General features: G+C 37.2%; 3 protein-coding genes across 3 annotated transcripts; 2 read left to right on the plus strand and 1 right to left on the minus strand.

Annotated features, from left to right (window-relative positions):
* Nucleotides 1–14,672: 14,672 nt before the first annotated feature.
* LOC145784585 (uncharacterized) lies at nt 14,673–25,400 on the plus strand. Its single transcript, XM_082596440.1, has 6 exons — nt 14,673–15,238; nt 16,057–16,175; nt 18,841–18,902; nt 19,202–19,265; nt 22,210–22,368; nt 22,657–25,400. The coding sequence occupies exons 1-6, from the start codon at nt 14,854–14,856 to the stop codon at nt 22,879–22,881; spliced, it is 1,014 nt and encodes a 337-aa protein (XP_082452566.1). The 5' UTR covers nt 14,673–14,853; the 3' UTR covers nt 22,882–25,400.
* A 10,784-nt stretch (nt 25,401–36,184) lies between these two features.
* LOC145784214 (adenylosuccinate synthetase isozyme 2-like) lies at nt 36,185–44,630 on the plus strand. The gene is made up of 10 exons (XM_082595994.1): nt 36,185–36,284; nt 37,330–37,438; nt 37,918–38,025; nt 38,584–38,692; nt 39,841–39,943; nt 42,113–42,267; nt 42,474–42,598; nt 42,828–42,925; nt 43,266–43,415; nt 43,937–44,630. The coding sequence occupies exons 1-10, from the start codon at nt 36,191–36,193 to the stop codon at nt 43,987–43,989; spliced, it is 1,104 nt and encodes a 367-aa protein (XP_082452120.1). The 5' UTR covers nt 36,185–36,190; the 3' UTR covers nt 43,990–44,630.
* A 1,026-nt stretch (nt 44,631–45,656) lies between these two features.
* LOC145784203 (muscarinic acetylcholine receptor M2-like) lies at nt 45,657–49,883 on the minus strand. Its single transcript, XM_082595977.1, has 2 exons — nt 49,619–49,883; nt 45,657–47,637 (listed from the first exon to the last, which is right to left on the minus strand). The coding sequence occupies exons 1-2, from the start codon at nt 49,796–49,798 to the stop codon at nt 45,970–45,972; spliced, it is 1,848 nt and encodes a 615-aa protein (XP_082452103.1). The 5' UTR covers nt 49,799–49,883; the 3' UTR covers nt 45,657–45,969.
* Between the last annotated feature and the right edge of the window lie 22,206 nt (nt 49,884–72,089).

Consider the following 72,089-nt stretch of genomic DNA (forward strand, 5'->3'; position numbering starts at 1 on the left):
AGTGGAGTTTAGACCTAACCACGGAGATCTTAAATCATATTTATGACACCGAAAACATCCCTATAGTGATATGGTACGTTTAGGGATGCACAATACAGAATACCTGGCTATTCTAGAATACTTAATTTCGAATCCAGAATTTCGAATCTATTTTGAAATTACACGGCAATTTTTTCCAAATAATATCAAAAAAGCAAAAATATTTGAACTTTATTTTGAATTGTATTAGTATCACATGTCAAACAGAGTATATATATGATAAATCAAGCATCATACGATGCATCATCATACGGTCACACGGAAATGCACTGCCTTTCTGCAGTTCTGAAAAGTCGCTTGGAACAAACAGTCCACGAAGAAAAAAGTCGGTGCGCAAGACGGAAAATATCAACTTTACATTTGTTTAACGTCGCACACTGTTCATTTAACAGATTTATTTTCGAATCCTGATATCCGAAAGGAAACTGCAAATGCGATTCGAATACATTGAGATTCGAATCTCTAAGATTCGATATTCTGTATTGTGCATCCCTAGGTACGTTCCATATTCATAACTTTACCATAGAAAACCGGAGCAACAGAATGCTCACTCCACAGAACAATTAGCCTTGTGAATCATCTAAAAAAGATCTTACTCCGAATCATGATGATGAGATTGAGACCAAAACTACAATCGGAAATTTCAACAGCACAGTTTGGATTTGTTCCAGACAAAGGGACCACAAAAGGAATTTTTATATTAAAAATGATAACAGAGAGATGTATGTCCGATTCTTCTGTTTATTCAGAGAATTTTGTATTTTATTACACAATATCGTTTCTTTTGCATTCTTGCATTTTATCCAGTGTTTACCTTTGAGTGTCTTCCCAGGCGGAAAAATCCGTCATTTATACATTGATTCAACGTCTGCAGACGTTGATCAATGTAAAAATGATGAATTTTGTTGTCTGGGTTCGTTCAAAATAAGTGTTTTACATCAAAACTTTATCGCATTAAGTCTCAGCGAAAACGTGTGAACGAAAAAAAGACAGTTGCCAAATAGCGTTTGACATAAAAGATAAAGTTAAAACCCAAGTGGCAGTTTAGAATAAATCTGGGTTTCGGCGTTACATGACCTATATTCCTTTGGTTACTTCCTTCGTTAGACTCTCAGTTGATGTTACTTTATTATGGCAGAGGAATCGATTAGTATTAATAATAAGGAACTAGCCGAATCGGACTAGCCGAATAGTAGCAGACCCTAATCAAATGCCCTGACCTAAAAGTAAGGTGCTCTACACAGGATTTAGCCAAGGTCAAGGATAGAGTATTAGAGCAAGAGCTTGTGTGATGACACACGGTGAAGAAGAATTTGACTTAGAGGTTGTCTGGATGGCATCTGACACTTAGAAATATGAGAAGGCATTGCCTTTTCTGTATTTAAAGATATTTATTTTCCTAAATGGGAGCACAAGCAAAGAACGACAGAAAGCACTAGCACTATAATCATGCCAAAACAACTCTGACACTACAATATGTCATTGAAAACTGTTATTCTGGCAAGCAATGAACACCAACCTCACAACCAGCAAATATTATTCCGAATAAAATCTCACTTTTATTCCAATCCTAACCCAAACGGCCTAACCCTATCCTAATAATTCCTAATCCTAATAATTGCTAATCCTAATTTTATAACTACTATGGTAAATCCTATCTATCCTACTGTATTTCTTATCTCTGCTTTAATCACTGTTGCCACTCTCTTGTCATGGAAAAGTACCGTACTAGATTTGACTAAAAAAAACACTAGCTTCACAAAAAAACACTAGCATCATAAATACACGATCATTTACATGCACAATGTACAAAAATGGTCCAGCCAATGGCGTTAGTGAGTGTTAAAAGTCCTTAAAATTTCAAAGTAGAACTGAATTTCCTTGAAAGTGAGAGCCCTGAAGTCATAGCCGTAGGAGAGTAAAACATTTTGGGGGGCAAACAAAATTTTCCCAAATTTAGCCTTTGCAAATATATTGTCAAAAACGCAATATTACTCACAATCATAGGCGTCGATTTTCTTTTAGAAGAAAGGAATTCTGGGTGGGCGAGAGTTTTCAAACAGATTTCATTGAATGTGTATGTTCGCAAATTCGCAATGGTTAGTCTTTCTCACAAAGACTGCGTTTAGCGTCGCTGCAGCAATTAAGCTTTAAAGACATATTAAATGAAATTTTCAAACGGGAATGAAGCATTAAAATGCGTAAACTGAACATTCAAGAACAACATTTAAAAAAGAATTACCGAAAAAAAAATGTTTTGAATGGCACTGGCAAGGCCCAAAGTCCAATGTTTCATTTATTTTTTTATTTTTTCAAAATGACCAAAAAGTGGAAACACTGCTCGAGAATACGTCACTATCGACAGCAATAACAAAAGCCACATTACCACATCTGATGTTTTAACATCAGATGTGATGTTTTGAGCAAACCGTCTGATGTTTTGATGTTGAAATCTGATGTTTTGATGTACATACATATTACATAGCCTACAGTTAAATCGCCCGCAATAAAAACCATTGCCCGATCAGCTGATTGCTAGTCGATAGTGACGTAGACTGTACAGTCGTACGCTTTGCAGCTCACGCCCATTTCCATTTTGAAAGCTTTGACAAAAGCACGCGCGGAATGCTGATCAGACAGCAATTGGGCAAAATTTTATTCAAATTTGTTTTATGATAGCATCTTAAACACAAAGAACGTGTACAATCGCCAAGTCAGGTTTTTCCTTTAGTATCCCTTTAATGTTCTGCTTTCTTGGGCCTTGCGATCTTATGAGCGCTGCTAAACTAAACAAATTTTATTTTTTCTTTTGCGACCTAAACAGCGCGTGACCTGTTATCTTTGAAGTGGCGCCTTCGAATTTGCCGCACTTTGATTTGTAAAAAGCAAAGATTTGTAAAAATCGATTGTTTCAGTACTTTCAGTACGGGTTTAGTTTGTATCGGTCATGTTCATTATGATGTCATATTCACATTCCCTTACGCTGACCCTGAACTGAAGTTTGATTGTGACATAACGAAAGCGAGACCATTCGGAGAAAAGATCAAACGTGGCTTTCTCTCACCAGGAATTGCCAGTGTGTGGCAGTTGCCGTAGCAACAACAATGCAGAGAGTATCGCATTTTTTTAACGCAGCGTTGTTGTGGAATTGCTTTGTTCTGTCGGATACCTAGCGAGAGACATAGCGTAAAACAAAAAGTTGCGCTGCAGTTGGTTGGATAATTTTTTACGTTTAACGTGTTTACGTTTAACAAAAACGGAAATAATTGTAACGAGCACTTCGTAAGTGTCATGAAAACAGGGTGGGCAAAACATATTTTGCCCACCCTCGTTTCACGGCCGGGTGGGCGTCGCCCACCCGGCCCACCCTATTTCGACGCCTATGCTCACAATCATCTCTGAGGTAATGTAGTCGAAGAACTCCACACTCATCAAATGTAAGCGATGAAATTTAAGCCTCTGGTACCATATGGTAAGCTACGCTACCGGTACCTACTTAACTTTAGTCTACTTTGAACACTTTTCACAGTCATTTGTGTGTATTTTTTAAAGTATTTATGCTAAATATCTCAAATTTGGTCATCATTGGGTGTAACTAGACAAAAAACTCGAGTCCACTTTGAAAAGCACTACAAACATATTGATGCAGCCAAACAAAAATAGGTGGGGCTACTTTTAACACTGTCCAAACTTATGCACACCAACATAGCGGTAAATCGCTAAAAAAACACTAGAACACTAGATGCAACCCAAAAACACTAGATCTAGTGGAAAAACACTAGGAGTGGCACCAATTTCAACTTAATAGCAACTTGCATCACATATCAACTAGAAGTAGCAATCGATTTTTTCTCCCCTATTACTCGAAAAAGTTAACCCAACAATCCATCCAATTTAGTGAAGTTAAAGTCTGGAACGATCTCCCTAAACACATTACTGAAATCGAAACCTTTTCATTATTCAGCAGCAAGCTGAAAACCCATCTGCAAACAAAAACTCAAACCGATTAGCATACGTCCATTGTGTAATAGATACCACTTTTGTACATTTAATCTTTCAAGTACTACTGTTTGACACCTAGTATCTGCTTAGCTTATTACAACTGTCAATGTCGTACATCTGCCATCACCACCTTAAACTGTTCAGTTTCAATAGGCCGCTATTAGATGCTAATATGTTACCAATGCAATACGCCTTTAATTAGCCGAACTACGTATAATATACTTGTTTACAGAACCTTATAACTCTCTGTTACTTTGTTGTGTAGATTTATTTGGCAAGAGTACCGGTAGCCTACTTCAACAGTGAAGATGTAGGCAGTGCCGGATTAACCATTAGGCAAAGTAGGCACGTGCCTACAGGCCAGTCAAAAATCCAGGCCACTTTAAAATCAGTAGAAATTTAGTTATGTTTTCAAAATAATTATTTTCTAAACTAATAAGTATTTATCTTAATAGCTCTGTTTTTCCAGATGAATTAAATGTTGCAAAAATCGTTAAAAAAGACGAATTGAAGCATGTTGCCACTTCCTTTTTGATGTTTTAAAAGATTCGCATTTCTGTTGGGTGACGTAACGAAACAAATGTGGCGTTGTGTTAAGAAATTAGAAATAACTTTTAGTCATATTCAGAATGATGATCAGATCAGATTGAGTATTTGGACGTGGGTAGTGCAAGATTGAGTCTCGAGTGTATTTACTGTATAGCAGATCCTATTTGTAATTTTCCATAGACTAGTTTTATAGTGCAATTGAAGCTGTGAGTGTGACTTAAGAACCGTTTAATTTTAGTTTGCAACCCTGATTTTCGGGCCACTTATAAAATGTGCCTACAGGCCAGCAGACCCTTAATCCGGCACTGGCTGTAGGCCTATCACTCTCCAGAAGTTTGGTTGGAAATTCATTTCAAGAAACTCCATCCCGCTCCGATACCGAAGTCACCCGCATGCCATCTAGACCGTTTTCATAATTATCATCTTCACTACATTTTTCATCATTCATGATCATCAGTGTAATATCATGCTCAAATAATAAGTTAATTAATCTAAATTCCTGTACCCATCAGTTATCAATTCCTATTCAATATCACACCACTGTCGTTGCTGCGAACACTCCATTTTACTTAAAACGATGCACTGTACATAGTATTTTGTATATGTAATATGTTTAATATGTAAATAATATGTAATCAAATATAGTTATTAGTTATTACTATCTGAAGCCTTTACAAATTGTTTCACCTAACGGATCATCAGAAGGTCTGAAAAAACATGCAAACAGTAGCCTAAAGATCGATAATTCTGAAAAGATATTAAATATTACAACTGTAATTTAATCTGCCAAAAAAAACCTCTAAACCTGTACTTCCTGAGAAGATATTAAATATTACAACTGTAATTTAATCTGCAAAAAAAACCTCTAAACCTGAATTCCAGAAAAGATATTAAATATTATAACCGTAATCCAATCTGCAGAAAAAAACCTCAGAATTACTAAGGACAACCTCCATCCGTTACGACAAAGTTTCAATCAATTTGTCCCAATGGAAACCAAGCAACATGATGGCAACATCTATGACATCACAAAGAAGCAAAATGCATCTGTGATGATCAGCGCAACCTGTAGTAACCTGAACAAAATGAATAAAAATTGTTTTTAAACCTGTAAAAATTAAATGAGATTTATAACCTGTAAAAATCAAATGAAATTTAATTTTTTCAAAATCCCAAGGAATTGTGATGATGTAACCTGTAGTGACCTGAACAAATGAAATAAAATCTGTTTATAAACCTGTAAAAATTAAATGAGATTTATAGCCTGTAAAAATCAAATGAAATTTTAAAAACCTGTGAAAATCAAAAGGAATTTATTTTATTTTGAAGTACTTGAGTTTAAATTTGTTTCTATGACGACATTTGCCGACCAGTTCCGAACGCTTGTTCAAAAGGTGGCCACTATCAGCCTTCAGAATGGCCAGCTTTTCAGCCAAACATAGGCCACAATTGTTACGACCACCTCCACTATAAGGCCGAGCACAGCTGTGGATGGACCAAGTTATTTTAGGATCAACACCCTTGTCCTTAAGGTCCCAAACTGCCTTAGATAGTTCGGTGCTGTTTCGTTTAGACCTAGCCATGAAGGAACATTTATGGTTGGAAAAACGTTTTTTAAAAGTAGTTTCACAACAACCAATGTAATTAAGTACCTTCGGGCCGTTATCAATGGTGGCTTTGTAAACAACAGCCTTCTGCAAGCATTGCCCATTCAAAGGACAATCTGGCTTTACCTTACAATTGCAACCAGGCTGCGATGGTTCATTATCAGCCTGCAATATTGCTTTATTGTGGGAGGATATAATACTTGCAACATTCGGAGTAGCCTACAACTGTAGCTCAGCTTAATAGTATTACGGTTGAATATTTTGTGCAATCTATGATGGGGCGGGAAGTGTATGGAAACAAGCCTGAAAAATTCCCTACCAATATTGCTATCAACCTGCAAGCTGTAAGGAGGATTAAACCATAAAATTTTTCGACTCCTTTTCCTGGATGTTCGCAAGTTATTAGCTGGGTTGTAGCAAACTCTCTCCGCAAAACCACTTTTCAAAAGGGCATCATTATAAACAGATGCGGTCTTGTCAAATTCATTTTGGCCAAATGATGTGGCGGACAATCGCTTTGCAATCATAGTCGGGATTTGTCTCTTAATATTGGGTGGGTGATTAGACTGGGCATGGATGTAAATTGGATCATTATTATGTTTTCGATAAGGCCAGAATTTACCAGATAGCAAATTCAAAGTGACGTCAAGAAAATCAGTTTCAATTAGTCCAGTATCTATAGTAATATTTAAGCCATGTTGTTTAAATAATTGAATGACATTTTTCCTCAAACGATCAACTTTAAGGTCGGATAAATTACGCAAAATAGCCAGACCATCATCACGATATAAGCCAAGCATGTCTCTGTCAACAATAGCAGAAAGTTCGTTCAAAAGAAACAAGCCGACCAACTCACAAATCTCAGCCCCATCAAATGAGCTTGATTTTTACAGGCTATAAATCTCATTTAATTTTTACAGGTTTATAAACAGATTTTATTTCATTTGTTCAGGTCACTACAGGTTACATCATCACAATTCCTTGGGATTTTGAAAAAATTAAATTTCATTTGATTTTTACAGGTTATAAATCTCATTTAATTTTTACAGGTTTAAAAACAATTTTTATTCATTTTGTTCAGGTTACTACAGGTTGCGCTGATCATCACAGATGCATTTTGCTTCTTTGTGATGTCATAGATGTTGCCATCATGTTGCTTGGTTTCCATTGGGACAAATTGATTGAAACTTTGTCGTAACGGATGGAGGTTGTCCTTAGTAATTCTGAGGTTTTTTTCTGCAGATTGGATTACGGTTATAATATTTAATATCTTTTCTGGAATTCAGGTTTAGAGGGTTTTTTTGCAGATTAATTTACAGTTGTAATATTTAATATCTTCTCAGGAAGTACAGGTTTAGAGGTTTTTTTTGGCAGATTAAATTACAGTTGTAATATTTAATATCTTTTCAGAATTATCGATCTTTACTGTTTGCATGTTTTTTCAGACCTTCTGATGATCCGGTAGGTGAAACAATTTGTAAAGGCTTCAGATAGTAATAACTATATTTGATTTAATTCGCTCTGCTTTGCCTTTTTGCTTGGCATTGAGCACTTTTTGTAGTATTAATAGTTTTCATTGTTTTAAATAATATGTAATATGTTTAATATGTAATAATATGCCGTATGTTCATTGTTTATTCTTGAATGCTCGTGTTGTTGATTTTTCTTTTTTATATTGGTTGTAAGGTTTAGTCGTCCCCGCATGGTTTCATCAACTGGCACACCTCCAGTTGCTTTAGGTATGTGGAGCCCACTGGTTCTTCCAACTAATTCATCTACTTTAAACTGTTAGGTTTGGTGGCCGTGCTTAATTTACTTTCGTGTACGCAACCTTTAAATTTGCATCGCATGCACGTTTTAAACTTTTGTAGTTTTGCCACCTTTTCCTTTTGTTGGTTTTGTTCCCGTTCACTATTTGTAACTTTATCATTGTTGTTGTTTTCCGACAAAGAAAAATAAATTGAATTGAATTGAATTGAACTGGCTTTAATCCTCTTGGATGAAATTGTTAATTCACCATCACTCGGGTCTCGTCGGGCAGTACATATACACTCAAGCGTATTCTTTCGCAAAACTCATACTTGTAATGTCAAAAAATACCTTCAATCAATCAATCAATCCATCAATCAATGGTTTATTTGTCAGTAACAGGAACATAGTACATGTTTGAAATATGCAAGTAATATACACAATGCAAAAGTTACACGAGTTCCCATACCAACAGGGAGACAACCAGACCACCATACGGTCTACTACTCATTTGCCACCCTACGGAAATGACGATTTTGTCATTTAAAATACCGGTACAAGAGAAAAATAAAAATAAAACGTTAAAACGTTCCCGCGCTTCAACATACCCACCAAAAAAAACATATCTAAGATAACGTAAGCACAAAATTCCAAGAAGCAAGTAAAGATTACTCAAGTTTCCGACTGAACATGTTATATTGCATATGAAACTGACAAGTTGATTTCCATAACATATCACTTACGATGCACTGTGGCTTTGTAAAATTAACGTTTTAATCTCTTTTTTGAAACAATGAAATGATAAGTTTTTTTTAGCTTACTTGGAACCTCTGACCAGACCATTGGTCCCAATACCCGCGCCAGCAATGAAAAATACTATTGAATAAAAAAATGCCATCAATGTGTTAAGACCTGTGACAAACTTTAATTGTTTACCGTACAACTTTTGTAAAGTGAACGGAATTGACCGTTGTCAGGGGCGTTGACAAGATTTCTCGTGTCCGGTACCAATTTATTCATCGACAATGTTATGAATATAAAGACTGCTGTTAAACTGAGGATGATACATGCCGTTTAAACTAGAAAATTAAGAGGAATAGATCAAACCCGATATGACGAAAGCATGGTTGTTTAACAATTCTTGCGCAATCTAAAAATTTCCCGTACCCCAAAACTTACTATCTCTACCTAGTGGTTACTTTTTTGAACTTTTATTGGTCACATGGAGCTAAAGTATTACTTCCCAATTCCATTGATGTTTCATTGGTCATTCTAGGCTCACCAGAAGAGAATTTACAGAAAAGTTAGTGCAGACGGTCAGAAAGTTTTCAATTTGATTTGGGAAAGGTTTTTAGGCCTAGGTCAAACATTTGATGATTGCTGCAATCTGAAAAGCGGTTTTGGTCTAATTTTTAGTCCAGAAATAGGGAAAGCAATCTTCTTACCTGTGCCATTTCAGTTTTTGAGTTTAAACAAACATTAGCTTGTTTATTTTGAAATTCGTGTTTCGGGTTATATTTCACTAAATATTCATGGTTAGGGAAATTGGAGCAAAATTATACTTGCTGAAGTATACTTGCTCCAATGTCTTACGACTTTGCATAGATCTATGCAAAGTCGCAAGACATTGGAGCAATTAGAAAACGAAGCAATCGCTGTATCATAAACCTTGGTTCAAAAAAAGTTATCTAAGAATTTACCAGGAAGTCAAAACTTTGTTATAACGCAACATAGGCGACTGTGGCAGGCACTACAACATGAAAAAATTCTGCAACAGTTAACTAAAAATTCTTCCTTCTTAAAAAAAAAAATTGGAGGCTGCAGTTCAGTTCAGTTGTTTTTATTTCTGACTATCACTGCAAAAACAATTCATGTCAACATAGCAAAGGTCGAGAAAAAAGTAGAAGCGACAAGACGCGAACGTTAAAACGTGCTTGTGACCGAAGTAAGTTACCAAGTTCAAAGAAATTTGGCACGGTCGCAATCACCTTCAGAAGAATTTAAGATAGAAAAGGAAATAAAAGAAAATGTTACAAAAAAAACAACAGCCCATAATATTATAGCTTTTGCTGATATTTTCAACAATTGCATAAATAAACATTTGCTATGAAGATCGGCCATGGTGCGTTATCAAGAGTGCTGATGGTCGTGAGGGGAACACGTCTTGATGCGTTTAAAAAAAGAAGGGCAAGTGGGCAGGCCAAGAAAACTCCACAAAGAAATCCTACCACGGGCAAAGTCATTTCAAGCGCAACGCATCAGGCCTTTGCATGAATCACAAAATACTTACAACTTGGCGACGCGAAAAAATGACAAAAACAAATACACAATAGGGTGAAGTGAAAAAACCTTTTTATAAAATTTTTATTAGCTCGTGGTTGGAAAACTTGCCAATTACTACTAAAACTAATTGTGCAAAATTAGAATGTAATCTGACGAGAGCTTGATCTGCCACTAGCCACTTGAAAATTTACCATTGGGCCATTCCGTGTCAATTCACACAGTCAAGAAATTCAACCTCTTCAATTTTTCTTAAATTTTACACACCTTTTCACTATCTTATATGATGAACACCTGCAAAATTTGAGTGAAATTTATTGAGAATCACGAGAATTATAAATCATTTAATTTGGGGGGGTCTGCCGTGGGGGAACAATTTTTTCATTTTTGGCCATGTTTGAGGTGTTATTACTGCTTAAGTAAATTAGGTACGCCAAGAACCTAATTTTTTTACAGGTGCTAGTACTTCTGCCAAATATTGAAAAAACAACATTGTTCATATTGTCACTTTAAAAGGTCAAAGGTCACAGACATCCAAACGTGGCCGTTTCCAGCTCTCGGTTAAAATTTTCCAAAATTTTAAAACCTTGCTAAAACCCTATTTTTGATTGATTTTGGCTGAAATTTAGTACAGATGTTGTTTACAGGATTCTCTATGAAATTTCAGTGTAAATTTTCACTGGGGTCATGGGTAACTGGGATATTAAAAGGACCTCTTTTCTGCTTTTTGTCATTTCGACCCATGTTTCACATTAAATACCTCCCAACCCCTTTAATATTTTGCACTGAAATTTTCTGAGTTCATAGAGAATCCTGTAAACAACATTTCTACTAAATATCAGCCAAAACCAATCAAAAATAGAGTCTTGGCAAGGTTTTAAAATTTTGGAAAATTTTAGCCAAGAGCTGGAAACGGCCACGTTTGGATGTCTTTGACCTTTGACCTTTTAAAGTGACAATGTGAATGGTGTTGTGTTTTCAATACTTGTCAGAAGTGCTATCACCTGTAAAAAAATTGGGTTCTTACCTAATTTACTTAAGCAGTAATAGGACCTCAAACATGGCCAAAAATAAAAAAAATTGTGCCCCCACGGCAGACCCCCCCAAACTAAATGCTTTATAACTCTCGTGTTTCTCAATAAATTTTACTCAAATTTTGCAGGTGTTCATCATATAAGATAGTGAAAAGGTGTGTAAAATTTAAGAAAAATTGAAGAGGTTGAATTTCTTGACTGTGTGAATTGACACGGAATGGCCCAATGGTAAATTTTCAAGTGGCTAGTGGCAGATCAAGCTCTCGTCAGATTACATTCTAATTTTGCACAACTAGTTTTAGTAGTAATTGGAAAGTTTTCCAACCCCGAGCTAATAAAAATTTTATAAAAAGGTTTTTTTCACTCCACCCTAATCACAGACCCTAATACACAAACAAGCAAAAACAACATCATCGTTTTGCGGAAATCCAATTAAAACCCAAGGAAGCTTTGTCTTGCAGATATCATGCGTGCTTTGATATACAGTTATGTCGATAAAGCGATAATTAGGCAATGAGACCCCAGCCAGTTAAACTCGCCACCTCTACACCGATCCAACGTCAGTAAACGTTGAACCAATGCAAAAACGACAGGCCCCGCTAGCCGGGATGTAGTAGTGGAATGTCACAGTAATATGAGAAACTTGGGTTACCGTATGTTTTACGCGTTTGGCTGCAGTCTTTGTAGAGCCGCCACTCGTCCAACTTGTATATCTACACACCTGTCACCCAGGGGCGCCGGAAGCGGGGGGGCAGGGGGGCGAATGCCCCCCCTGCCCTCAATTTTTCTGCAGATGGAGGGGCAGGGGGGGCAATGGTGCCCTTTTAAAGTCATGTAAGCTACTGCACATTTCGCAATATAACAATTTCTGCTATTCCCTTTTAGCCTAATTATGATCTTTCATTTTTGCCTTAAAATAATATTTACGGCACAAAATTTTGCAACACAGTACAGGCCTTAAAACTCGTTTTTTTCGGCGGCCATCGTGGCTTACTGGGAGCTCCTTCTCGGCGGCCAAATTTGCGTGCTTGGAGGCCAAAATGCAAATAATAACGATAGCACAAGTAAATAGAATTATACTTGCAACAATGATAAAATGATCACTTAGCGTTGTTGAAGGCTGGGCCTGGGCGACGTCCTACAATAGAATCGTTACACAACGCAATAACTGCTTTATCGGGATTGCAATCTAGTACTGCGGGACCATCTAACGACACTCGCACGAGTGTCTCCAATGTGGCTGATTTTAAAGAAGTTGGCCACTCCCCTAGACTTCTTTTTAGCAACGAAAAAAACAACTTTCGACATGAGTTGACGATGACCGCGAGGTAATAAAATAAGTATTTCAATGATGTGAAGGACATTACTAAAAAGAAGCATAATTTTTGCAAAATATGATCAAAAAATGTTTTCCCCTCGGATGTCAACTAACTTAGTTCTCCTTTTTAACAACGATTCAATGTCCGACAACATCGAATCGACATAAAAACGACAATATTACCAGCCGATGTAAATTAGCACTTCGGATTAAGACTTTGTTAAAATTAACGTCGGGAATTACAAACAAGACTTACAGCGGATCGCAGATGGATATCTTCCATCAATAACAAAAATCTTCCCGCACAATGCAACAGTGTCGATTATGACGCGCTGACGTAATTCTGCGTCACTCTTTGATACCACATATTTTCGACAGTTAATCCACGATCATTCTATTGCGAAATTAAATCATTGGCTAGAAGAAACCGGTGACCAAACTTGGCCGATTGAGGAGGTAGCACCGGCGGTCATTCAAGCACTACTTAGCGGCCATGGCCGCAGGTTGCTTTAAGGCTTGACAGTAGGTTACATCATTATAACATAGCATGATGCCCTTCTTTTTATACCGGACACTTGTAGGCTATCATTACTCAATAGGAATAGTGAGCTGATAGATTAGCATTATTGCTATATCTTATCTTGAAACTTGAAAAAAAATTGGCCTTTTAGTAAACAAAAGTGCCCTATTTTCGTAATCTTGCCCCCCCAGTCAAAAATCGTTCCGGCGCCCCTGCTGTCACCTTACACTGTTTCACCTTAGCAGTTGTGTTGACAGTGGGGGCTTATAGGGGGTACTTTTGGACAATGATGATTTCAAGGAGCGGTAACCTTTCCAAGGGACCCAAACTTGAAGAAACCACTAGTTAGTTTCTGGATAGGCCTATAGGGCATTTTTCTTAGAATTCTTTCAATTTGGGGCCGGAAAATCTCATCGGTACAGGGTCCTCATTATCCTCTTAACGGGCCTGCACCCTATAGTAGCTAAATACGGGTGGACTTAGACTAGCCTACCGTTGTTCAAAAAGCATGACGTAACGTCAAGAACTTTCATTTTTGCGACGTCATTAAACTTGGGAAATTATGAATATTTTCGTTTTTGCGTCAAGCTCACAGTAATAGGTTACTAAGGTTAAGCTAAGCTTATAGTAACTTATCGGTATAATAAGGTGTTGTAACCGTGCCATTAAAATATTGTGAGCAACGCATTTCAAAACTGCTCAACATTCAGCGGCACCTAGTGAATGGATTAATTCAAAGAGAACAAACACTTTAACACAAGCAGAAACTTCACTCTTAATTTAATCTCGGTAACCGGCCCAGCGTCAGTGATTCAAAGTCTCTAAAAGTATACGAAACTACCAGGAATAACCTACCAAAAGCTTTATTAATCCAAGGATACAGATTCAAAACCAACTAACCAGGCTACACTGGGCTACGGTATCAGAACGATAAAAAATGCAACTGAATAAACAATTGCAGGAAGCAGCAAAGATGTCACAACCACAGTCATCGAGACAGCTACTCCCAATATTTTGGGATGTCATATTAATTGTAGTACCGAGACACAGCCACGTGCTCGAGAGCGGTGTCAAACCGTCGTCCTTTCAAGCATCGCCCAAACGTTCTCGCTACTCGGCCACGCAGCCGACACTAAGTCGGAACGAAACCAAATGTTTGGCTTTCGAAATGAAAGCAGGGATATCCCAGAATGAAACAAACAAAATTTGTCTACAAAAGTTAATTTAACACCATAGTAAGACAAAAAATTATCTCGAAACAAAACCTTGTTTTGGGGAACTTTCGAAATACCTGTGTTTTTGTTTCGATTAAGTTGTTGAACCCGCCGCAATATCATTGTTCTGTGCTTTTCACAAAGATAACTTTATCTACGAGCATTAACATTATAATACCAAAGTCAAAGTGTTAGCTGTAGCCGAAATCATGCAATGCTAAGAATGAAGTTATGAAAACTGCTGTTATGACAGATTTCAAGCCATTTATGGAGTGGATTAGCAATTCAAATATGGCGCCAGCCATTGCCAGTCACGTGGTGATTTTTGAACAAATGGCGACCAAACAAGAATGCGCTGAAGTTGCGTGAAGCAGGCCGCTAGTGCTGATTGTTGTTAGCAGTAATGAACTTGTGTTTCGACAAGTATACTTGCTGTTGAAGAAAAAATTAAGAAGGGGACAATACTAATCTATTTTCCATCGTCCAACTGCAGTAAATTTTAGCAAAGCCATAGATGTTTTCCCTTATTTAGGCTCACAATATGGACGACACGAACTGGAATGATCAAAACAACCCAATGATGTCACAAACAACTGCAGCAGAGAGAATAGAATCACAAACTCTTGTTTCCCTGAACCAAGTTAAACAAGAATCAGGAGAATTTGAAGATAGTTTGATTGTACAGCCAGCGGAAGAAATCATCGAAAACGATGGCACATTACCACCTCGCACTGACTCGGCAGAAGTTTCAGTTCCATTGCCAGAAGCTGAGGGAAAAGGTAGCTTAACATCAGCAAAACGAAAAAAATCAGGAAAGAAGAATAGGCGTTTGAACATTGACAAAAAATGTTCGAAGAAGTGGGAGCACAAGCAAGTTCAAATTAAAACTTTAGAGGGAGAGTTTTCCGTGGCAATGTGGGCTTCTGGTAAGTTTAACAGCCTGTGAACTGCGCTGACATGCTGCTGACTTGTAGGATCCGCCATCTTGATTTTTTTGTAAGCAAAGATGGCGTCCGGGTTTCAGTAGTTTCATGAAAGGGGTTACAAAATGGCGCTTTATAAAGTCTAAGTAAAGTATGTTTTTCACAAAATTTATGAGATAGTTGTGTGTGGTTAGTCTTTGGTTGCTCACAGATAGATTTGTTCCTTATCAAAACAAAATTCGTTTATGGCCTGTCACTGTAGCACAGACATTGTGCTGAATGATTTGAAGGCGAGTAGCTCTACATTGTTGGATACGCTTTGCAATGCAGGTTGACAATACAATGCAATGTATCAAATGTCTTGATATGAAACTGCTAAAAGTTAAATTTAAAAATTATCTTAATGGTTTTTTGATGTACGTACAAGAGATAGAGATTTTACCATTTTTTCTGCAAACTTATTTATTGCTGGCAATTTAGATTGCATGTGACTTTATATCTGGAACAGTTTAATCAATAAGTCAAATATTGGAGTTAATAAATGTTTTAGGAAAAGGTATTTCAAGAAAGTTTTGCTCCTTTCAGTAATTATGGAATACAATAATTGCTTTGTGAAATGTACATATTTTGGCACTGTTATTAAAATCATAAAATGAGCCCATTATAAATTGATGACAAGGCAGTATTGCCTTTCTCACAACACAGCATGTGGGGATATTAACATTTCTTGATGGTAGCTTTGGTAATATTTTGCATTTATGTACATATTATTTGTATTTCATTACTTAACAATAACATCTAATGCTTGTTTCGCCTTGCAGATGATGCCAAGCGTCTTGACAGCGATTTAAATGATGAATATGCAGCAATTGCTAACTTATCAGCTGTGCCATTTAATGAAGGAGATGCTACCAGTTCATCTTCCAATCAGGCAATGCAGGTAATGATGAACTAGGTATATTATGAACTAGTTACAGTGGGTGCAACCTAGTTCGTACCCTCAGTTCGTACCCTGAAAAGATCGAGAGAAAAAATTAAAAAAAGCCGAAGTTGCTAATCGCAGTTTAATAGCACAAAGCCGAACTCGCTGATCGGAGCTTCCGCAAACAAACTCGAAGGTTAGGGTTAGCGGAAACTGCGGAAAAATAAAACAGCGGAAAAATATTTGCGGAAACTGCGATCAGCGAGGGTTAGAGCATAGATTACTCTATGGTTAGGGTAAAGGTAACCGGGAACTGCGGTTAACGGAAACTACGAAAAAATGTTTGCGGAAACTGCGATCAGCGAGGGTTAGGGTTAGAGCATAGATTACTTTATGGTTAGAGACTTAGAATTAGGGTAAGGGTTAGCGGAAACTACGGAAAAATGTTTGCGGAAACTGCGATCAGCGAAGGTTAGGGTTAGAGCATAGATTAGTCTATGGTTAGGGTTAGCGGAAACTGCAGAAAAATGTTTGCGGAAACTGCGATGAGCGAGGGTTAGCGTTAGGATAGGGTTACGGTTAGGGTTAGCGGAAACTGCGATCAGCGACTTCGGCTTTGTGCTATCTTTCCCTCGATCTTTTCAGGGGGAAAATTTTAAAATGTTTGCGGAAACTGCGATCAGCGACTTCCGCTTTTTTTAATGTTTTCTCTCGATCTTTTCAGGGTACGAACTAGGTTGCATCCAGTTACAGTTACGGTATGTAACTGTAATGAGCTTCAAGAAGTTTTAAAAGTTTCCTCTATAATGTAGGTACAACTTTTACAAATATAAACTGAAATTGAAAAGATATACCGTATATTACAAGTGGTAATCAGTAAAAAACTGTACAAAAAAAAATCCATAAGAAAATATTCATTCAGAAAATATCCATACAAAAAAAATCCAACAACTGGGAAGCCTGGCGGAAGAGTAACACCTGACCAATTTCTGCTAACATTACAAATGTGAGGTCTCACTTAGTAAAGGAGAGATGATAACTAGTCCAAAACGTTTTAAGCTGTTGGACGCTCTTTATTTTTATTTGATAAAATAAAATGTTTTTGGATATCATTGATATGTAAGCAATTTGGCAACGCTGTTTCTTTCAAGGTAGTGTTACCGTATAAAAGTTCTGTCTCCATTTGTGTCGACAAAGATGGTACAACACAAATGCTGGCATTGTATCTGAATATCGCACTTCACATGTTATTCGCCGACAGCAAGACCATTTGAAGAACCTCTGCTTGAGGTACAGAGATGGAAACATCAAAATGAACATTTTCTTGCAAAAATCGCACACAATTTCATTCAGCAAAACTACCTTAAAAAGGGATTCCAGTTTAAAAATAAAGACAACGGTATTGCCAAAATGATATCCATAAACATATTATTTCATCAAATAAACATAAAGCGCATAATTGGTGAGACCTGATATTTGTTGTGCTAGCAGGAATCTGCCCAGTGTTGTACTCCTCTGCCAGGCTTCCCGGCTGTTGGATTTTTCTCTATGGATTTTTACCTGCATTTTTACTAGTATATCCTGGTGGGTTTAAAGACATTAAGGATTTTAACCTGAATGTTAAGTGTATTTTCATGTGCAGAGTAAACTGCACAAGCAGGGCCGGATTTAGCTGATGGGGGGCCCGGGGCACTTTTAGATCGGGGGGCCCCCAGCCAAAAAAAATTTTTGCGCCTACGGCGCGAAAAACGGTCTCTACGTCTACAGTAGCATCAGTCCAGTAGGCCTACTGCACAGCATTTTGCAGAAACTTTAAAGGCCAAAAGGAAAAAAAATAACACAAAATCACATTTTAACCACATAGGGGGGCCCTTCAAAAGTCGGGGGGCCCGGGGCAAACTGCCCCCTCTGCCCCCCTCTAAATCCGGGCCTGTGCACAAGTAAAAGCTTCCAAAACGATGGCCAGTAAACGATTCAGCATGAAATCTCTCAGTCACTGAGCTTACTTGTTTCTCATTAAAAGCTCACTATTGTTGTACGTTAGTTTCAGACAATGATAGATCGAGGAGGGAAGCTATTGGGGTGATCACCCCCCCCCCCCCCCTCTAAAACACAAAATTGATTAACTTTATTGATGGTGTGTTTGCAAGGTTGGATTAATGTAGGCCTATACATCATTGTGTTTTGTTGAAACCTTCCCCCTAAGGCTTGCTGGATCCGTTCCTGCTTTCAGACCACTTAACTTTTGTTGATCAAGTGCTATGTTTTTGCAGCAATATAGTTTACTTGACTTTTTCTCATATTGTGCATTGAGAAAATTTAAGGTTTCATTGTGCATTAATTAAGTTCTTTAGTTTTCTTTTTGTTATTGTACTTTCATTTTTTAGACCGTTTTAAAATGTTGACTATTCTAAGAACAAAAATTGAGCAAAACTATGCCTACAATTTGGCTAAGGTCTTTTCTTGTCCTGTTTGTGTCGTTCCACTTACCAAAATTGGAGGTTTTTTAATACCGGTACTCCGGTAGGCTTGTATGTTTTGTAATTATAGAATACATCTTGCTTGCATTTGAAACTAGAAAATGGTTTTTCAATATCTATTGTATATATACCCCTTCAAGTCACCATATAAAAATAAAGTTAGTGTACAGAGCAGTTTAGTAACTTTGGGTGCTTTTTTTCAGATTATGGGTGAAGCTGGATCTTCTGATGTGAGTGAGATTGCACAAGTAGCTGAATTTTCCAGGTGAATTTTTATGACTACTATACCTGAGTGATTGTATTAAATATGTTTATTGTTTATAGATGTTAAAGTTCCCTGAAAAAAACATAAATGTGCTGTAATTATACTAAGTTAAATCTTATGTTTAAAGTATTTCTTAGCACTGTTTTTTGTCAATTGTACAAAATATTTGATTGAAATAAGAAGCAAAAGTACGTGTTGGAGTAGCAATATACACTTGCTATCTTATATTGTCTTCAGTGTGATCTTTTCAATTTAATTCTTTATGTATAATACTATTTACTTTGGTATTCTTGTTACAGTGTATCAAAACCAAAGCGCCCAAAAGTGGAAGAAGTTCAAAGAACAGTGGCGTGTCCTCATGCGGTAACTGAAAGTGATAGCTTTACTAACAAAAACAATACTTTCTTGCTTAATTCGCACTAACTGTTTTTGTGGCAAAACTTTATCTATAATACAGTAGTATGAAAATATTAGAGTCTGACTTATTACGCTTAATTTGCATCAAAATTTTTTTTAATATTAAAAGTCTGTGCTTTGAAGCCCACACAATGTCTACGACATTTAAGTGATAGCCATTCGGTGCAAACATTCTCGAAAATCTCGTTTTGGGTCTGTTTCTCTTTATCTAGAGAAATTGTTATGTACAGCTGGTGGTCTAGGTAGGTTTTGCAGTATGCAGGCGCTTCCCATGTTTATGTTCGAACTGTGTTGCAGTGAGATAAATGTGTAACGTTGTCAGTGGTATCAGCCACAACTTTCAAATGGATTTCTGAACTGTTGTTTTTATTTAGAAAAAAGGTCTTTGTTGATGTTTCACAACAGTACGTTTTTGCCTTTAAATTAAAACGCATGTCTTTTGAAGTACTATAGTTGTAAGCACAGACTAAAGCTTCAGATGTGAGGCCGACACATGTCGAATGACATAAATTCTTATTAATTTCCTATCGTCTTAAAGTGCCTCTGACAGGAAAATAAATTTGCTAAATTTAGCTAAGATACCAAAGAGATGACACTAACAAACTTCCCTGACCAGCAAATCGTAAAAAATATCAACAGGCTACTAAGTTACACGCTTGCAAACTTTCGTTCATTTTCGGCAAAAATCTGGCAATCAGTCAATTACGAAAATAAAAACGGCAACACCGCTGTGACGTCACCATGGGTGGGAAGGATACATTCTTTCTCTGTGGTGAGTTGGTAAGGTATGGTACGACTGCTCCAAAACGTCAATGTGTGGGGCTCTATTGGTCTAAAGCATGTGCAAAATGAGAATTACCGAAATGAAAAAGTCAACTTATTATTACTATCAGGTTTAGATCAAATAGAATGAGTTTATTTTTATCAAACAGCATCTCAATTCAATTGAAATTGCAGTTTTTCTAAACTCTTGTAGGGCTACAATTTGGATAATTTTTTTGTTTGTCCTAATCTGGCTATAGCCATTTGCAGTGTAACAGCAGTATCTCACAAACAGTACCCTTAATTTATGGTTGAGGTAATGCCTGGAAATTGCTGTTTATATGACAGAGTCGCTGACAAAGACATGTGCTATCTTTTCATGCTTTCAAACAAAACAAGGTGCTGAGAAGAAAATAGTCAAAGTTTTCTTCAAGTCTTCGAAAGTGGGATGGACCATACAAAACTAGTCGTATATGTTCTCTTTACTTCAATGGAGATGATTTTGTTAACACCACAAACCCGATTTGGATCTTCTTAGCAATGTGTGGCGTGCTGGGAACTGTAGGTGGTGCGTTTGCCACAAGTGCGAGTCTATGTCCCAGCCCAATGAATGTGTATGTTGCCATGATGTGCCACAGACGAAAGCACTTTTGAAGAAAGACCCATCTAGCTGTGTTACCAATTTGACCCATTTTGAGGCACACTTACATCCTGCAGTTCTGAGGACTTTTTTTATGAGGAGCAGGAAGAACTGGAGAAAAAGCAATAAACCGAAAGGAGAAAACGGAGACCTATCGAAAGAGTAAGGATGCTACATTAGGCTAAAAATACCCTAAACGCTAAAGAATGCACACTAAACAAAGTGCTTTTATTTCCTTGCAGGCAGTATCGGTAATTAGTCGCTTACAGGCATGTATTGGAGTGGATACTACAAGGTGGTACTCTCGGAAGCAACAATCGGATTGTGCTGCCATCATGCATTGTTTGGCAAATCCGAAACAATTTTAAAGTCCAGATGGCTATTACACCGGTTTTCAATGGCCAACTGAAGGCACATTATGAGAGAGAGAGAGAACTTTTATTTATTTATGAATAGTGTTGATGAAATAAATATGAATGATGATTCGTACGATTTCTTCATTTTTCACTTCAAGTATATTTTAGGTTTTGTAGGAACGTATCCAGTACAGTTTTATTAAACTGCAAAAAAGAAAAAATATTCGAAAAAAGCAACCGCTTGTACCAACTCCGACCAAACTGTGATCCACCAATTACATCTAGAAAGCATTTGTTTTATTCGTCGCTAACGACGCCCACCCACGATGACGTAACACCACCAAAGTCGTCCCAGAGCAGTGAAATATTGAGTTTCGCCTGTGGTGGCGCTGTGGAACTGTCGTTTTGTATAAATTTCGCCCTTACCAGTCGAGCTTCGAGGTTAAGATTAAAAAGTTCGCTAAGCATAATTCTGCGCTAGAAAATGCTTACAAAAGTTACTATACTTGGGTCCAACCTGTCAGGGGCACTTTAAGTTTAACCTATAATCGAGCTGCTAGAATTACTTGTAAGAAAACATATGATTTTCACCTCACAGCAACATAGGTCGAACTAACGGTAGCCACTTCAACAAGAAAAAAATTAGCCATTGCCACTGAAACCTCAACCAATCATAAGCTACGTTTTCCGTGACGTGAAAAAAGGTGAAAAGAAGATGGTGCAAAGCAAATCAAGTGATGAATTCTCTGTCAGCTGGTTGACTTAGGGGTTAGGGATAGAAAATAGTCATTTCCCTGACATGGGTTCGATTACCACCCTTACCATTAGGCAACTCTTTTTTCTTGTGTAACTACCAAATAAAGCTCTAAACAAGAAATAACTCTCTGGCTGAGTGCTAGAAAGGTCACAATTGGACGGTAGCCTCTTATAACATGTTCTGATTGGTTCGATGTTTCAGTGGCAATGGCTAAATTTCTTCATGTTAAAGCACTGGCTTCCCGAACTAACCAGTAACCACCTATATAAATGATCCCTAAAATTTTTGTAATAAACTCTCATCTCCGAATCGGGCCATGACAAGCGCATCATTCGAATTTGTTTCCATCCACACAGAGATTAACTTTTTTTGTAGGGCTGCACAAAAATGTTCCAACACAACGCAGCCATGCGGAAGCACCTCCATACGCACGGTCCACGGGTGCATGTTTGTGCTGAGTGTGGAAAAGCATTTGTCGAAAGTTCCAAACTGAAGAGACATATGCTCGTGCACACCGGAGAGAAGCCTTTTCAGGTAAAATCATTTCATACTTTGTTATACTTTAAAGCTGAAACTTAAGAAATACAGGAGCTCATCAAATATCATGTGACGTACTTATCATATGATATGACGTTCTTATCAAATATCATATCACGTTCTTATCGAATGTCATGACGTTCTTGTCGAAATCATATGACGTCAAAGTCGTAAAAAGTATGAGACAAAGAAAGAAAATGGGGTCATGTGAGGTCTTAACAGCGCCCCTTGGTGAGTTTTTGTTGCAACTACTGCAAACTTAACATCATGTGCGTTTTTTTACAGTGTCCCTTTGATAGCTGCGGGAAGCGTTTCTCCCTAGATTTCAATCTTCGAACACACATGCGGATACACACTGGCGACAGGCCGTACGTGTGCCCGTTCGGGAGCTGCGATAAAAAATTTGCCCAATCGACAAACTTAAAGTCACACATCTTGACCCACGCGAAAGCAAGAAAGAATTCATCGAGTTCATCTTCAGCCACCTCTCCCCCGCCGACGTGGTCATAAACACAGATATACTTTGCGGAAGATTATTTTCAGCATTGCAATGTTTGATAATAATTTACGTTGATCTAACGTCTGACGCCACTCAGTTTAGTTAGTGGGCGATGTGCGCTTGAAAACTTGAATTTATTAAAGATTTTTATTCACATTGTGATGAAAAAACAGTTGTTTTCAGCAGCGACTCTTAACCTATGGCCAGGGTGTCTACTGACTATCATAAAATGCTGAGATGTAAATAACTAGCCTTCGAAGATAAAATTTACCTAAAAATAGGACATAGAATACGTGAATAAAAAAGCTCTTCAGTGGTCGAATTCTGGCTTAGAAGGTTATCAAAACACCATGTGATCTCTTTGGGATATCGCAACCTTTGTTTGATTTTAAGAAAAACATGATATTTATCTTCATGTGGTACTTGATCAAGGCCCTTAAATTTTTCATGTTGTTTCAATCTAAATACAGTCCAAGACGCCAGAAGCACTAAAATAATTTTTTCGAGCTTATAATTTTTTTTTCAACAGTCGATTTTTTTGCCAGTTTTGTAACATTTATGCAAGTTCTCGGTCAAAGCTTCATCTGTTTGCCAATACAAGACAGTGATTATATTTCGAATCGTATTTTTGTAATTGTATGTAAGATTTCAAGAGATTATAATAGCTTTATACCGGGATACATTAAACAAAATTTTGTGCCGCTAGTTTTTTTTTTCAGTTAAGCCCTGTCAACTCTCAATTATTGTCAAACTTGCTAAAGCTGTTTGTCTATTGCAGCGACACGATTTAATCTTGGGCACCCGCATGCGGTCCGTTTCCGATTTTTAATAATTTTGCGATTACGTCACGATTGTTCACCAAAGAAGTTAACAAAAATATTTATTTCAGTTTATCTTAAACTGAAGACTAAACAGTAGGCTACAGTCTTCCAGTCCATGGGTGAATCTTGATGTACGGAAATGTGTTGAGCATTATTGCTTTTGGATAAGTTTAAATTTTTACAGTAGGACATCTGCCACTTAATAGATGTACTTGCTGTTTTGTAGAGTTATGTTTTTTGAATCTCGCTTTGCGTTTAAAAGCTCTCCAGATGTTATTTAACGATCTCGTTGTGGTATCGAAGTCGTTATATTGCGTTTATACTTTGCAAAGAAGTAGAAGTTAAGAAATATAAGAAAAATGGCACATGTGGCTTTCCCAGACAGTACATCAAACGTAAAAACTGTTGATTTACTGTCTGGGTTTGAACACCCCTAAATGTTGTGATGTGTATAAAGAAGTGCGAGCAAATCAATTGTCTTTATACAACAGATCAACTGATATAGATGGTTTACATGCCAATTTCTTGGCATTTTATTTTGTCATCAATGCGCCCGGGACGAAAAATATACTACTAACTATAATGTTTGACGTCAATGAACGGAAAAAGGTGGCAAAACCTTGCAAGGTTTAAGGCGTGTCTGAATAGTTTTAATGTGCGGGTATATGTCTTTAGCTAGCACGGCCACAAATTGTGCATGTGATTACCTCTAACGTTGTAAACATGCTCTCATCCAGGGACGCGGGGTAATACCCCCTCCCCACAAGTTTTATTTGACCTTCCCAAAAATATGTTTTGATATTGCAACGTTTTAATACCATTGTAATTCATGTTGAATGACGTTTGCCCCCCCAAAGCAGTTGTTTTTGCCCCCCTAAAATTTTCTTTCTAGCCACCTCGCTGCTCTTATCTCTGGTACAGATATAACAACGTATGTTTGTTTTATTTATAAATAGCAGCTTTCGCCTATTTTAACAAAATTGTTTTCATGTCGCAACAGCTAACATTATGGCCGCAATATGCTTGTGTTGTTATTATTATCATTGTTGCATTAAAATCATATGCTTGGCGGCCACTTAGTACAGGACTTTGTATATAGGAGATTGCATCTTATTTTTCTTTTAAACTAACGTAATAACTGGTGTTGCCAGATGGATTTTAGTTGTATAACTGTGAACTGCAGTTATTGCGTGTCCGTAGGCTTTACGTCTTTCAAAATTTCAACTTGTGGTTTGTGTTCCCACGACCCTGACTAAGTGACTATACCAAAAAAATTGGCTATCGAAAGGTGTACTGTACAGAATTATTGTTTCATACGATATGATATGGGGATATTTTGCCAGTTTAAGTTGAAACTAATTTTTTGTGGATTTGGTTGAATTTTTAACTAGTAGCAACGTCGTAAGATGGGAAGTGTCGAAACCAAAATGTGCCACTTGTTTTCCTTGGAACACGTCATAAATCGTATAACACTGTTCTGGTACAACTAAAACACAGAAGTTGCCATACATCACCATAATCAACACCTTTTTTCAGTATTTGGAGGTCCAGTCGTGTTAGTATTGATTGATCAATTAATTATTTATCTTCGTTATGTTGAAGTGAATTTTGCTGGTTTGAGCTGTTTTATTGCGCATTGAAATACGAAGAATTTTCTGAACCACAATGACGGTCAAGCTTCGTTGCATAAAATAAAATAACTACCATGATGCCGTTGGTGAAGACAAAAAAAAATTTACCGAAGCTAAACAAATAAATTATTCCATTAGCAAGATTGGTTATCACAGGCCGCACTGCAATTTTTAGATGTAAGAAAATTAACGTGGGTAACTTTAGCAAGCGTCTACAACGTAATGACAGCGACTGTAAGATGGGCCTGCCTTGTCAAGCCTGAAGACAACATTCAGTTTGAGACTTTTTATCCATAGTAGATATTGGTGAAGTTCTCCAATTGGGCATACTGAGATGCTTGGACACGTTGAGCTCTCGCAAGTTAGATGCATCAACATCGCAGCACAGTGGGGTAAAGGTAGAGAGAGGCAGGCGCAGATTTATGGGGGGCCGTTCCCCCCCCGAAATTTGGTAAAGAATAATTGTTGAAATTGCATGTTTGCGCATCAAATGGTTTGATATGCTTCTAAATAGCTGATATTAGTCCCACGGCGGACTTAACTTATCCCTGGAGAGGGGGGAGGAATAATTTTTTGTTATGATTATAGTTGAAATTATCCATCGATCAGACTCCGTTATTTTTTTTCATACAACTTCAAATTCATTTTAATAGCAACATTTGTTGGAGCTGAACCAAATGACGTCAGTTGAAACAATCTGAAACCTTGAATGGCTGTTTTATAGTTTTTTGTCTTCATTACAATTTCAATCAATTACGGTATAGGCTATGCCTGCAAATATTCAATAGGTCATGGACATTGTATACAGGGTTTTTAACCAGATTTCAAGTTTACTTCAATTTCTATTCAATCAAAACTTATTTTTTAAACATTCACATTTGATGAAAATGGCTGTTTTAATGTCTATTTTATAGCACATCGTATATGTCGTAGTATTATTGTTGTTCATATCTGTTTTATCTTCTTCTTTCTTTTTAATTGATTTTCAAATTTTCTTCCCCCCCCCCCCGAAAAAACTCCTAGATCCGCGCCTGAGAGAGAGAGAATACTTTTATTTTGTCTGTTGCGAGAGTAGTATGTGGTACAATAATAAGCAACACGAATAATATAGCACCATAACAATCTATAGATACCAACAACAGGCAGGAAGCAAAAGACTTTATCATTATCACTTATCAGTCATCGAGTCATCTGCTTCCCTGTTTTTAATGTGACAACTGCAAAACTTTTTTGAAAAGGACTAGTAAAGCGTGATTTTGCAGCCCTGAACATAGACTCTGCCAATCCTAACAGACCGCGAGGTGCGAAGAGAAAAACTTTGCTCTGGACAGACAGGCGGCTTTAACATGGGGTTAATTCATGGCCTGTAGCCTATAGGCTATTCAAAATTGGTTGATGATGATTTGAATGGAGCCTTTGATCAAACACTTGTGGTGATACAATAACAGTTTTCTAGAACGTGTTTGCAAAAACACGTTCTAGTTTAATAAAATCTTTTGAATATATTTTTAAGATCCTTAAAATCGAGCCAGTTAGTGTTTGCACTTAATCATCCTTTTTAGGCTTTTTTTTATTGAACTACAGTTTTGAAGTCATGTAATTTTCACATTGCGTGAAACTAGCCTACATGTTCTTGAAAGGTTGCTGATATTTTCACTTAAAATTATACGTTAGCATACAAGCTTTATGCAAATTTGATTGGGCTTGCCAACCGTTTCGACTATGTAATGTGTATTGAATTAAAGACGGTCGGTTAAAAGTAAGTTAGTAAACCTATCTTGAGTAATTTTTTTTGCGTTTTTGCAAACAGTTCTTTGAAGAAGAGACTCAACTATCTCGAGTCTATCCGATAGTTCAAATAGTTAGGCGCCTGACTACAAACAAAGAAACTGCAAGATCAACAATAGCTGGTTCAATTCTCGGGGTGTGCGCTTGAGCAACGCGTTTCCAGCACTGCTCTCCATCATGGCCAATTAGTAAAATGTGGCCGGCTATGTCACATATGCAGGTCTTTTTATAGTGGATCAATATAGAAACACTTAAAATTTATACTAGCAAAAAAATGCTCTTGCTGGCATTAGGGTAGGCTAGTCTATAGCCAAGCAGCTGTTTTTCAGACTTAGTTGGTTAGTTTTGAATCTTTATTCTCGGACTGACAAAGCCTTGATAGGTTATTCCTGGTAGTTTCGCATACTTGTAGAGGCTTTTGATGCAGGGCTGGTTACCGAGATTGACAGAGTGAAATTTCCGATTGTTGAAGTCTTATTGCCGGAGAATTATTCCATCCACTAGGTGCCGCTGAATGGATAGTAGTCCTGAGAATGTGTTGCTCAAGCGCATACCCTGAGAGTCGAACCACCGCCACTTGATCTTGAAGCTTCTTTGTTCACGAAATCACGCGCTAACCAACTGAGCTATCAGGGCAGACATGTCGGGCGCTTTTATCACATTGAACAGGTGCTTGAGGTTACACTCCTCAGAAATGTCCTATTGTCAGGGATGGAGGAACTACGTGAGCCTGAGCCCACCTACTCTATTTTCTGGGTGGGCCTGGCCCTGGCCCACCTACTTTTGAAAGACAATTTTTTTTAAGAAGGTAGCGAAAACGGCAAATCAGAGAGGGAGCTCCAAAAAAAAAGGTCTTCACTCATTTGATACACAATAGTTTGATTATCTTTGATAGCTCAATGATGAAATCCAATCTTCAAACTTTTCTGGTGAGTCCATTATTGATGTGCAGCACGTGTGGGTGTGGTTGCGTGTGACTAATGGAGCAACCTATATCAATCAATATAATTATTCTCTATGCTCCCCATGGTTAGAACAGTGATATCATTAGCCCACATATGCACGTATACTGTATAATGCTGCATATTATTACTCCCATGTGGTATTATAACCTAACTGCGTGTGTATTGTTGCTTTTTTATTTGTGTGTGCAAGTACATCGCCACATTTTGTACAGCGTTATAGAGCAATTAAACAATTTTGTAAATGTTTTGATCAAATCCGGCCCAAAAATGGATAATTTTGCCTGTTGGCACGAAAGGCAATTGTGAAAACGCAATGTGTAAACCAAGGGTCAGCACTCAGCAACCTCTTTCTAACAGCAGGCCAAAGCCAAATTTACATGGTCTTGGCGGGCCGTAGCCTATTAAGATACTAGTTTTGATAGATTCAGAGACATGATTTCAAGGCGTTGACGTAGCCTAATTCCTTCAGAATATCGGCTAGTAGGCTAATATCCTTGACGGGAATGAGCTGAACAAATTCTTAAACATCAAAATCTTGGTTTACTGCACGCACAAATACTGCCAGCTCAGCTGTAGGCTTATCTGTCGTGTCTGTGCTCATCTATTGCCATTGCGAAGAACTGTTGATATGCAATAACTTTTTGTTAGATGTTACGTTCTCCGATATCTCTTGTTTTCGTCGAGTTACGGTTTTTGTTCAAAGACTTAGGCCTGGTTGGATTGACTTTGACTGCTGCGCCTCTGGGCCCACCTACTTTTAAAATGGTTCCTCCATCCCTGCCTATTGTAGGCATCCAAGCTGAATAACGATAACGAATGGTTCTAATGGATCATTTGCAAGTAAAAAAGCACCGCAAAATAAACGATACAGACTAATTTTTAGGCTACAATAATAATAATCATGCTTTTATTTGCGCCCATTGCGATAACATGCAGTACACTGCGATCACAGATGCGATACAACAGACGACAGGAAGCAGCGAAGTGACATATAGTCTTCGAGTCAGCTGCTCCCCTTATTTTGGCTTGCCTTTAAGTGTATTTCGCCGAGACACAGCCGCGTGCTCTGGAGAGGTGTCGAACCCACGTCCTTTCGAGCGTCGCGCAGACGTTCTCACCACTCGGCAACGCAGCCGACAACAGAAAATGTAGCGTAAGGCAGAAGTGCACGGAGTCAAGTTTTCTGAACTCCTGCTCAACTAAAATATTGGTAGCCACTTTAACCAGGAAAAATTCTACCACTGCAATTGACTAGAATGCACCGCCAACCAATCATAAGCTACGTTTTCTATGACGTGAAAAAAAGCGAAAAGAAGATGATACAAAGCAAATCAAGTGATGCTGGTCGGCTTAGGGGTTAGGGCTAGAAAGTAGTTATTTCATTGACGCGGGTTCGATTCCCTCCACTGCTATTGCCCCTTTTTCTTTTGTAATTACCAAATAAAGTTCAAACCAAGCATTTTAACTCTCTGGCTGAGTGCTAGAAATGTCACAATTGGACGGTAGCCTCTTATAACATGTTCTGATTGCATTGTAGTGATTCGCAGTGGCAGAATTTCTACTTGTTAAAGTGGCTACCTAAAATATTTGGGTTTTTACGTTTGGAAGAGTGTTGCCTGCTTTTGAAGTAAAGCATGCTCCAGCATGCCTCCTAACTCGAAGTCTTTGAAAAATATAGGCCTGTTTTACAAAAGACTCATCTAAAAAGAGAACCTGTTAAAATCTCAATGTCCCAGCTGGTTGGTTGAGTCGAGTAGTTTTTGGTTGGCTTGCAGTTGTTGGTATTAAAGCCAAATTTCAGACAGAACTTGTTTTGAATTGTTTTGGTACTAACTAGGCTGCAGTAAGCTACCGGTTTTTATTCAACTTAGCCTTTTAGTGGAACTTTTTGAAGAGAGTAACTGCCTTACATAAAAAATAGTCTTTTTTTCTGCTGGAATCTTTATTTGAACAGATAGGAAATAGCATAATTAAGGGGGAGCAAGAAACATCATCCCTGGGCACATTGTTAAGTGCGCCAAATCATTTCCCCTAAATTTGCAAAATTTCAAGTAGCTTAGTAGTCTATCTTGTTTTTGACTCATACTTGTTAGGCTATCAAGCGGCACAAAAGTTTCATTACGCACCCGAGAGTTGAAGCCCTATCTGCGCCATTGCGGCAAGCTATACCCTTGAAAATACCTTTATGTTGATATTTCATGATTGGATTGTGCACACAGCTGTTTTGTTATCTTTTTTCTTTTTTATTTGAGGTTCAGAAAACTTTAAATTGCTGGAGGTCACGGTATGAGCCCGTTTTTTCACCCTGTGAGATGAATTTTGCCATCGTTTACACTACGAATCCCTTAAAGGTGATTAAAGCGCTTTTCTCTTGCCTATGTAAAATATCAAACAGGAAATGAAAAGATGCAGTCTTTCAGACATTTTACAATATCTTGCCAAGATATTTAAGCATTGTAACACTGAAGTAGGCTACCAGTTACATTATCGAGGTACTACAATACTTTGATGGTACAGTAGGCTGCATCTTTTACTTTTTGGGAAATGTGCTTAAGGTTTGTCGCAGGCTGTATCTTCGAAGCAGTCACTCAGCTTGCATTTATAAAAGAGATAAAAAAATATCTTGCAAACATGCAACGTGGGAGATAGAGGAAAAGATGCGACAGCGGAAAGGGAAATCCGCTCTTTAGACTGCTTTCCAGAATTTGTTATTGTTAAACAAAACAAGTTATGATGTCCTCCGTTTTCAAATGCGCGTTTTAATATTTTGCGTTAGGACCATATTGTGAAAGAGGAAGTGGAATAAAAGTTTGCTCGTAGCAGAGGTTCTTAACCTGGGGGCACGCATCATGAAGGGGTGCAACACTTGTTCCCAAGGAGTGCGGGATGTTAAATCATGGTTAGTTATAAAATGAGGGAAGAAACTATAGTCTACTTGATTACCAGGCTTTTTAACAAACATTCTGTGCATCGTAAGGGACTTTTTATTACTTTCAGTTATTCTAAGAGGGAGTGGGAGAGTTACTAATTGGTGATTTCAAAGTGGTACCAACAAAGCAAAAAAATTAAGAAACACTGGCTTATTAATAGTAACATGGCCTCTTAACATGTTTTCTACCTTAAACTCGTGTTTTTAAGTCATTTTCTAAACTCGTCTTACACAACACCACAAGTATTTGCAATGAATGCGAACTGCTGATTACGTTGATTCAACGTCTCATAGCATGCAGTAGTTAAGACATGCTGAATAACGCTCTGTATACAAGAATGACCAAAAAGAGTGTTTTCAATAGCTTTTTTAATAAATAAGATAAAACTCCAGATACATTAGATTGAGTAAATCATTCAATCAATTGTTGTTTGTTCAAAAACCTATCCTCGACGTGTCTTTTTAATCAATAGGGTTTAAGCCAGTGATTCTAAATCTTTTTGTTTTGGCGGACCCCTTTTGGCACCTTCAAAGCGGTCGCGGACCCTTAAAAAAATTTTATCTGAAAGTTTGGTATATCGCTTCTCCTAGCCTAATGGAATCAAATTTTAATTTTCTGAACTCACGACGCACTTATGACGATTGATGACATTGACGAAATTATGTTATGAGCTTTATGTTGGCATACAGCATCAAAAATCAGTAATCTATATGTTGATTTGATGTTTTTCTATAGATTTTATAAAAATTAATAGAATTTTGCGACCGCTACCAAGAATTTCTCCCTTTTTTTAATTTCTAATCAATATTAATTCGTTATAATCTTTGTTATTGCAAAACTGTGAGTGGTGATAGACTGCTGACTAACGTTTGCATTTCTAAGTTAAGCATTGATCAATAGACTGCTGTCTCAACAGAATTAATTTGAACATAGCCTTAATAAAAAATTAAATCATTTATGTGATATTTTTTAGTTAGGAAACCAAACCTTTGTGCAATGTCCTTTGAAAGTTCAAAGAACATCGCACCAGTTCGTTGGGAAGTAGGCTACAGTTTGAAAATCACATAATACACAAATAAAGCACAACCAATCAATTTTTAAATTTCGTAATTTATCAATCATGCTGCAAACTCGGAAACTTTCACGGACCCCCTGAAATCGCTTCGCGGACCCCGGATGAGAACCACTGGTTTAGGTAATCTCTGCCTAAGCTTTTCCAAATTGTTGCATGGGGGTTGGTGGACTTTTAGAATTTTTGTGATAATTTGTGGTCCTTTAAACATCACTAAGATAAAAATCACAGTACGGTATGAAAGAACGCTGCAAAAACAAAAAGTCCTATGGGAAAAATGCAAAAATGCACTGTGCAAAAAGAAAAAATGATCACTAAAACATCCAATAAAAGCAAATTTACAAAACAGGTTACAGAATAAACGCACACCAGGCAGCACAATCATTTTAAGCCGTTCTTACAATTTCAAATGGAATGTGGTAACCTCTCAGCTAACCTATAGCCTGATGAAGCTTAAAATACTATCATATGATTAGGAACTAGACTCCGTTGTTACCTACTGTCTAGTAACTGCTTGTAGTTGTCTTAGTGTCGTTGTGGACAACCTGTCCTGTTTGCAATTTCTTAATTGCTTGCGTAGGTAGTTTACCCACAACAACAGTAAACACTAAAATCGAATCAAAATCGCTAAAAACTACGAAGAACTCTTCTTTTACGGACCCTCTGAAACTACTGTAGCCTACGGACCCCAATTTGGGAACCGCTGGTTTAGCCGTACCTACTGAGTGAAAAATTATCTTGTTTTGAAAATGAGCCAAATTCTAGTTTTGAAAATAATTTTTGTTATTGGAAATAGCCGAAGATGTGTCAGAGAAGACCAAAAGAAGATTTAAAAAGAAATCGATTGGTCAAATCAGATCAGGCACAAACGACCATTAATTATTACCTATGTTACTATCAGTCAAGTAGATTAAACGAAAATCACTGACAACAACGATATCATTACATGACCAACAGGATAAGCTAGTTGCTTTTATTTTTGTAGTAGCTGAGTAGCCTAACTAGTTTCTCAATCTAAACACTATTCGCCTGAAATTTCACTATAAGTTGCTATTGTTTTGTACGACAATGTTGCTTTGGTGGGCTGTAAGGTACCTTCCTTGAAGCTTGGTTACCGGGCACTTCAATATGAGATGGTCTGTGGACTGATTTGGGGGCGTTACATTTGGGGCAGCTTGGTTGAGTTGTCATCTCTCATCGGTGAAGGTTGCCATTTGTTTTAGCTTGTTTTGTGCTTATGCGATTTTAGAGTGGACTATAATTTTCTGATAGCTGTGTCAAAGCCTGGGGGCGCTTTTGTTGAATCTGTGATTAACTCTCCACCAGGAAGGATTTTGTGACTCTCTGTAATACTATTTGGGTAAAATTAATAGGCCTACAGCATGCTAGCTATAATATTATTTCTCGGCGTGACCTATTTAGAATGTAGAATGTTACAAAAAAGAAATAGGTTATTTCTATTGTTGCTATCTTGACAAATTCTTAGTCTTAAAGCATTTTTGTGTCAGTACTTTGGGGCTGCTAGCTTACATATTGTGTCAGATGTTATTTTGCGTGAAATAAAAGGCAACAGGAAGCTACGAGAAGATCAGGCCTTAGATATAAGGGCTCGTAGCAGGGAGGTGCGAGTTAATTCCAACCAAAAACTCTAAGACAAAAGGCAGCGACAAACTTGGTTGGATGAGGTGATAAGACCAGCACTAAGGGAGCAAATGCGATTCAATGTAGGCTACCACAGCCTGCATTACTTGCAAAGTCTTCCATAATTGGCTTGAAGGTTTTCAAGGGTTTTTATAGCCTTTCTTTTAACCCGACAATGTTCATAATTTTGTTTTAAATTTGATCCTAACAAACTGAAATGCTCAATTAGTTGCCATTGCAACATTTTTTAGAAAGTAGTTTTTTTGAAATTAATTGTAAACCGTCCTGGCCTTAACCATGAAAAAAATAAAAGTTAGGTCTAAGTCATGTCAATTTTTGTTTGGAAATTAAGACCACTTAGGATAAAACAAATTTTTTAAATAACGCATAAGCTCAGAAAATTTTGATTTTTTCAATATGGCATTATGGAGTTTTGCTAGTGCCCATGCAAAATGAATAATCTAAAGTTGGTATATAGGCTACAGCAGCTATACAGTTGGACACGAAGATTGGCTTCCTTGCCTTTCCGTCCACTTAATCTAAATCTTCAATCACAAGGTGTAAGCCTGGATAGCCTACAACAAAAAAAAAGCAGCTATAAACACATTTTTTGCTTGAAAGCTACAGTTTCATACTCATTAATTCATGCCTATTAATTAGTTGTTAAGTAAAAATTAACGTTGCAATTTATTGTTAAAGATTCTTCAGGGCCTATTGCATACTTTTACAGTTCGAGCTTGTCTGACGTTGCAAACGGGATATTTATTCACTAAACATGCAGTTTAAAATATAAAAAACGTATAATTTTAATGCATAGCCTTCAAAACAAAATACTATTGTTTATTATTTCAGAAATTAATTTATACATTTTACCATATTGCTTTAAGTAGCTTTCGTCAGAATCTGTTCAATATGCCTTGTGCTTTTGAAAATAATGCTGTTTCGGTAAGTAAGTCAAACCCACCTGTGACAGTAAAGCCAATCCGAAACAAAGTTTCTGTGGTTTTGGGTGCTCAATGGGGAGATGAAGGAAAAGGAAAAGTGACTGATTTACTTGGAGAAAAAGCGGATATCGTCTGCAGATTTCAAGTAGGCAATAGTTATAGTTGTTTTCAAACCGATATTTATACTTAAGTCATTACTCAAGAATCTAGTCAGGCACATTTTAAAGCCTTCAAAGATTTGCTAATTTTTCCTATTCATTGATGTGCTGGTATAATGTTTATTCCAGCTTATAGTCGGCTACAGTGGCCAGTTGCCGCATTTTGCATTTTGACGATAAAATGTTTGACTAATTTTCTTTATATTTAATTTTTTGGAATGGATTGTATGTCGATAATAATTATTAATTGTAAAGGCATTTGGAAAATATTTCGTCACAAAATACAATCTTAATTTGTGCGATTTTCAATTTTTTATTTATTTTTAAAGCCTTAGACTATTGATGAAGAAGTGGTTTTAGTTGAAACAAAATTCCTTTTTATAAACACAAAATAATTTGAAACGAAATCTCGTGGACTGTTTTCAATGGGGTATCATTGCTTCAAACAGAAGCTAAGCTGTGAAAGATTGTATTGCAATGTAGCCTACTGAGACTGACAAAATATTTCTATATAGACTACAGCATACGATTAGGCTATAATTGTTACTTAGAACCCTCGGAAATCACAATTGTTGCTGTTCCAGCGCTGTGTTTTGTTTATCTGCGTGAGACCACAAAACATTGGTTTCTGAGCCTTGATTCATTTTTTTTCTTCCTCAAATTAAAGAAAAAATAATCGATATTAAAATATATAAAATTGTGCATGTACAGTAGTAGCCTACTTATATCTTTGTGCATTTTTTAATTAGACCCACAATATATTTCTTTGAAAAAAGCTTTAGACCTGTTAACTATTTAGTTAAGAAACCTTGTAGCAGAAACTTTTAGCAGTTTCTTTTGTCTTTTTTGTATTATTTCATTATCAAACGAAGAAGAGTTTCAACGTGAGGAAACAGCTAGGTTGTTCATATGGCGACGGAAAGCTGTTAGAAAGGAAGTAGAACTTCCGCTTCATGAATTCGATATGCGCTTGTTATGGTTTAGAAAATTTAGCATACGGTGTTGTAATCTACCAATAATATTACAAGATGATAGAGGTCGCTTTGAAGTTAATCACGGAGCTAAGTGTTTGTATCTGTTCTGGCACGTAAAACTAAGACAAAGCCACTATAGCTCCAATAGAGTACCGCATATACCTTTATTGTGTCGAAATTGTGCCGGTTCGGAGATCTGAGTGATAGGCTACCAGGCTCCAAAATATCATTTCAAATGCCCTGTAGGCTACACAAAAATAAACCTATAGTAAACCAGAAGTGAGCACTTTGCCTTATGTATTTTTAAGCCTTTCCTGTTTGTAGGGTGGAAGTAATGCAGATCATGCTGTTGTGGTTGATGGCGAAAAATTTATTTTCCACCTTTTTCCTGCTGGGATGATGAACAAAAACTGCAAAGTCGTGCTTGGAAATGGCGTTGTAATAAGCCTTCCTGAACTTTTCAGTGAAGGCTTGGAAAATGAGAAACGAGGTGTGCAATAAATCTTTAAAAATTCCGATAAATGAAAATTTGAAATAGGTTTTGAAGGAACAACGACGAAAACATTTTCAGTTATCAATTAATTGAGCGCTCTTTAACTTTTTTTTTTATTGCGGAACCCCTGACATAATTTTGTGTTTGTCATAATAAAATTAATAACGTGGTAACATTGTTAGCATAAACGTTCATGTTAATATCATAACAACGAACAAGTGACGCTACAACTGACAATGCTTCTTTTTCGGCACTGACTGCACTCCACCTCTTGTTTAACTAACTGGCCTACTTAGAGTGTGAATGCGGCACAGACTGCCGCATCGACATACTGAAGCAAGAAATCAATCCCCTAAAAAAAACGATGAATTCTCAAGGAACCCCTGTTGAAGAGCACTGATTTAATTATCTCGTCTTTATCAAATCAAACTTAATGATAACTTTTCATAAAAATGTATTTAGGTAAAGAAATATATTCCGTCTGTGTTTATATTTTCAAATGATCGCAAGTTTTTGTTGAAACTTTTGCAAAAATAGTGTTATCGGTAAAGGTAAAGGTTATTTAGGTAAAGAAATATATTCCGTCTGTGTTTATATTTTCAAATGATCGCAAGTTTTTGTTGAAACTTTTGCAAAAATAGTGTTATCTATTTGAATAAGCTGAAGATGTTATTACTATAGCGAAATCGATTCTTACTTAATAAATAACACTAAGAGGTTAGATTGTTGTGCAAATGCCAGCATTTGATGAATGCAAAATAGCTGTTATCGCTTTTTATTGTCCTTTAGTTGTTATGCCGCTAGATGACGCAGCAGGTCTTTGTTACGACTGCTGTGGTAAACGAAAGCCATTGCTTGATTAAAATTAAATTTCCTTCTAAGAAAATTTCATACTCTAATGATAAAACTTTTCCTGAGAAAAAATAAAGTTTGCTTTTTTGTTTTGTTTTAGTTACTGCCGCATAACAAGCCAATCTTACCAACTTTGATTTGCGTGTTGGCAATAGGTAGTAGGCTACTTAACTTGTTGTGCCGTTTACAGGACTCACTTGGTGGAGAGAGAACTTAATCATATCGGATAGAGCTCACGTTGTCTTCAGTTTTCATCAGCAGATTGATCGCATTTTGGAAGAAATGAGAGGCGAAAAAATGTAATTTTTGTTTTCTCTTGACATTGTTTTTTTACCTGCCCTAACTAGCATAATTGGACTATTTTACATTGATTTAAAGTCTGAAGATGTTGAATCAATGTCAAAAGAACAATTCTTCTTGGGTAATTGATGAATTATATTATCATTCGAACCACGAGTAGGCATAATTATGAAGGTAGGAGAGCGATAACTCATATTATATTTTGTGGTCATTCTGTACTCTGTAATGTTTTAAATGATACACAGTTATAAACATTTTGAAATGATTTCCTTTTTCTTACAAATTTATTTTCACACGAGTCAGTTCAAGCATAAACAGCTAAACATCGATTTAGGTCAGCTAGCAGCTAGTGGTAGATCATTTTTAGCTAAGCTTATTCAAATAGAATCAAGCATTGTTGTGTGTTTGACATCTGTCAGAAGATATTTCATTTTCTTGGATATCCTTCCACTTTTAACATTCTTATTTCATTTCCCAGGATTGGTACTACCAAGAAAGGTATCGGTCCAACGTATACTTCTAAACTTTCCAGAATGAATTTAAGGATTTCAGAATTGATGGGCAGTGACGAGCTGTTTAAAGAAAGGTATTTGAAGTCATCCAAAGTTTCATATCATAGTCATTGGTTCGTGGTGACCGGTGAAGTAACATTATCGAGAGTTACTCATACCATAGATGTTTTGGCAAAGTAATAATGAACAATATTTAAAACTTGCAATAGAACATTGATCAAGTACCGGTACTTGTTTCAATGTTAAAGCTTTGCCAATCCCTTGGTTGTAGGTGGTCAAGGTTTTATACTCAGTTGCTGAGCCTTGGGTTATAAGAAATTCTCATTATAGCCTACTACATCTTCGACATTAACGAGAGTAGGGTAACCAGTTCATTTCTCTCCATCAGGTTTTTTTCAGCAACTACGTCCACTTAAGTTATCAATTATCACACTCAGGGTAAAGGTGATGGTTGATTATCAACAACAACGACAGGTGTTTATCAAAAACCAGCTTGAGCAAGGTATCGAACCTGGTTCGCATTATTCGAAAGTCAGCGCTTTATTCGCAGGACTACTCAACCGCTGGGATGTAAACAGAGACAGGAAATTTTTAAACTTAAGTTATTGACCATTTGTTTTGAAATTCTTTAGATTCACAGCGCTAGTAAATATGTATCAGAAACAATATCCTGAGCTAGAGATTGACATCGAAGCTGAAACTGAAAAATATAAGAAGTTCAGAGAGGAAATTCGACCCATGGTAAGCTCATTATAATATTTTTTTTCTAGCTTCATGATCGAAAAAAAAACAAAACAAGGTGAATGCATGGCCTGTTCATTGGAGTGCAACAGGCCTGAAAAAAGTCAACGTAAAACAATAAAGTTAAGTCTGATTGGGGTAACTTGCAGCTTGCTTTGAAACTTTTGTCGAACTACTAAGAATAGCTAGTTTTATTCGTTACAGGTCACACTAAAGACTATACTGGCCTAAAAGTGTAGGCTAAACCGACTCCTCTCAAGTTTGCTTTTAATAGGCTAGCCTACTGGCTAAACAGCCAAAACCGAAACTTGCCATAAAATTAACGACATCATGCCAAAACATAACTTGCGACATAAAAACAAAGGCTAAATAATTTTCGTTACTGAAATATGCGATCTTTCAAGAAAGAATTCCTTGATATGAAGGCTAATCAAACATATTGCATCATTTGGCCTATATGAATAAGTTTATCTTTAAACAATACATGCTATTGACACTATAAAAAGTGCTTAATGCTAAGCAAAAACGCCAAGCAGAGCAAATTACGTCAAATTCAGTTTCTACTCTCTAAGAAACTATTATAGCCTGTTTCAGCCTTAATGAAGATCATAAGAAGGTCCTTATTCAAATAGAATCATGTTTATATAGAATCATATAGCATCATATTTGTTTGAAGTCTACTTGAATAAGGACCTTCTGATGATCTCAAATACGGGTAAAACATACTGTGTAGAGGTTCTTTAGAAAGTAATAACTGAACTTGATGTAAGTTTGTCTTTATGTATAGCAGCACTGCACCTAAAAGCTTTTCTGGGGAATAGAAGTAAAATATTATCGTCTATTGCAGTTTTACAAACTCAGGAAAACTGTTTCTAACTTTTTGAAAACAACTATCCCCTTTAAAAAAAAGGATCCCTCCTCTATAAACATTGGTCGTGAAAAACACGTGAAAAACACTTGGAATTCTGAGGAAACTCGTGTAATACACGTATATTTCTCGTGTTTTTACGAGCCAATGTTTATGGGGCCTGACTCATTGTACTGTCAGTATAACTAAGCAGTGTGGTCACCATTTACACTCACATTTTCAGTTACGTTTCAAATAGACGTTACGTTTTAGATAATTTATAATATTTATTTTTGAACAGGTCAAGGATGCAGTCTATTATGTACACGACGCCATGCATTCCAAAGAATCAAAAACTATTGTGATTGAGGGAGCAAATGCAACTGGACTAGATATTGATTTTGGTAATGGCATACTATGCCCAGTGGCGTAGCCAGGAAAAAAATTTGGGGGGGGCCAAATATTTGATGAATTGAAGAGAACGACAAAGTGTTGGATTTAAGACATCGCCACCTGATGCACAGTGGCGTATCCTGGGGGCTTGAGCAAGGGGAAGCAATGAAACTGGTGGGGGTTAGAGCGTGCCGAAGGCACGCGTATTCTAGGGGGGTCCGGGGGCATGCTCCCCCGGAAAATTTTGCAAAATTACACTTAAATAATGGATTATAGCGCTTTCTGGAAACACTTTTAGGGTAATATTTGTATGAAATTTATTAGCAGATAAACAGCTATTAACTTATTAAAGGTAGCTCTTACACACGAACGGGCAAAATCTGCGGCTAAAATTAGAGAACACCAAAAACTCAGCTACACAAAAACCCAACAGAGTAAGCCATTCTGAAATTGCTTCCACAAATTAGTTAAAAGAAACGTAAATCGAGTAAATTTTGCGCGATTTAGGATTTGCAAAATTTATTGGTGTCTTTCTGTGTGTCTAAAACAAGCCCTTGGGGTGTTAATAGCCAGATGTCTTGGAAAACATTATAAATTTCTACAAATTTTATTATATTTTCAACAAAGGGCTCAACTTCGGAATCCAAACTTTGAAAATTTGGGAGGGGCCATGGCCCCGTTCGCCCCCCCCCCCTGGCTACGCCTATGACTATGCCGACAAGACAACCATTTTGACGTGCTCTCTTTTCAATGTGCTTTGAGATGTTATTGTGCTAGCAGTTAAAGACATCATAATATTTTTAATCGCTTTTTTCTCTTTTAAATGGTTACAAAACTTAAGAAAAATTTACTTTTATGCAAAGATGTAAAAAAATCGGTACCCGGTCATTTGGTCGACAGGACGTTTGGTCGACAGACATTTGGTCGACAGGACGTTTGGTCGACAGGACGTTAGGTCGACAGAACGATTTATTTTAGGGTTAGGGTTAGTTAACTAACCATAACCCTAATCTAACCCTGACTCTAACCCTAACCCAAAAATGAATCGTTCTGTCGACCTAACGTCCTGTCGACCAAACGTCCTGTCGACCAAATGTCTGTCGACCAAACGACCGTGCACCAAAAAATCAACAACCATGCATTTTGAGTTATGTATTATCAAGAAGAACGTCTGGGCGACTCTCAAAAGTTATATAAAAAGTCAAAGTCTTAATTGTACTATATAAGTTATACTTAAATAAATTAACCGATTAAATTCACCAGCTTTCCCCATTAACGTAGCCTACAAATTGGGGAAACTTTTGACTTATTTCTGTTTTACTTACCGTAAGCCCAGTGCTGTATTCGTAAAAAAAGCACAGGGTATACTGTCAGATTTGCCAAAATGATAAATAATACACAACTTGTAAAATATTAATCTTTATTCTATTTCTACCATAACATGAATTATCAAAATTGGACGAGAGGTACAAAATTGTTTATTTTTCTACATTCCAAACAGTCTACATCTTTAACCTCTTTACAAATTTGGGATGTAGTATTCTTAGCTTGTTGTTGTCGCATCCAGGCTTAGACCTGGTGGTTGAAGATTTAGATTAAGTGGACGGGAAGACAAGGAAGCCAATCTTCGTGTCCACCTTCAAACATGCCTTAAAATGTCTTGCCAAAGACACAGCCACATGCTCGTAAGCGGTATCGAACCGGCGCCTTTCGAGTGCCGTTCTAGAGCTCCCACCACTCGGCAATGCAGCCGGCTATGCAGTCAGCTCAGCTATATATCGTTCGCTGATCAGTGGTTTAGCAGCCAGGATCTTACATATTTTTTAGCGCTAAATTGATAGCCACAGGTAGTCCATTACAATTAATAAACATCATACAGCTCACATTATTAATGGTCCTCAAAGGGTTAAGTAGTTAGTAGTTGTCAAGAATTAAGGATAGCATACGCACTCTCTTTGGAAAACCAGAGGGTATACTAATAGTTGCTCGAAAAAGCAGAAGGTATACTGCGTAATGCGTATACCGCCGTATACCCTCGAATACAGCACTGCGTAAGCCTACTAATATGCATAAATACCGCACCTTTAAGTAAGCTTATCAGTTAGATAGAAATTTTCTTTTCCACACGTTACGACATAGCTCGTGATTTAAATGATTTGATAGCATCCTATTCCATACAGGCACTTATCCATACGTCACCTCTTCCAACTGCACAATCGGAGGGGTGTGCACCGGGCTAGGGATTCCACCAAGCGGAATTGAAGAAGTCATTGGGATAATCAAGACGTTCACAACCCGAATCGGAGAGGGACCATTCCCAACTGAGCAGTTAAATGTAATTAAGAGTTACATGAGATTTCTGATTTAATCGCAAACGTTTTTGAAAAGCGGTGAAAAAAGAAAAGAAAAAGCAAAACAAAAAAAGACATAGCAGTTTTAAAGTTGTAGCCTACAGTGAAGACTCGAGTAGTAGATTTGGCTCTAACCATTGCTTGTGACATGTTAATCCGACGTCACTATTATGATTTAATTCATTTAAAGGATATTGGTGAAAGATTTCGAAGTATTGGGAAAGAGTATGGAGGTACAACAGGACGGGCAGCAAGGTGTGGATGGATGGATCTTGTGATTACAATGCATTCTCACGTGCTCAACAATTTTACATGGTTAGTTTGTATTTATTTTACATTTTCACTTAAATCTTTTAAAAATATTGATGTCTAAGAAAACTGCTACTGTATAGATTGTTTCTGTAATCTGTAGGATATCGTATAGGCGCCATATTTATCTAGAGTTCTTGGTGATATGTCAGAATGCCCGTACTTTAATTAACATACACACGATAAAGGCTTGTTTGTACTGTAATTTGATTTTAAACAAATTGAGTTTTCACAGTCTTGCTGTCACAAAGTTGGACATTCTTGATGATTTCAAGGAAATCAAAGTTGGAGTTGCCTACAAATACAAAGGAAAAACTCTCACATCTTTTCCAGGTCAGTTGATTGTTTTAGCTTGTCAGGACAAAGTCACATTGTGTTAAAAACTTGACTGACGATAATAGCCAGTTGTAGTAATTTGTACGATAATAGCCAATTATATCTCACTATGCTGCGCACTCCGTAATTTAATCTCCCCAACTATGGTCCTCTGCCAAAAAAACCCTAGCTAGCATATAAGACTACAAGTTGTCATAACTTATTAAAAACCACTGAGAAGAATTGAAGTAATTTTCTGGAACCAGTACCGCATACAGTACTGCTTCACAATAGCCAGATAGGCCTATACTACAGTATAAACTGCAAACCATATAATCAATTCTTTCATCTTTTGCAGCATCCATTGAAGTACTTGAAAGCGTGGAAGTTGAATACATAACGTTGCCTGGGTGGGAGACTAATACAAATTGGTGCAGAAAGTTTTCCGACTTACCCAAAAACGCTCAGCTTTACATCAGAACAATTGAAGAGATTTTACAAATACCCGGTAAGTCTCTTTTCAAAAACGACTAATTGTAGCCTACCGCCCTACATGATTGTCATTCTAATACAAGTTTGCAAACAAACAATAGGCTACCAATAAGAAAGGTGCTTTATCAACAGGCTCTAAAATTCATTTTCCAATTGATAACAAACTAACAATGATTTGTATGGCACCGTGCTTGACTGTTGTAAGCCTATACCTTCCCAACCATGAACTTTCATTGTATCCTGAAGTGACCTCTACAATGACCCCGTTGCAAGATGTTATTTGTCACTACAAAAGCCTAGTTCAGACAAGACAATTGACGAAGAAATGGTTCGAGATTCACATAGCCTACTTTTAGTTTGAAAATTTGCATTAAATTTATATTTTGCCTTGTTCTCTTGTATAAAATTTCATCCAAGAAATTGATTCTAAGGTCCGAATAGGTTGCAGAACATTTAAAACAATTCAGCTGGTGAAGATATACATTGTAGGCTAATCATGCAGTTTGTTTGTCTAAACTAAAATAATGTTTGGTTCAGTGAAATGGGTTGGAATTGGAAAAGGACGAACGGAGATGATTCAATTGTATTAGTTCTTGTCCAGGACCACATCAAGTCCCGCTCAACTTTTCAAGCAACTGCTCAATTGACAACCTTTTGAAACGTTGTTCATTGCGTCGCTTGTAAAAAAAACGTTTTTGAAAGTTTATGAGATGAAACATTGTTTCTTATTTATGCAGATATTTCACTTGCAGTTATGTAGCCTATGTAGGCTACTTTCTATCCTACTCTTTATCACATTCGTAAATGGTCTAAGGGTGGATATTTTGTTTTACCTTTAGAGTTATGCCAAATGCAATTGAAAGCATTAGATACCGGTAACCAGGCCCGTAGTCAGCAGGGGGCCTGCCCCCCCCTGAAAAAAATGTCGCCCCCCTGGCAAAATCCCAACATTCTCGAGCAACAGCTACACTTATAATGATTCAATTTTTTTGGTCCCTCCTAAAAAAAGTTGACTCCCCCTTGCTCTGCGGTCTGGCTACAGCCCTGCCGGTAACATAGGGTCGATGTTTAGCAAGCCTGGTGATGTTTTCTATCGACACTCGGTCAAAATTAAACAAATCAAAGTTGAGCATACCATTAACAAATATAAACGTGTCTGACTGGATTAGTTGATTTCTTTTGTTGCAAACAAGTTTTGTTATTACACTTTTGTACCAGAGATTATCTATAAGCCTGGTTTAATTTGGAATTGAGATTATTGCCATTTTCTTGCAATATTGACAAATAAAGCGGCTGATACACACATTTATTGTGATAACCCGGTTCACTGCAGGTGCGCTTGAGCAACGCATTTCAGGACTGCTCTCGTTCAGCTGCATCTAATGGATAGAATAACTCCCCGGCAGCAAGACATCAACAATCGGAAACTTCACTTTGTCAATCTCGGTGACCGGGCCTGCGTCAGTGGTTCAAAGCCTCTACAAGTATGCGAAACTGCCAGGATTAGGCTCCCAAAGAAGCTTTCCTAGTCCGAGGATAAATATTCAATAAATCAACTTCAAAGTTGTAAAAGGTCCTTTAATGTCAATCCCAAGTCAAAGATGCGCGTCTGAAGCTTCCACAAAGATGGTTTGGTGCGAAACAAGCTTGCTGCTTTCGACAAAGACAAGCTATTCCATTTAGGTTAGAGGTTCACGAAAATTAGCGCAATATAATTGGCACTGGAACTCATTTATATGTTATATGCAGGACCCAGTACCAATGAGATCCTCAGAGCCCAAATGAAGACAAAAAACACTATACTTAAAGAAACGGGTTGATTTCTTTAAATTTTCGGGGCCCCATGGGGCTCCGAAATTATCTGGGACCCCCTGGATCCCCGGGTCCACGCTACTGGTTACATGCATATGGGCCTTGCGACCAGGCAACATTCCATAATTGTATTCCTGAAAACCTAACATTGAAACCAAATGAAAGAGATAAAAACAATTTTTGCTTCTTCATAAACAAAATCTTAAGATTTATCCGTCATTCATCATAAAGATGTTTCAAATTCTTCTTTCTTTTTCCACCATATTGCATTTATGAATTTGACAGCAAGAGATAAGTACATCAAAGGTTTACCTGTACATTTCACTCATAAATTTGTGAACGTGACATAAAATAATTTTGCTGCAAAAAAGGGAGATAGTCTGCGCCGTATATGTCTTCTATGCGTTTACTTCCTCTACCGAAGCGACAGCTGCAATGCAGACTACGTGTCAACATTTTTTTTATTATTTTGTCATCTCATTCACAGATTAAACAGCATTAAATGATAGAACTACAACGTAATAAATACATAAACCACATTATTATACAACAATGTATGTCAATAAAAAATAAGATCAAAACTATAAAGTCACAAATATCAATTGCAATGTAGCAGCGAATGTTATCTGTGCTACTGAACAAAACAATTCAACGGCAAGATAATATTTAGACAGACAATTGATTAACTACATCATAAAACGTCGGATTAGTGTTTAACAACAGTTCTTTGCATAAAAGCATCTACAATATTGTTTCTCTCACGATTCTCGCGCAGAAGATGATGAAGACGGGTGAGGAAAAAAAGAGCGAGTTACTTTTTCTTTATTTTTTGTAAGGGGAGCTTCATTGCTGTAGCTGACGATCCGCTCACAGCTTAATAGTTGTTTGAACGTTTTACGAAAAGTTTTATTGCATAAAGCAAAACAAAACGGATTTACTGTCGAGTTAATGTAGCACAAATAATATGCAGCATCCCACACACTGATTGGAATGCAGTCGTGATGTTCTAAACAAAACGATTTGTAAACGACACAGATATTATAAGGAAGCCAAGTTAGCAGAAATGCCAACAAAATAGCGCTGAGTGTTCTGCCTGCTTTTTTTTCGCTTGAAGGTAATTTTGCAGGATTACTTATTTTACGCTTTGGTGGAACTTTCCGAGGCGACTCATTTTGGAAAGTTGTTTCAACAGAAAATTCTATGTGTTCGCTATTGTGCAAAGTCGCCATGGGTTGATGTTCCGTATCTGAATTAAACTTTGCATGATGCGAAACAATATGCTGATCTTTGTCTGGTACAGAAGTCAATGCTACTGGCGTTGTTTCGATGAGAGGACTCTCTGGATTTTTTTGCGATGGATCAGAGTTGCTGTTGACCTCTTCTATCGATGTCTCAGTTGATCTTAATGTCTTCCTCAGTGAATGAAGAAATTTTCCCGTAAACCAGTTTTTGCTTTTTTTCTTAACATCTTCATCGGTTGAGCATGAATCGAAAAATACTTTTTCGTCGTTACTACACGCTGCAGTTGTTTTTGCTTTGGTACTTGAAAGGAAAGTTTGAGATTTTGAAGAGTCTTTTTCTACTGCAGATCCAGTTTCAACTAAAATTTCATTTTCGCAGTTAGATCCATCACAAGACAAAGGATTTTGAAGAGGTTTTAGATTCTCCTTGTGTTTCGATGAAGACTCTGTGCTGTTTTTTGTCTCACCTGTACATGACTTCATGTTGTGCTCAGGCGAAACAGACGGCACACTAGTACGTTGAAGACGTTTACGTAAGTTGACAAATTGAGTACTGATTGAGCGGTGTTTCCGATAATTTTTTAAATATTCTAGATATTGTGAACACTTGCGCGTTTCCCTGTAAATGAGTCCATACAAAACGCACATAATTGATACAGGTAGATAAAACGCAAGAATCGCAGTCACCAACGTAAGTGATTTGTCTTCTTCTAAAAATTGAATATAACAATGATGACCAGGTAGCGTTCTTCCGTGCAGGAGTGGCCATGCTACAATCGCAGGCGACCAAAGCAAGAAAGACAATATCCACGCTACGATGATGAAAATCCTTGCTTTGGTTCTGGTACGCTTTGCGCGATATGAAAACGGGCGAGTCACAGAAAAATAACGATCAAAGCATATCAACAGAAGATTTGCAACTGAGGCCATGCTCAGAGTGTAATCTATGCAAAGCCAAATGTCGCACATCGCTGGACCAAGCCACCATTCTCTCGTTATCATGTAAATAGGGTAAAAAGTCATTGACATGCATCCGATGACAAAGTCAGAGCATGCAAGACTGACAAGAAACATATTGTTGATCGTTCGAAGCTGTCGATTGGAGCGATAGGACAGGATTACTAACAGATTGCCGACTACTGTCATGAACATGAGAAGCACAGCTACGATTGAAATTGCGACCACCTGAAAACAAGTTTACAGGTTCAGTTTACATTGTAATGCCATTGAAAGCGTGGAATTTGCCTGAAAATATGAACGCATCTCATTTACTTCAACGCAGAATCACTATCAGTATTAGTATCAAAATAGGAAGAGGCTGTATTCAAAACATGTAAGATAGAAGACTTTAACCCCTTGGGCAATGTTTAGCCTATATTGAAATACACGAAGCTTACTTTGAAAATATAATGCGCCACACGCTAGGCCACGACTACATGCCATTATTAGATGTCTTCACAACAAAACCGTTATGAGACAGTCCAGCAAAACATTGAAACTGCCTGTAGTTCCAATTAAGAGTTTTATTTCATTTAAAACTGTTGCCATTCTGGAAATCACGTCTTTGTGGTTTTATTTGTAGCATCGTTTTTTTGTTGCATTTGGAGTTTACAAATTCTTTCTTTTTCTGAAAGGATTACGTAATTCATGCAAACAACATTTCACGCGAGTTTCTTTTTTTGACAAATTATTTCTCAAATTGGCTTCATGAAACCCCCATTGGTCATGAGCGCAAGGCAAGACTAAAGTTTGCAGACTACAGGACACCACACAATTTCGGTTTGCTAGCTGCATTGATAATGATAACATTGTAAAGATCATACAAATCAGGAACAATGGCGTAAGCAAGAAGACTTGTGATTTAAGCCACTTTGAGCACATGTCTTCGAATGATTTCGATATTTTATTGTTTAGTGTCAGTTTTTTAAATAAGATCGTCCATTTTTCTTCCGTAAAAACTGACAATGAACAATGAAATATCAAAGCATTCGAAGATAGCTAGCTTAAGTGGTTTAAATCTTAATCCCTCTTCATCCTCTATTTTTCTTTGTCACCGCAACCTGTACTCTTTAACCTAAACCAAGGATAAAGTAAAACAATTTCGGTTGTTTTGGTATTTTTTTTGTTTTGAACGAATAAATTGATTTCGGTTTAAATATAACTTGTTTAGATTCCGAGTAGTAAATCCGTTCTTTTTCACATTGATTTAACGTATGCAAACAAAGCTGTGAAGAAGAGCTGATTTTCTTAAGCTGAGTTAAGTTTCTACCGATTTCACCACATCTCAGTAAAATGATGTATTACATACAAAACAAAATATATAACATAATGACTCAAACGTCATTGCGTTATAGCCTATATGAGTCATTATGTTAGTCACTATGTTATATATTTTGTTTTGTATGTAATACATTATGTTAAACACGCATAGGTTACTTTGTTTTGCTTGTCTATGGTTCAAAAATGCAAATTCTCTATCAAAGCTTTATCATCTCAGTAAAAACAATCAAACAATTCAACAAAATACTACAAAAATAGTGTGGTACTAATATATGTTGTTTAGAGTCACTTCAGAAAGTCGTTTAAGCTTGTGTGCCAATGACGATATTTGACTCAAAGTAACGTAGCTAAAACTATCATATTAAATATCAAACGGCAAACCGAGACCTTAAAATTTTCAAAAAGAGTTTTTTGTGTATGCCACTAATCAAAACCAACGCCTACACCCACACAAATATGATACTTTCAAGCTACATTGTGAACTGTGAAATGAAGATACTTTTGTCGTCCAATAAACCAAATATATTTGAAAAAGTTGAGGCTTTCAAGTTTCAACTGATTTTACGCTACAAGCACTTGAGCAGCAATTGCAAATTAATTGTAGGGTTATGATGGTAAAATTCCTGACGTGCTTTTGTTACCGTATATTACATTGACGGATTGAATCTTTCTGTAATGAGAAGGGCTGTAGCCAGACCGCTATACAAAAGGGGGAAATCAATTCACGGGGAAGTAGCAAAAGAAGCATAGAAAATCGATTGCAAATTTAACTTAAATTGAGAACATGCTCTGTACTATCGCCATGATTTTCAAGAGTGTAAAAATTTCCGAAAACCCTCTTGTTTTTAGGGGCTGCGAACGTGACAACAAGTTGCATGTTACCCACCTGTGCAATTGTGTGGCCTCCTATGTAGCCATCTCCACTCTTAAACATGTGGTCTTCATCTTGGTGTGTTACACTGGATTGGGGCCCGTTTCGGTCATAAACGGTAGACTGAACTGTTGTTGTCATAGAAGTTATCAGATCAATGGATATGTTGTAATCTGATAAGCTGGAATTCGCCATATCCCATGTTTATTTATCACCTCATCGATATCACCAGAACTCTTAGTTTTGAAAGAAAAAGGAAACACTACCATTCTACACAGTAAGCTTGAATTCTGCAAGAAACAGTTTATAATTGCATTAGAAAACGTATTCCTTCACACTTTTATGCCAATGAAAAATCAGTTATTAGATATGGGGCTTAATTAGGAATTATTATCATTAATAAGCTCATTCAGAATGTTTGCTCTCTCAAATAATTGGAAATTATGAAAATATCTATCCAAAGCATAGCAACATTTATTATTTGGCTGTTTGATCTCATTCAAAATAAAGCGATTGGGGAGAGTTTGTTGCTTTGGTGTACCAAAATTTATTTAAACCTACTTATGGCAATTTTTAAATCTGCAAAGCATACAAATAGAACCCTTTTTTGTGCAAACTTTGACAGCTGATTGAGGTAATTTAAGGGTGCTGAATCCGAAGTTGAGCTCAGATTTCTTGTGATGAAAAACTACTAAAAAACTTGAAATATGATAAAAAACAACTGTTACTTTTGCTACAAATGGCAGTTTTGACGTTGTGTTTATTACACATATATAGACCTATTGTAGAATATCCAGTAATTTGTGCCAGAGCAGAGGGCAAAATATTTGAAATGAGCTGACAAACTATAACTTTGATGCCATTTGTTTTTTTACGCACATTTATTAACAAAGTAAGAGTGACAAGCCAATTGGAGACTTAGGGTCGAATGCAGAAAGGTAGCTCAAAAACTAGTTTTAAGCAAGCCGGGCTTAGATAGTGGCTTGAGCCGAGTTTTGCGCTGCAGAAACTATTCTTACTTTAAGCCAAGCTTAAAACTCGTTTCATTCCAGGTTTTGAGCCACCAATTTAAGTCGCCAAAAAAGGCGACTTAACAGCGGCGGATCTTGACTTAAGCATTTTTGCAAACTGGATTTTAAAGGATTGTGGTGAAGTTGTGTAATTAGTCCATCGTGCAGGGCACTTTTTGAAGCTTGCTAAAATGTGCATTCTCCGTCTGTAGAACACTGTAGGCCTTTCTGGAAATGCTGAAGCTTACTAGCAGCATTTCATACGACCAGGTTAAATACGGTAATAATAATAATAACAATATTTATATAGCGCCACATCCACAGTCAAACTATGCTCCTGGGCGCTGTACATGACAATGGTGATAATTAATACGGTACTTTCAGTCATAATGTTCATTGAAATAGAACGTTTTCAAGCGAGCTTTGAATTCATTTAAATTTTCAGCTTCTTTCACACAAATAGGCAAACAGTTCCAGCAACTGGCAGCAACAACTGGGAAGGTACGATTTCCATATTGTGTCTTACATAAAGGGTTGCACAGAGCAATTGATGTTGAGAACGCAAAGTTCTGGCAAGTTTATAATGAACAAGCAAAGTGTCCAGATAGTTCGGAGCAAAACCATAGAAAACTTTATAAATTAATAGATATATTTTAAAGAGAAAATTCTGACCAGATTTATTTGAGTTACAGGTGGAATGTCCCTATTTAGCCCCTTGTCAAACCTCCAGATATTTTTGGTTCACTGCTATTTTTCAGTTACAAAGTTGTTAAAAAACGATTGCTACTTGCAGGGGCGCCGGAACGAGTTTTCACTGGGGGGGGGGGGGCAGGATTATAAAAAAAGGGCACTTTTGTTGCTGAAAGGCCCATTTTTTTTATAGTTTTAAAACAACATATAGCGATAATGCTCATCTTTCAGCTCATTATCGAGTAATGATACAAGTGTCAGGTATACAAAGAACAATAAAACGGAAGGGCATCATGCTATGTTATAATGATGTAACCTACAGTGATACAGAATTTTGTGTCGTGAATATTATGTTGAGGCAAAAAGAAAAGATTATAATTAGGCTGAAAGGAAATAGCAGAAATTGCTATTGTTGTCTACTACATGCTTGCTAGTTGCTGTCAACATGCTTTGTCTTACAACAGGCTACTAACTTGCTACCACCAACTGGAAACTGCGTTTCAAATTCAATTGTGATGTAACAAAAGGTATTATGGTGTCATTAATAAAGCATCCCTAATTACACGAACAACTTCTAAACTTACAATATTACTTTATTTGTCGGGTAGGTTTCAAAAATCACCATTGCAAGTCGAGTGACGTCACACTTTGCGTCAAAAACGTGGCTTAAAACCAGTTTTATTATGAAGCGCAGCTCAAAGGGTGGCTTGGCCAAGCGACCTTGCAAATTAGTTTCTGCAGCGCGCTCAAGTTTTAAACCGAGCTTGACTGAAACTCCGCTTGCCTGAGAAGAGCTTGGCGTTAAGTTAGGTTTATTTTGAGCTACCTTTCTGCATTCGACCCTTAGAGAGCTAAAAGAAAAACTGGGCAACTTCTTTGCCACTGTTTTAAACCAAATTACAAAATTTAAGCAAAACTCTTGCCAGAAAACTTATTTAAGCTATTATTGCCTCCTTAGCACAAACATATGATGACTTTAGCACTGCATACGATCCATACAAAGATAGTACATTCAACATCAATTATGTAACTTTCACCAAAATAAAAAATTTCTGTTGTCATACTGTAAAAATGTGATGTGATAGTCCAAACAGTTTACAAAAGTTCTTGTTTCTTAACTCGTTTAATAATTCAACAAACAAACGTTTGTGGCTTTTGTGTAATCGTGGATAGAATCTCAAAATTACCAAATAATCGTTATCGGTTACTTTAAAATTTTAAGTAATTTCTAACGTAGTCGCAGAAAAGGAAAGGACTTGTTATCGATTGCATCGACATTGTGATCATCGCATGCCTGGTTATTAGTTCATTTCTTGTCTCAGTAACCATCGTTATGAACACAAACCACTCTCAACTGCATAAAATAATACTGTAAACATTTCTAGCCACTCATAGAACCCGGCCTTTCAGGACTCAGATAAGTGACCACAGTCACCATAGCCTTACATTGCATGTTAGAAAAGAAAAGTACAAAAATTATCGACGGTGTTGTAAATTTTTTTAAGTAAAGTATAGTATCGTATGCAGCAATGCAGCATGATGAGATGACAAAATAGCAATGGAACCACATGCTGTAAAGCAGGTCTTCAAACCAGTATATTTTGAGTCTCCTACAAGTTAAAAATTGTGAACTGAGCAAATGGCAGTTGAGCAAGTGACTACCGAGCTAGCAACATTTCAGCAAATGGTTGAAGTTGGCAAATGATGAACCAGAGCAAGTAATAACCGAGAAAGCCGAAGCTTGGCATGTCACAAGTCAGCAAAATCAGTTTTTTAACAAGCGGTGACCAAGCAAGTCCGATTCGAGCAAGTAAATCTCGTTTGCTGACTGGGCTGTAGCTGAAATGTAATTGCTAAGTTGAAGCACTTGCTGAGCTGTCGCACGCCGAGTGGTCTGACGACCGTATATTTTCACACTCCCATTTTCCGTATTTCTTAAACATTTCAAAATGTGTGCGATAAAGTGTAAACAAACAATATGTTAGCAGCACAATCGCAAGCCATAAAGAACAAGATTGCCTACTGTGTGACATATTATCTCAAAACATAGGTATTAAAACTTCAACCGCGCAAATGCATTGTTGCTAACCGAAGCTCATCGCCATAGGCATTGATGTATCATTACATTACACCCAAAGTAACAGCGAAACCGCATTTTTTAAACATGTGATAATCTACTTTTCCGTCTTAATTCAAAATTGAATAGGCAAGCACGATGATTCACAAAACGTTTTTCTGTGCTAGCCATTGCCGTAAATTTGTTAAACGGACGACGCAATAATAAAAGTCAATGAATGCACAATACACATGGCATTTCGACCAAGCACCACGTGACTTTTCTACAAAACTCTTTTTTCTTCAAATTAAGTTTGTTTGATAGGATGCCTTTGAAAAATTAAAATGACGCACAGTTTCAAGAACCACTTTCCTTGCATTTCGATACACATCAATGTATTGATTGCTAAAAACAAAGACTGCAGAAACCCTCGTCTTACTTTCTTACCAAAGTCTGCGTTTAGTAGGCTATGTCAGGCTATCAACAGGACTTAAAAACTAAGATCGACCGATCAAAAGGATAGGCCTATAAACATGCCACTTCAACAAGGTGCGTACATAGTCTGCGAGAAAGTATTGAATCAACACGTGCGCTTGTGCAGGCAGGAAGTTGCCTGCACACATTCAACCAACTTGCAGTTTTGTCAGACGCACCCGCACGTGCAAACAATAGATCAGCAAACCCATCTCCTACCGCTTTCATTTCATTCTAATGTTTACATAGGCTAATGTTGAAGCGTTATTTCTCCTTCAATAACATAAACTTGTATTTTATATAGACAACAGAATTGTCCATATGCAGAAATGACAACGAATGTCACTCTATTTGCTGAGCTGGTGTGTTAATAGATCACATCATGATCACATCTATCCGAGTTTTGTCTCGGTCAAATACCGTACTAAGTAATTCAAAACCCCGAAGGATATTACGTAATTGAGATACGATCATCATCATCTTTATGTTTCTTCCACGTATTGAGGGTTAGAAACAATGCGCCATTGTTCTCGACCGTGAACTGTTCGTACTGCATTTTCACAACTTAACTGTGTCCATTTAGTGATGTTGTCCAAATCCACATATAAAGTTGTCCAAATCCAATAATCAAGTCACTACAAGAGTAAATCACTCGTTTTACTCTTTCTTGAAAGAGCCTTGTAGCAATCCTGACTTGATAACGCATACAACGAAAGAACCTGGATGTGTTGACAATTGACAAAACTTGATCTGGAACTCAGCGGCATAAGCTGCACATGACAAAAATTCAAGCAAAGCATCAGCTCAAACATCTCCAACACCTGTCATCTGCTTACTAAATTGTAAGGACTTTTAAAACTTCCTTTTCTAACAAACAAGCCTTTGCTCAAGTTTTCTGAAATTAATTTGAAAGTCACATTCATTTGCTTGGGAAAACATCACTAAAAACTCCCATGATCATAATAAGTAAGGGTATAGGCTACTGCAGATGTACTCCACATAACAAGGAAATGAAAGCCCAGTGTTTCGATGTGAGATCTTGAAAAATTACTTGGGCGACTCGTTGAGTAGCTGACATAGCAATGTAGCCTACGTTGATTGAAAGTCTTCAAAGTGAGTTTGCAAACCCTGGGGTTGCAAGAAATCTAATTGTAAAGGTTTCAAGAGATAAGACTAGAAACAAAAAACGTTTTACCTTGTTTAAAGCAAATATTGTAGATATGCTTTATGCTGCTGTCAGCTGATGTCATATAATTTTGAGCAGTGAGAGAGTGTAATTCTGCTGAGAAGAAGCGCAGCTAAAAAAGAAAATTCTTTGTTTTGCCATTTATTTTCGACGCTAAATAAGCAATTAAATAGAGATATAGCTTTACCCTTTTACTTGCCAAAGACGGAGCTCGTGTCCTGCCAGCAGAGGTGGGCAATAGCGCGCTACTTTTGTAGCGCCGCTACTTTTTTGGTAAAAGTAGCGGTAGCGGCGCTACTTTTTAGTTGGAGTAACGTCTGCAGTAGCGGCGCTACTTTTTTTCCAAAGTAGCGGTAGCGGGAGAGGCGCTACTTTTTGCCCACCTCTGCCTGCCAGGCTCTTATCAAATAAATTATTCCCATGCACAGTTGCACACAAGAGCTTAATCTTCAGATGTTGATCCATGTTTTTGCAGTGTGACAAGCAAAGGCATTGTCATCATTAAGATTGTGTATTTTATGTGCTTTTTTCAATATCGGCACACTGGTGCGTTGCTGTAATGTTTAATTTGCCAAACCTGAATGTAGACATTTTGTACAAAAAGTGTTTAATTTGCATATTTACTTCACAGTTCTGAGTAGGCTGCTGTACTGATTCCAAACGCTGACTACCAAAACACGTTAGTCTCTCGTCTCTTAAGATAACGCTTGGTTCACTTGACAAAAACTCGAATGCCATTACTAAATCAAGCAACATAGGCCTATATTTGAAAGCAGCACTGCAAAACAGTAAGCAGCAAGCAATACGCTAATTGTCTGGTAGCTGCTACTGCGGCTTGAATTTGAATAGATTTCTCAACCAGTAAAGATGGCGACAAGACTTGAAACATAACCATTGACTTTGGATTGTAGGCCTAATCAATAACTTGAAACGTAAGGAGCTTTCTAAAAGTACCGTGTAACTAAAATGCAGGTAAAAGCACATCTTGTCCTGAATCTTAGGCTACTCGAACAATAGATTTAACCTATTAATGCTCCAAAATCCAAACGTAATTTCCTGGACTTAATTGCACTCACGCAAAAAATGAAGCCTAGCGGAAATATAAACTTTCTACCGTTATGCACTTTAATATTCGTTCAACCAAAAGCTCCGCTCCAATAGCATACTTGATAAGTCTCTACTTTCTCAGATAGAGAATGACATTTTTCACAACCAACAATCAAGTTTTTTACACGCGTTAGCAATTTATAAGTACGTAGCCTAGTTGATAGGCTACGCGCTAACATACTTTTCCCACCACCAAGGACATGTCAGGAACTAGGTTTGTTTGCTGCATAGTCTGCAAACCGACACATGCGTAAACATATGGCTAGCGCAAATAAGTAGGCCTAACACAGCTATACTTGAGCAAAAATAAAACTCTCTGCTGGATAAATTATTATTTCTAATATGTCCGATCAGGAAATAGAGACAGGTGAGGCTAACAAAAAATAATTAATTCGCCCAGATAGCTCAGTTGGTTAAGCGCCTATCTTTTTGAACAAAGAAGCTGCAAGATCACGCGGCGCTGGTTCGATTTTCGGGGTGCGCGCTTGAGCAACGCAATTCCAGGACAGCTCTTTATTCAACGCCACCTAATTGATGGAATAATTTACAGACAACACACTTCATTCTCTCAAACTCGATGACCGGGCCTGCGTCAGTGGGTAGGCCTTTACAAGTATGCGAAACTGCTGGGATTTAGCTGTCAAAAAAGCTTTCTCGGTTTGAGGATAGCCTACAGTCAATTTCTGCTCTTTTGTTAGCGGCTAATCTGCAACCTTAATGTAGGCTAGACTAGGCCTACATGTTTTATATAATCCATCTGCAGTTGGTATCATACACAAAAAATCTCACATTGATTGTCCAAAACTAATGTAACGTATAAATAGGCAATCAATCCTTGAAAAGGCAATTGAAGTTTTCAGATTTTTTCACATGACCGCAAATATTGATGAGGTAATGACCGTGCTGTAAAAGTTCTGAGCAGTGAAATGTTTTAACTTTTACAAAATGTTGTGAGGAACAAGCCGTTCGTGCAAATAAACATGAGACCACAAGGAAAGACCAAATGCGACACCAGTCTATCGCTACAACATGGCAACTGGGTAGTGGGTAGGTAACAATTGCACGCCCAGTCAAGTTGGTGCTAAAGTGAAGCCCAATTACTGATCCAAAGGATGCAATGCCTGGACGTTCATCGTTTATTTTCTTGAAGATGACAGCCTAAATGCAGTAAACTTTGCATGTCCTGAAAAACAACATTCATAGTGCCTAGTGGCTTGCGTGTTGAATTTGGAAGTAAACAAGCAAAAACGAAAGCAATTTTATTTTTACCTAACTAGCGATGTTTCCGTGCTCTACTGCTCCAGTATAAACATTACATCTCTGTAACTGTATGTGCTGTAAGTATTTCTATTTGCTTTAAAGTTAGTAGTGTAGCCTATGTTACTTGGCTACTAATTAACAACCAAACATTGTAAGGAAAAAGCTCTATAGCTGAGTGAAACAGATGTAAATTGAATTTTGAATGCATTCAAATACGATACCAGCTAATTTTTTCTGATGCTTTAGTAATTTTAGAAAAACTAAGATTCGGTTAAAGTTATCATATGAAGCAACAGCTTAAAGTAACATGCAAAAATAGGAGCCAACTTGTTTCATGAAAAGGTTACCTAAGTGAAGAAAGAAGGCTTACACAATACCATCACTGCGCAGATTGCAAACAGAATGAGAGACCAAACGAATCGTTGATTATATCATAAACTAATGTCAAATGAAAGTATTTTGACGGAAGTCCAAAACGATGCTCTAGTCACCTTACTCTGTTTAGGGTACTGTAACCAAAATTCCAACTGCTCAAATAAGTTTTTTTTTCCATCTTTAATTCAATCTAAACTACAAAATCGATTTCAATCACAAAGAAAAACCAAGATCGATTTCTAAACTAAATAGAAAATAACTAAATGAACAGCAGCGACTACAACTTAATTAAATTAAAATTATTTATTCTCTCACGTAAACTTGAACTGACCTGACACCTTTTCAAAAAGTCTTTAAAAATTGGTTATTTAAATGAGAGACGATGCAAGAATGAATGAGATATTGGCAAAACAATTGACTTTTTTCTTCACACCAGAGATTCTCAAATGGGACCCGATGATGACGGTTTGTAGGATTCGCTTACGCCAACACTTTCTCATTCGATTGATAAGATATAATTGTAACGTGTTAAACATTACGTAGTGGATCAGCATCTATTCCATAAAACTTAGCCCCCGTTTTTCATGGATTATCGTTAAATACTGCATATACACTCATACAGGGTTGCCATCAACATGAACTCAAAAATAAGGACAACTGAAAAATTAGCTTAGCATTTAAAAAACATTTTTGGACATACTTTATATTTATACGAGCGGTGTCGCATCACATTTCATACTTTTTGCCAGAAACAATCTGTTCCAGCAACTTCTTGTTATGAGAAATTGCTTCATGGATCTCACGTCAGCTCAGGTCTAGGTTTATCTTTACTTGTAGGCAGCTGGGAGTTGACTGTCATTTCACTAAGTCTGTTCCTTTCGTTGGGCCACTGCGCCGAAACAAGAGAGAACACTCTTTCCACAAACGCATTGCTCACCGGAAAGGAGAAAATGATGCTAACCAGTATGTAGTGCAGAGGAAAAAAGTTGTTTCCGGTAAAGATCTTCATCCACTTGACCTCAGGTTCATCCTTGCTGAACACATCATCTGGAATCTTCTTAAGTAGAGCATTAACAGCCGAAACCTCATGGAACACATCTTTCATTGCCGTTAGTGGATCAACTTGCTTCACCAACTCCTTGACTTCCTCGTACTCGATTGCTTGATCTTTCAGCAGGGTCCAGTTGATGTGCGTTGGATGCTTCTCAAATCGATACCACTTGTTGAATGTTGATGTATTTCAAGGTAATGGTGTAGAACTCCTGGAAGCTCGCTTGGAGAACCTTAGCATGCTCTTCATCGACTGTTCCTAGTAGTTCGTCTGTTGTTGCTCCAAAAAACCCTGAACACTGGCGTTGCAATATTTTGATCTTGAAAAATTCAATTATCTCTGCCATTTCTGGAAATAAGATGCAGATGCAATGTTTGCTCTTTGAGACGAGAGAGAAAACGTTGTTTTTTCCACTATGCTGTGATCCTCTATAGTTCACTGGTGCATTAATTATAGGCACAAAAGGATGACAGCTGTTTCATGTCCAGGCCATTTTCTTCAATAGCTAAGAAACTAAAGTTTGTAATCTGTGCCGAGGTCTCGCCTGGCATCGATCGCAGGTCAAGAAGACGCACTCACACTTTGGCGTTGAAGAATCTGATCACTAGAAGAAACTAATTAGACTAATTTTAGAATATTATGCAACACCGGATACCAGAGGAAAACAATCGAAGTTCTGTCATTGTTGAAAATAAGACAAAATAAGGACGTAAGTAGAAAATAAGGACATTTCTTAGAAATAAAGACATTTAAGTTTTCTAAGGCTTGGCCGTTCAAAATAAGGACAAATCTTAGAAATAAGGACGGTATGGCAACCCTGTGCATATATCAATTTTGATCCTTTCGTCCCGCGAAAGTGCATTGGGCTACTAACTAAAAATGATACTGGGTTTAATTCCTAGCTGGACTAGCTGCTGTGGTTGTTTGAAACAAATTCTTTCGATTAGAAATGATACAAAAGTTGGTAAGCATTTAAAAAAAAAAAAAGTTTAAATAAAAAAAATCTGTGTCAACACGAGCTTTCGTTTTGTTTCGCAACTCTCGTAAAGTTGAATAGTAGGGAAATCTTACAACAGCGTCAAAGTATTGTATTGTTTTAGTGCCGTGGTACTATCCTGACATTTTAAGTTCACTTAAACACGCTTGATTAAGTTCAACACACTTAGTGACGAAGTTTTGACTGTTTTGACTATAAACTTTTTATGCATTTTCAGATCCTTCTTTTTATCAAGACGCACACCTGGTGTTCGACCAAATTCATTACATTTAAAACTAGATTAGCCTACTCTAGCAGTTGGAGTGACAAGTTTTGGTTTAAAATTAAAGTTATGTTTTGAATACTTTTTCTTTTACGACAGAAGGATTTCAAAAATGTTTTGTTTAAATTTTCCCACTGGTGAAACCAGGCGTTTCCAATGCCACCGTTAGGTTAATAAAATAGGAGATAGCGAGCTAAGCAAACGCAAAAACTTGGCAAAAATTTACATGTTTTTTTTTCTGGATTTTGGGAGAGGGCACTTAGCCAAATGCCCCCCCCCCCCCCTGGATCTGCTATTCGTCGTCGTCGTCTGCTATTGCTTACTAGTAAATAAAAATTCGGTTATGACTCGGTTAACACAGCTGCACTGAAAACTTCTCAGATTTCACTGCTCCAAAAGCAACGGTATGAGATGTGCGATGTGCTACGCTGCACAGCCCACCGGTCATGCAGCGTCTTGCCATTTATACGGTTCATAAATCAAATTGCTAACTTTGCAACAAGGAAAGCTCAAAACCAGAATGCAACTTTCTTCAGAAACCAAAACTGACATTTCACTGAGGTGGAAGAATGTAGCATTTTCTTTGAAGTCAAAATTCTCAGTGAATTAGCTTCATACTTGCCAAGTTATCTTTGCAAAAGTAAATGAAGCGAAGAATATTATAAAGAAAACTTGCTCATCAGGTAAAATTGACTGCATATCAGATATGTTAGATTTACAGAAGAAAAGAAACAATGTAAAATTGTAAGTCACTCATGATATGATGACTGCCTGGATGTAACCTAGAGCTTAATTTGTCACATTTGGCAAACTTTGCTAACAGACTGCCTGAAACCCTTGCCTTTTCTCACCTTTCACTGCATTCTCCAGAGATTAACACATCGTATGACATTAACATAACTCACGTCACAAGGAAATAAGGGATTTAGCTGTCTGGGTACAAGCATAGAAACCACCTGCAACTGGAAACCTTTCACAGGGGACCGAGCGATGCACCACTGAACCAGCATAGAATAACAACAATGAAGCAAAACGCAAGTGACTTAAATGCATGTAACAAAGGTGTAAATAAACTTGAATTCTTCAATTTACAGTACTTTATGAATTTTGTTGCAACAAAATGAACGCAAAATTGGTGTTCATTCATTTATTTTAATGAAATCTAACTTATATAGGCTAGGTCTACTCTGTAATGTGAACTAGGTTCATGAAGCTAAAAAATAAAACATCAGAAACATCAAAGAACTGCTACAACGCTTTAATGAAACAAAGAGATCCAAGTAGAAAAAAATTTGGGGGCCCTTTTCGAAACACGGTTTGATTTTCCTCTCTGTTGTTGTACCCATTTCTCAAAATATTCTAATCTGTTTCTAAATTACTGAGATTACACCTTCAAAACGGCACAGCTTTCATACACTCACTAAATTGCCTGAAGGGACCGCAATCACGTCATTGTTCTGAAATCCATTATAAGTTCGATTATTATTCACAGGTGGCAATTATGCACGCAAACGCATGAACTTGCATGGCACAGAAAGGCATCGATTTGGTTTGTTTGTTATTAAACGTGCAGGAAGTAGCGGTTTTTCCATTTGCAAACCAAACCGAATGAACGCCAAGTCAGCTGAAGGGGCTGCTACCTTTCGGTCATTCGATAAATGGGTGTTGCGAGAAAAAGTTTCAGAAAACTGCAACTACCGCCAAAAAGGGGTCAAGATTTAAGGTTCAAAAAGCAATTAACTTATCTAAGTTGTGTACTTGTTATTGTTACAATGAAATGAGACGTAGGGAATTTCGGACAATCTTTCAGAAACATATTGCTTGATAAACTTTCAGACCTACAATCAGAAATCAGCAATAAGAGTTGCGGTAATAAGAAATGATTTATTTCACATAGAAAGGCCGCTGTAAAAAGCTTCCAAAAAACCACACAAGTAGTACACTGTTGCCATAAAAGTCTTTAATAAACTATGATCTAAATTCCGCAATATGATTAAGTCAACGGGCCTACTTCAAGCCGGAAAAAACCATATAGGTGAAAGCACTGATTTTCAATTTACACCCTAAAGTAGATCAAGCGAAATAATCAGTTTGTTAAATAAACAATTAAACCCAAAAGCTGTTTTTATTGAAATTTGGCCTTTGCATTTCACACTAAAGAAAACATTCTGTGTATCAACAGTTTCCGATACAGAAATGGCCTTTCAAAGAGCTTATGGTGCAGATTATCACCTTATACAGTACATCTTGTGATAGTTCAGCTTATTTTGCATCAGAAAAACGTATATCATGTTATTTAAGTAAGACTCTTTTGTTTCTCTTTGCACGCTTTCCTGGACCGTAATTATGTCATCGTTCAGAAATCCACCATAACTTCGATTATTATTATTCACTGGCGGCAATTATGCAAGCAAACGCAAACTCCTAAAACACAAGCTGGACTCTTTCCCAATCTGGGGCAGTGGTTTGACACTAGGAAACACTATTTCGCAATGAAGTTTTTATCAATGTTGAAAATGCTTGGTAATTTTTTTTCATGTGCGTCTCATTCTTGGGTAGGTGCCAGCTAATTAACAAATTTTTAAACAATGAAATATTGTTTATAGATTTGTGTTCGTGTAAAATCCAATTTATTATATTGTGTTTGTGATAAAACTTTAAGTATGTTTGCAAAACTAAAAACCATATTCAATGTGGCTTAAATGAGATCACAATTCATTGTTGTCAAATTGAATTCTTTCTAGATTGCAAAGAATTTTCAAGCTAGAATGCAAACAGACTCAGTATAATAAATCCCGAGTCAATGATTCCACATTTCTTGCTGTTGCTGCCTACAATCTTCATATAACCTGACGGATGCCAATATGCCATTAATTATTCATTTACAGGTATTTGTCTTCGTAATGATCATATACAGGGGTCATACAGCATAAAAAAATTAGACGTCATTTCGCCACTATCAGTTTGCTAACTGCGTCATAGCTTACGTAATGCGATATAGCGGTGGCGTAAATTTAAAACTTTCCAACTGGTCAAGGAGAATGGTCCACATTATTTCAATAAGTTAATTGCGAGTAAAAGAGAAAAAGGTAGGCCCGTCAGTTTATGTCGTTGAGCTTCTGACGTGGGCAAGAAAAATGATCTACCTTTGCAATAATTTAAGTTAACCCGACCCGAACGCATATTTATAATCTGTAGGTCGTTACAGCAGATGGGGTGTTTTGACCGGAAGACGCTTTAACATAGGACAATTTTTCCTGTGATCCAGCTGATTGCAGTCATTGTGATCAGGCCTGGATTAACCATTGTGCTAGGGTGTGCTAAAGCACAGGGGCCCCGCAGACAGAGGGCCCCACTTTTCCTAAAAATGAAATAAATAAAATAGCTGGTAAAGGTTCCCATAAAATTCATTTGCACAGGGAATGTTTTCCCTTGCACGGTTTCGTTGATTTAATGTGCGTGATTTTGCATCCATTATAACGTAAACATTGTTGACTTAATTTGCACATGCTTATTTAATCATCGATCACGTGCTATTTCAAAGTTATCTAACCTACCTAAGCAAGACTCGGTTTCCTCTGCAAGCGAAACCAGCTTACTTCCATTACGCTCCACGTAAGCTGGTAAGGGCCCCCATAAAATTCATTAGCACAGGGGCCCCATTTGACCTTAATCCGGGCCTGATTGTGATCCTTCTATAACGCAGCCAGAGGGTTGATTTTTGCTTTGAAATTTGTTTGGTAATTATAGAAAAAAGAGTAATAGCAGGGGTGGGAATCGAACTCACGTCACCAAAATGACTATTTCTTTAATCATCAAACCGCTAGCCCACGCCAGTGGCTCCGAGAGGGGGGGGAAGTCGGGCTACTTTCCCCCCTAGCATAACATTGTAAAGGAAAAACGAGTAGTTTTTTGTTTTGTCATTTTTGAGGGGGGTCCATTTTTACTACCAAAATAAAAATTTATCAACTTAAAAATATTTGAATGAAATGAATAGTTACAAATATTTTTCGATCATTGTAGATGCTACTTTAGATGTTTCTTGTCAAGAACAAACCATTCTTGTATTGAGTCCGGCTATGTTAAACTGCTTCAACGCGTGAAATATGTTGCTGTTAAGCCTGCTGATCTCTGTATCACTGAACGTTTTATCTTGTTCTAACTTGAAAACTAGTGCTGCTTTGGCTAAGCGTGTATTATGTTTGCTTGACCAACTGTACCTTCACATGAAAAACTGCGTTTGCCAGGCATATGATAATGGATCCAACATATTTGGAAAAGTGTCCAAGCAAGATTGAAGGAAGTAAACCCTTCTTGCCTATTTTCTGCTTAAGGATGTCATTGCTTAAATGCACTAGAGTTGGAGTTCATGGTGTGCAGTGTTGTCCAAATATTATATCAGTTTTAAGTACCGTAGTCTAATTGATCGACTATAAGCTTATGTCATTTTCAATTGCAGCCAAGCCAGATAGGAAAATCTAAAGAAAGTTATCCCATTTCCAAGCAGCCTACCTGAGCAGTTTCAAACCTGTGCTTCTCTGTATTATGTAGATCACAGTCCTAAGCGAGATTCACTCTACTAACCTATTTATGCAGAGATAAAGAGCTGAGCAATGTTTTTCGGCCCCAGAGGAGGCCCACACGACGACGACAAATGGACAATAAGCTGATGGATTTAATGGAGTTAAAGGAAGATGTAATCGAAGTTACAGAAAGCTGGAAAGAGTTGACTACTCGCAAGCTTAAGTTGTTATATATGGGAACTATGAATTAAAAAAAAGATTTTATTTTTTTGGGAACGGAACGCTCCAACAACTCCGCTTCACCAGCTCAATCTTACAAACGAAATTTATTCTACTGTACGCTATGTTGCAAAGGATTCGCTAGCTGTTGGTAGTTTATTCACAAATGTATCAACAAACTCAAAGATATCGATAAGTTTGAAGTCCTATGGAAATATCATTGTATGTCTGATGTGTAGTTGCAAGCATGTGGAACAAATTTAAACAAGTTGTACAACAATGACATTTTGGATGAGTTTGTAGGCTACTTTTGAAAGAAAGCTACCTAGCAAACTTGAGCTGCAAACCGGAACGCATCACCTCAGGCTCATGATATCTGCTCCAGGAAATCATTGATTGCAACTTTCAAAACACTTTTCCAAATAATTTTGTTGCTCTGAAAATTTGTTACGTAAACCAGTACCTCCAACGGTTGCAAGTTGAAAACGTGGTTTTAGCACACAGAAACTGGTAAGAATTGTTTACGCTCCACCACGACTCAAAACCGAGTGAACAGTTTATGCATGTTGTGCATCAAAGTAGACCTTTCAAAATCTTTATTATTTGATGCTGTGATCCGTAACTTTGCATTGCAAAAGGTATAGATTGAATGCTTTTTGAGCTATTTTCATTTCCCGCACTGTGTCTGTGTGTTTACAACTCTTCCTCTATCTACTGTACAGTTGTGAGGGTAACTTTATTCCCAAAGTTAAACTACATAAAGTTATACTAAAATTACCACCTATAACAATTTCGATTCACAACACGACTGGAGCCAACGCAGATGCAGTGACGTAGACTTGTCAAAGGAAGAGACGTTATCACCGACCCAAAAGCGATTCTTCTAGAATTCCACACAACAAACAGACAAGAATTCATCAGCAAATACGCCCACACTGCCCAAACACCAGAGAGTTTGCACAAACTACGGCATTCTTTGGACATGGTGCATTTTTCTTGGAGGTGTCTTTATTTGTGGATAGAGAATCGTTTTGGTACGGGACCTAAATTATCCTCTTAACGGCCATGGCCAAAGGCACCATGTATGAGATGTGCATGTGAACATCATATAACTTCACTGCGATTCTTTCAAGAGAAAATATTGAGCAACAATGGCAATCTTGCTGCAAGTGTAGTCGAGTGATTTTTGTTGATTTTCATATTGAAAGAAGTTTTTTCTTATAAATATATACGCTGTTTAAAATCGAAACTTTAAGTTTAAAGGAATTCAATTTCACGGTGAGGAAAGTAGCCAAGTTCGGCTTAAGACACATGATGCAAGGCATGATACAAATTCGTTACTTGTATTTTTGCTGAAAAATGTTTTTTTAGGGCCCACTTTTAGTATTGTTTCCCGACCAGTCATGATTTCTCTCGGAGGCCCTGGCCCACGCTGACGACGGCGAAACGTTCACTTAATTTACTGTCTAACGCTTACAACATCACGTGCATGAATCACATGACTGCAATCGGCTGAATTAAATCTTGCCTTCTAATTGGTTAATAAACCTCATTGCTGCAGCGATCTGTAGATTATAAATGCGCTACGCAGACACACTTGTTGTAATTCTGTCTAACCAATAATGCTTAAACCATTTAAAAAAAAAGCTAAGCAAATGTTTTCAAAGATTTAAAATAAATTGCCAAAGCGGAACGAAGTTATACTAAAAACAAGTAGAAAAGAAAGTTCAATGCATTTGAATGTGCAAAAAAACGTCTCACAATTTCGCGTAGAAAAAAGATGTCTGGGATGGAAGCGATGTAGGAATGACCCAATAAGACGGCACAAATGGACGGCAAAGATGGCACAAATGGAAATGTCAAAACGGTTTTTGGCGTTGACAAAATTCACAGCAGCGAAGCTATCAGAAAGTCAATACAAGTTGGAGAATTAAAAAGAAACGTAAAGGAGGCCTGTGTATATTGCTCCAATAACAAAGCTGACTTTATAAAAATAACGACAGCCATAAATTTTTAAACACCTTCTGCAAATAGGTTTAATAGGACTCTGCTTGGGATAGTAGACAGCTACTAACCGTTTATAACCTTAATTTGTCTTACTTTACATTGGTTTAAACGTAGACTGCTTCTAATCTTTATTTTGCAGTAATTTACTTTTTAAATCCACCACCCAGAAATTGGCTATCTAATTGAAGAACTTTTTATTAGTAACTACTAGAGGAATTTTAACATCAAGTTTGCAACTACAAGTTAAAAACATGCAAAAAGTTCCAGCGTCTTTGGCATAAAATAACGAAAAGTCCTTTTACAGTGCAGTATATCGCTTTTGCTTAATTGCCAATGAGCTGACACTATTAGATATTGTATAGCCGAAATAATACGACTGCTTTGCATTACAAGACAGTCAAAAAGTTGTCTACATGGGCTGTCGAAAACTACCCATGAATCTTAGACTGTGCAAGTTACAAGCTATTTTTCTGCAAGATCATCTTGTGTTTTCTACTCTTTTACTTATTGCATCAACAACCAATAGCTACAAAGTTTAGATAAATTAATTTACAATTCCAAGCTTTAACTTCTCAATATCATGATATAAAACATCTCTCGAAAAAACATCTTACAAAATTCATCATCAAACAGTTTCTTAACACGTCTGAGCTACACATATCAATCCTGCATGAAACTTTACATTTCTTAAAAACCGTTTTCTTGTGTGCCTCAGTACAATGGTGCAACTCTTCGTTTGCACACTTTATTGTAGCCTGTTACGAAATTCGGCTGCATAAACTATTTAACTACAATAAATTCATGTAGCTTACTCCGTGTTACTTACGATAAGCAAAAAGTAAACCAAGGCGCTCATGAGCTATTCTAAGGCAAGGCAAAAAAAGGCTTAATATTCTTGTTTGAAGACCAAGGTGAATTTGTAACTTGATAACGACAAGCGATACTTGAGCTTTTTCATATTCTCAAGTCTTCGTAGTTATACAATGTGGTTAGTTTTCATTGCTTCAACTTAAATATAGAAAAAATCAACGTTGGTCGACAAACAGATCTGCCTACACTGCAATCCCTCGCGGCAGGATAGTTCAATTACAGCCGTTATGATTTTACTGTTCAGTGAACTGGATTCCAAGGCAGGTCTCAGGTGAGCCTACAAATCACCCGTGAAATCTTGTTACAACGGTGGCAGACTTCAGCCGAGTTCTTAAAACCTCACTAGAAGCTTTCGTTCTAGTTGTTACCATATGGCTGAGTGCTTACCACGGGATACTGGTACAAAATGTCTGCAAATTTAGACAAATTGGTGGTAGAATGCTTCAGAAGATCGTTTGCTTCAATGAGCTTTCGCAGTTTACAGAAAGCAATGCGAAAACGTTGTATTTTCCATCGTGATTTCAGGAAATTTCACAATGCAAGCGAAGAAACTTCAAACAGCATTTTTTCGACGCTTCAATTCTTTTTCAGCGGTAGCCCAACGGCCTTGACCTACAAAAGTTTTTGTTTCAATTTTCAAGACTGCTTTGCATGAAATGCTTGAGCTTGTTCAGTTTGTTTTCATTTGTGACCGTGACCATATAAGGAAAAACAGCATATGCCAAAAGCAGCAGAGGTCTAAAAAATGGTAGAAGCGACATAACGCGAACATTATAAAGCAGGAAAATCAGATTAACGTTTTTAAAATGTGTAAAAAATTCCCTTTTACTCATGGTCCACACTTAAAAATTTAGCATGGCAAAGATTCCACGACATTTGCATTTTATCGACAAGGCAATTTGAATACAGTAGAGGTGCGAATAAACTTAAAAACAAGCTGGCTCACAGTTTATCAAGAAACTTAGGTATAAAAACATCGCGCAAAGCAACACATTGAATTTTACGCATCTTCTGAGTGGACGCGTTTTTTATTCAGTTTCAACCCCATCACCAAACTGGCCTGAATTTCGAATCAAACTAAACGCTTGGCTAAAATTTGATTTCAAAACAAGACAAGGCAATTCGCATGGAAATACTGCTGTACTCAACCTGCCTGTGAAAATATTTACTGACCGATCTAAATAATGAATAACCTTCGAGTTTAAAAAAGCTTAGCTAGACTACTTACTACAAAGGCGTTTACCATTGCGGCTAAGCTCCCTTTATATCCATGTTTACAGCCGTTTTAAAACACTTAACCCACTTGTATTGTATGCGCATAGGAAGTAAACGGGCACTTCGTAATCTGAGCACTTAAAAGAGGCACAACACAACACGACCAGTCTCTGCCCATAGCTGGCAAAACACTATGCATAGCTGGCAACAACGCTGCAAGCCATTTGATTGTAAAAGAATTTAAGCTTATATATCACGAGCCTACTTGTAATTCTATTATCAATGCTTCTCCTAATTATTGTACTTAACTGAACTGTCAACAAGTCTGCGCAACCTGACCCGATACCACGCCACGGTGCGTTTTTTATACTTTTGCATAAGGGCTGATCCAACTCAGATTTTTTGGTCAAACGAACGAAGCATTTTTGAGCTTTTTTGTTTAATTCTGATGAATAAATGGTTTCGCTTCAAATTCTCATGAAACCAATCCAAACTAAAAAATAAGCGAATAAAGCTACTGCAATGTATTTTGAATAGCCCAAAATTATACTACTTGCAAATGATATAAAAAACACAGTTTTTTAAGAACTATGAGTCCAGGGATATCTGTAACTACGGGATTGGAAACTCTGTGGAACTGAAAACCATTTTATACACCAGTAGGGTCATTTTTCTTTGTGCGCTGCTGTGATAAATAATCACATAAATTGACCTCAAAGTGTAGCAAGTAGTAGGCTAAACGAACAACCAAAAGTGTAATCATTAATTCACCTGTAAATTGTAAGGTCTATGCTTGCCTGCTTTGTGTATTTGTTTGTATTCCATTAGTGCAGTTATGTTGTATTTTGTTTGCTGCTTAAAAAATTTCCAGAATGACTATAGGTTTTAGTTCTGATGACGTCGTAAACGGATTGGTTTCGCACTGGATCAATCAGTGAACAAGTTGATAATACAACAGCATATTTCACTGATTGCTGAACACTCCTCATTTACTTCTGATCCGATTTGCAGTACGCACAATGCTAAAGAACAACAGTAGGCTGTTTCTGGACTCGTTGCATTCATTCATTTTTTGGATTCATCGTTTTTTTTTCTAGCAGCGTAAATGTACTTTTATACATCAATTAAGTTTATGTGAGTGTACATTTTGTATTATTATTGCAAAATCTAACTTTGTATATCTTTTAGTCGGTATTTTATTTTGTTAATCTTTCTGTAGTCCTAGTAATGTGATGACCCTACTGATGTATAGCACTGGATAGAGTTTCCAATCCCGTAGTTATAGATATCCCTGTATGAGTCTAGCACCAACTTTTTCTGCTTCTTTCACCTCAACGCTGGTCTCACTGTGCAAGCCTACATCGCTTGCTGCGTACAGCGGCTGTTCTTTGACCTTGTGGTCTTTTGCTGTCATCCTAGTACCAGCAACCCATTCAATGTATTTAGTTACGGTATGTGTTTGTGTGTTAATTGAAGTACAGTAGGCCTACAGTACATGTACTGTAATACTAAACCAAATAAAAATAATCTGAAGTTGCTCAGTGGTGGCACTAAGAATACGACAGCAAACTTCCCAAACAAATCAGTTTTTTACATTGATTCAACGTATGCAGACATTAAATCTATGTAAAAAACGACTAATTTTTTGTCTGAGATACAACACATTCACACCGCAGTGACTGCAGTTCCATATGCGCGAGTCGAGTGTATCAGGCATAGGCTACCTTATGTTTGCACTTTGCAAGCAACATGGGGGCACAAAAGCAATAAGCTAACTGGTTACCGTAATTACGCTTTTTTTCGCCAGAGAGCGGAAAGAAAAAGTTAATTACAATTTGTTTCTTTCCACAGGGTAGGTTCAATGTCAACCCTGCTATGTTTCAACAAACCATCATCTCTTCAATATTTAATGAATGTTTGTCTTGAACGACAAAAACTTTGCGAAATGTAAAAAAAACATGACAAAGCCACGGCAGTTCTTTTTAAATAGTTAACCATGGTCGACGACACGCCAATTACTAGATTGTCTACCAGGGGTCACCAAACTACGGCCCGCGAACTGATTTCATCCGGCCCGCCACGTGCTGCGGAAATTACAGCTGCACTACAATTCTGTACATGTGCTTCCCTTGGCATTAACAACCGTATTTGGCTTTGCCTTTTTGTGTAATAGAGACTTCTTTGTTAAAAGTGTCCGTTCTTATAGTTCGTTGTTGTATGTTGAATTTGTAGGCCTACATTTTTCCACCAGGCAGCCTACATGTTGGTGTTCTGTTTTTATCATTAGGCCACCACAAATAGGGACAGCCTAGGCCAAAGTTGGAAAGATGTAATGCTTTTTCACGAGCACGATGCCCTGTAGTGTATCACAGCACGGGAAAACTTTTCCAGCAACCTTTCTATTTTCATCACAACTTTGCTATTCCAACACTGACTTTGTTATATATTGTGCTCAATTCAAGTCAATGGAGATTCTAAATAGTTGTATATCTTTTCGCAATTTGCATCCAGCCCGCAGCTGTTAATCTCGCAGCAATCCGGCCCTCAGAGAAAAAAAGTTTGGTGACCCCTGGTCTTGACCAACAAAAGTTTAAATCGACTTCAAACGGTTTCCAGCGGAAAGCACCTGGCGTAATTACAGTAGCTACTGTAATAGGCTATAAATATACACACGCCGTGTGATGCTTGTAAAAGAATCAACCGCTTTAAAAACTAATGGGGAGAAAAAGCGATCATACTAAATTACCGAAAAACGCAAGATTAAGCTAGTACCAGGTGTGTTTGTAACAAAAAGTTAGTAAATCATGCGATTGCCTCTTCAAAATATCGCTTTGAGAAAATGCAACGTGTAGCTGATATTTTTAAATTCCTTCTAAAATTAAATCAATAAAACTTTTTTGAAGGCGGGATAAAATAACTTGTAGCCTACAATGTATGCCTTCTTACACACCTTCAGTTACTGCTGTTTAGTTTAAATATAGCTGAATTAAATATAATAATACAAGAACAGGCTACACTGCAAACCTTTTAATAGCCAGCCAGGCGTTATAGGCCTACTGCTTTGGTGTGTAGGCACCGAAAGTGCATTGGATGGTTATGCAGAACAGAACCGATCCGTTGATACATAAATAAAACAAACAAACTAAATAAATAAACAAAAAGTAAATTGCAAAGATCAAAAATT

Source organism: Aplidium turbinatum, chromosome 15, assembly GCF_918807975.1.
Source record: "Aplidium turbinatum chromosome 15, kaAplTurb1.1, whole genome shotgun sequence".
In the NCBI taxonomy this organism is placed as follows: Eukaryota; Metazoa; Chordata; class Ascidiacea; order Aplousobranchia; family Polyclinidae; genus Aplidium; species Aplidium turbinatum.

Excerpts from the sequence above, each read along its gene's own strand:
- LOC145784585 (XM_082596440.1), top strand. The coding sequence starts at position 14,854 with ATGGACGACACGAACTGGAATGATCAAAACAACCCAATGATGTCACAA. Across the intron at positions 18,903-19,201 it reads CAAGTAGCTGAATTTTCCAG|TGTATCAAAACCAAAGCGCC; the intron begins GTGAATTTTTAT and ends TTCTTGTTACAG. Across the intron at positions 22,369-22,656 it reads CCGGAGAGAAGCCTTTTCAG|TGTCCCTTTGATAGCTGCGG; the intron begins GTAAAATCATTT and ends GTTTTTTTACAG.
- LOC145784214 (XM_082595994.1), top strand. The coding sequence starts at position 36,191 with ATGATGAACAAAAACTGCAAAGTCGTGCTTGGAAATGGCGTTGTAATA. Across the intron at positions 37,439-37,917 it reads GAAATGAGAGGCGAAAAAAT|GATTGGTACTACCAAGAAAG; the intron begins GTAATTTTTGTT and ends TTCATTTCCCAG. Across the intron at positions 42,599-42,827 it reads GTGCTCAACAATTTTACATG|TCTTGCTGTCACAAAGTTGG; the intron begins GTTAGTTTGTAT and ends GAGTTTTCACAG.
- LOC145784203 (XM_082595977.1), bottom strand. The coding sequence starts at position 49,798 with ATGGCGAATTCCAGCTTATCAGATTACAACATATCCATTGATCTGATA. Across the intron at positions 47,638-49,618 it reads GAGGCCACACAATTGCACAG|GTGGTCGCAATTTCAATCGT; the intron begins GTGGGTAACATG and ends ACTTGTTTTCAG.